Source organism: Stomoxys calcitrans, chromosome 3 (genome assembly GCF_963082655.1).
Source record: "Stomoxys calcitrans chromosome 3, idStoCalc2.1, whole genome shotgun sequence".
NCBI classification, from domain to species: domain Eukaryota; kingdom Metazoa; phylum Arthropoda; class Insecta; order Diptera; family Muscidae; genus Stomoxys; species Stomoxys calcitrans.
This window is the reverse complement of record NC_081554.1, coordinates 82,233,813-82,305,901: the sequence shown is the minus strand read 5'-3', so window position 1 is coordinate 82,305,901 and position 72,089 is coordinate 82,233,813. Positions and strand designations below refer to the sequence as shown.

General features: G+C 39.9%; 1 protein-coding gene across 1 annotated transcript; it reads left to right on the top strand.

Annotated features, from left to right (window-relative positions):
* Positions 1–38,884: 38,884 nt before the first annotated feature.
* On the top strand, positions 38,885–68,619 carry LOC131996425 (uncharacterized). The gene is made up of 2 exons (XM_059366113.1): positions 38,885–39,013; positions 68,282–68,619. Exons 1-2 carry the CDS (start codon positions 38,953–38,955, stop codon positions 68,572–68,574), a joined length of 354 nt encoding a protein of 117 aa, XP_059222096.1. The 5' UTR covers positions 38,885–38,952; the 3' UTR covers positions 68,575–68,619.
* The last annotated feature ends 3,470 nt before the right edge of the window (positions 68,620–72,089 follow it).

Sequence of the window (72,089 nt, the reverse complement as noted above, 5' to 3'; positions counted from 1 at the left end):
AGTAGCAAAAACACAAAAACAACCAAACAACAACAACAAACCCAAAGCGAACATTGTGGAAAATACTTCCAAAATGGATTTGAAATTTAATTGCATTGATGTTGATTCAATTTAAAGATACCATGTAACTAGAAATGCTGGAAGAAAAAGTTCCTTTGTATGATACTTTCTTGATTGTTTCAGAAATGATACAACCTTTGAATGACTCTGTTCTTACCAAGGACTGTTTGTGACGAATTCTCTTCAATGTGGAAAATTAATTCTTTTTGACATGGTGTGGAATGCACTACATGTCCTTTGTGGTACACAGTACCAACGCAGGTGTTCCTTCTGTTGCATCCAATGTAGTCATCAAACAGTTTCCATGGTAATGCTAGCAATGGCCATGATGATTGTCTATGGGGACGACAGCGACCAGGGCATTTCACTTTTAGTTGCCTCTTAAGCTAAGTCTGCAATGTTCAATTCTTCTTCTTCTACTCCTTTTAATTCAGTTGCAAAGTTTATTACGGAAATTCTTTAACGAGATATTTGATTTTAATTTTCTCTTTGAACACTTGAAAAGGTGGCATTAGGTTGTTCGTATCATTTAAATTTTACTGTGTCGAACTTAATTTTATTGCAAGTAGTTAGAATAGATATTTGAGGCGAATAGAATACAATTTTAATTAGTATTCGGAGCGATATGTTTAAATAACATTTAGTAAGATATAGAATATTAATATTACAAATGCCAATTTGCCCATGAAGGAACAGGCATTAAGGAACAAGGGCAAACTTCTCACATATCAATGAGTGCTGTCCAAATCAAATAACAAGGGATATCATTTCTATAGCCGAATCCAAGCGGCTTGCCGCAGTACGACAAATCTTCTGGTGAAAAGTTTTAACATGACTTCTAGGTATGGCATAGCACTACTCATATGTCGGCAGCGTTAGAAGGAACAAATAAAAAGGCGTTAAGTTCGGCCGGGCCGAACTTTGGATACCCACCACCTCGGTGAAAAATGCATACCTTATGCCCCATAGCAGCTATATCGAAATATTTTCCCATTTAGACCATATACTAACAAGCACAAGATATTGTTCAATTGTGTATAACAAAATATTGATCATTTTAGTAGCTATATCTAAAAATAAACCGATTTAAACCATAGGCCACACGGATGTCAAAAAGCCTAACACAGGTTAGGTTAGGTAAAAAAGAGGGTGCAGATATTAATCCGCCCCATGCCACTATGGACATACACCTAAGCAAGTAATCGGCTTGTTGTGGGCTCTAAAAACTATAAAGTAACCTCTAAAAAGAAGATTTTAAGCTGGGAATTCCGTGCTACTTACAAAATCCTTAATTGTTTTCAATGCCACTCCCCTAAGTTGGTTCATGTCTGGACACGAAAGCCGGACAATGACAAAGGAAATGCTCCAACGTCTCATCATCGTCCCCGCATGCCCTACACATGCTATCACTTGCCGCACCGATTTTACATAAGTGAGCTCGTAGTCCTATGTGTCCCTTCGTGATACCAATAGCTTTACTGACCTCTTTCTTGCTTTCTTTCAGTAATAGCTTCGTTTTCTGACGATCTGGATCCCACCATAGGATTTTCGCTGTCCTACCGACCGTTTCGCTGTTCCACAATGTTGCATGCGCATTCGTCGACCTTATCTCGGACTGCGTCGACCTGAAAGGCTTAGGGTTAACCAAGTTTATTGACGGCAATCCTCTGGCCTTCACCGCCAAATCGTCAACCCTTTCATTTCCCCTTACTCCGTTATGGCCCGGCGCCCAAACGGTGCGGTTTTTCCATCCTCAGAGAAGGCGTTAATCTCCTTACACTGCAAGACTTTTAGATACCTTGTCGTCCTGGTTGATATTGTTCTTATGGCAATTTTACTGTCGGTAAAGATTTTCAGACTCGACGTCCTCGCGTTAGCACCACACCACCTAAACCATTCCGTGATCGCCCGGATCTCCACCTGCAGGACCGTATTATGGTCAGGCAGTCTAAAACAGATTTTAGTCCCTAGCTTCTCAATGTAAACCTCCAGGCCCACTCTGTCCTCTAGCTTTGATCCATCCGTGTAACATGATCTTTCAGATGGTAATACTAGGGTTCCGTCAATCCAAGACTGTGCCGATAACAGCAATGCGTCGCACTTCACCTTAAGGTTAGCACCACACCACCTAAAGCATTCCGTGATCGCCCGGATCTCCGCCTGCAGGACCGTATTATGGTCAGGCTGTCTAAAACAGATCTCAGTCCCTGGGTTCTCAATGTAAACCCCCAGGGCCACTCTGTCCTCTAGCTTTGATCCATCCGTGTAACATGATCTTCGAGATGGTAATACTAGGGTTCCGTCAATCCAAGACTGTGCCGATGGCAGCAGTCCATCGCACTTCACCTTAAGGTTCATCTCATGTATCCGATGGGAAACCTCTCCCCTTCCTTCCAGGTTTCCTGTCGTCGCCTCAATTATACCGAGATGGTATGAGCTGCTCCCATCCGCAATCCATTCTCCCATCGTCTTTAGTCTCATAGCCGTAGTGGCTGCCTCACACTTAATCTGTATGTCAATGGGTCGGATATCTAGAATAGTCTCCAGTAGCCTAGTGGGCGTGGTCCTCATCGCTCCGCCTATGCCAAGACAACATGTTCCTGAACTTGTTGTATGGTCCTTATATTGCAGTTTTTCTCTACAGCAGTCCACCAAACTACTGAGGCGTAAGTATGTATTGGTCTAATCACGCTCCTGTAGAGCCGGTGGACTATCCTAGGATTCAAGCCCCATTTCGAGCCTACGGCACGTCTACATAGTGCCCAACACCTGTGAGCCTTCTTAGTACGATCCTGAATGTGACACTTCCAATTTAGTTTCCTATCCAAGATCACTACTAAGTATTTGACCTTGTCAGGTATCGAAATCGTTTCGTTGAGGAAACGTGGTGCGTTAAATTGGCCCACCTTCATCTTTCTCGTAAACAGGCATATTTCAGTCTTCTCTGCATTAATATAGGTACCCCTGAGTCTAGCTCAGTCATATGCCATATGCAGGACCCTTTCGGCCCTTCTGCATAGCTCGTTTGGATCCTTACCTCTTAGAAGTAAAACAAGCATAACATAGAAGTTATAACATCGTCAAATCCCTCCTCAGTCAGCATCCTTAATAGGTCATATATGGTGGTCACCCATAGTGGTGGCGATAAAATGCCCCCCTGTGCCGTTCCCTGTGCCACTTTCTCCCTTATATTTATGCCATTGGACACACAATTTATCCACCTGTCCCTTAGCATATGGTTTATCCAGTCTCTAAGGACCGGGTCCACCCGGTACTGGTCTAAGCATTGGATCAGTGTGTCGATCCGCACATTGTTAAAAGCCCCCTCGATGTCAATGCATACCGCCAGTGTGTACGTCTTGGTATCGAAGGTTTCTTCTATTTTATACACAACCTCATGCAGAGCAGTCTCCACCGACCTTCCCTTGACATAGGCATGCTGTTTGTATTTGAGCAGTTCGCTGTATGTCCAACTCTTTATCATGGTATCCAAAATACGTTCCATGGGTTTGAGTAGAAAGGATGTAAGGCCTATAGGGCTGTAGGACTTTGGTGTCGCATAACTTGCCTTGCCGGGCTTGGGTATAAATAGCACCCTTGCGTTCTGCCAGGCTTTCGGAGTACATGCAAGTCCCAGCCACGCTATGAATATATTGGTCAGGTGGGGCGCCAGATAGTCTGTTTCTTTCTTTAGTAACGCCGGAAATATTCCACCAAGTACGGGTGACTTAAATGGCTTAAAGCTCCTCAAGGATTCCTTCACCATAAATTCCGTAATTATAAACCTTCCATCAACATCATTATTCCAAGATTCCGGTGTCTTCGTGAGTCCCTTCGTATCCTGTGGAAAATGGGTTTTCATCAAAAGCCTCAACATGTCCTCCGTTGTCTTTGCTCTCACTCCCCTGACGTCTACTAAAGTTTCCGTTTGGACATGAGTTTTTGAGAGAAACATTTTTATCATGGCAGCGTTATTAACACTATCGATCTGTTGGCAGAAAAGCTTCCAGGAGGCGCGTTTTGCCACTCTGGTTATATTATTGTATTCCTTGAGCCGTGTGTAATACACATCCTAATAAACTTCCGCTTTTTACTGTGCTCTGTCATGAAGTATTGCGAATCTCCCTGGTCATCCACGGCTTTTCTTGGGTTGATTTCCTTTCCCGAAAAGAACCTATCTTCGAAGGACCCCACCAGTGCAGTCGTAATCCTGTTGAAATTTTTTTCAATGTCATCTATGCTTGGACGACCTAAAGGAAACAAAAACATCACCACCCGAAGCAAAGCACATGTAATGGCTGGATAGATGCTTTTTTTTGTCTTGCTTATGGATATGTTATTGTTGTTGTTATATGTTGACTTGCAACGAGTGGCTATCAATAATAAATTCATACTTTGGGTCGATGAGATTTAAAATAAATTGTTGCAGGAAAATTAACAATTTTCGTAGTTGTTTTTTCGGCCAAAGTTGTTGTTTTTCAAAATTATCTTTATCTATATTTAAAATCTTTCAAAATTTCCCCGTTTTCAGCAATTCCATTTTTATACCCACCATCATAGGATGGGGTACACTTTCTTAGTCATTCCTTTTATTACAACACGAAGTATTGATCTTCGACCCCATAAAGTCGATTTAGCCTTGTCCAACCGTCCGTCCGTCTGTAAAAATCATGATACCGGTCGAACACGTAAAGCCGCTCGAAATTTTGCGCAGATACTTTTTATTGATGAAGGTCGTTAGGGATTGCAAAGGATTCACATTTGGATATATCCTCAAGAAACCTCAATTTCCGTACGATTTGGCTGAAAGTACAATTGCCATTCAACACTCGCGCTAAATCCCAAATCCGATCTCCGGATTTGACACTTAGAATCCTCGGAAGCCTTAGTTTTTCCCATTTGGCTAAAATTTGGTACATGAAGTACATTTGTGTCCTCACATAGGTTTATAAACATACAAAGGCCCCTTAAAAACCGATACCACGATATGACTTCTTGAGACCATGGAGGCTTTAATCAATACCTGAATTGAATTTTTCAAAATAATTCAAATACAAACCGAGTCATCCAGGGCTACATTGTTAGCAGAATCCAACAATGTAGCCCAGATTCGGCCCGGCTGAACGTAGCACGTTTTTAGTTGTATTGTCTACTCAAATTGAAGAATATGCATTCCCACAGCAATTCTCAGTTTCTGTATCTTCATACGGCTTATTTGTGTAGATGCTTGTTGATGTTATAACAGTCTATATGCACAAAATGTCTGCTTCTTTAACTTACATACATATATGTGTCTGTTGGACGAGTGTATGTATATGGACAAATTCCTTTAGAGCACATGGATGATCTCCGTCAACATCAGATATAGTGAACCATCCATGGCATAATTTTAATACCTTTGGCATTCTTCACCACTGGCCGATTACCTCTTCTGATCCCTTTCCATTGCATTTAATAACTTGCTTTATATCCTTGTAGTCCATGTAAGCCATTTGGAGTGCATAACCCCATCTTCGTTTTGGACTAAAAGAATTACAAACATAAACTTTAATTTTATAGCCAGTCTTGTTGGTCCGCAATGCTTGGTAGAGCAAAGAGCACGCTAATAAATGGTTCCGTAGTGTGATGCATGAATATGTGATTGTCTGCCATCTCGACAACAATATGAGGAGAATGTGCAAAATCTGTCCTGGAGCCAAATAGGGAAACAAGAGCCAAGAGTAAAACTGGCTTTAAATTCAAGTTTAACTATTGTCCATTTATTTTGCAATGTAGGTAAAATGCAATTTCCACAATTTAATGGGCTATTAAGAGATTCAAAAGAAATTTAATATACATCAGACATGCAATGATGGTTAAAATGTCAGCTTTAAATAAGCTACAGATTGGGTGTATTCCAATAATGTTATAGGAGACACAGAACGAATAACAAGGGATTTTTGAAATATTTTGTAAATGAAACTTGAGCATAGCTCATATCCCAAATAAAAGCTCCATATGCTCGTAGTAGAGTAGAGTAGAGTAGAGTAGAGTAGAGTAGAGTAGAGTAGAGTAGAGTAGAGTAGAGTAGAGTAGAGTAGAGTAGAGTAGAGTAGAGTAGAGTAGAGTAGAGTAGAGTAGAGTAGAGTAGAGTAGAGTAGAGTAGAGTAGAGTAGAGTAGAGTAGAGTAGAGTAGAGTAGAGTAGAGTAGAGTAGAGTAGAGTAGAGTAGAGTAGAGTAGAGTAGAGTAGAGTAGAGTAGAGTAGAGTAGAGTAGAGTAGAGTAGAGTAGAGTAGAGTAGAGTAGAGTAGAGTAGAGTAGAGTAGAGTAGAGTAGAGTAGAGTAGAGTAGAGTAGAGTAGAGTAGAGTAGAGTAGAGTAGAGTAGAGTAGAGTAGAGTAGAGTAGAGTAGAGTAGAGTAGAGTAGAGTAGAGTAGAGTAGAGTAGAGTAGAGTAGAGTAGAGTAGAGTAGAGTAGAGTAGAGTAGAGTAGAGTAGAGTAGAGTAGAGTAGAGTAGAGTAGAGTAGAGTAGAGTAGAGTAGAGTAGAGTAGAGTAGAGTAGAGTAGAGTAGAGTAGAGTAGAGTAGAGTAGAGTAGAGTAGAGTAGAGTAGAGTAGAGTAGAGTAGAGTAGAGTAGAGTAGAGTAGAGTAGAGTAGAGTAGAGTAGAGTAGAGTAGAGTAGAGTAGAGTAGAGTAGAGTAGAGTAGAGTAGAGTAGAGTAGAGTAGAGTAGAGTAGAGTAGAGTAGAGTAGAGTAGAGTAGAGTAGAGTAGAGTAGAGTAGAGTAGAGTAGAGTAGAGTAGAGTAGAGTAGAGTAGAGTAGAGTAGAGTAGAGTAGAGTAGAGTAGAGTAGAATAGAGTAGAGTAGAGTAGAGTAGAGTAGAGTAGAGTAGAGTAGAGTAGAGTAGAGTAGAGTAGAGTAGAGTAGAGTAGAGTAGAGTAGAGTAGAGTAGAGTAGAGTAGAGTAGAGTAGAGTAGAGTAGAGTAGAGTAGAGTAGATTACGAGGCGTAGAGTAGAGTACAGAAGAAAGTTTGCCATTTGACAAGTTATACGAATAACTTTGAATAACTAAAAGTCTAAACTGTAGATCTGTTTATATGGGGCCTATATCAGGTGATTGTCCGATTTGGACATTGCCATAGTCATAAGAAAACACCACGTGAAAAATTTTAGTTGAACTAAAAAAAAAAATTGTGGAAAATTTCGAGCGGCTAGCTTTATTCGTTAGACAGTTAGCATGCTTTCTGCACTCAGTCGGATTGAGAGACGACTACGTTAAATGTCATATTGATCAAGAATAAGGTGGTTGTCTTTTATATTTCGAGATTCAAGAACAAAAACTAATATTAATCAACGAAAGTCGCTTTATTGCTTTTCAAAATATTCCCCATTAAGATATTTTTGCCACTATGATTGATGTATCTCCAAAACATGCATTCTGAACGCATCAAACGCTTCCTCAGGTGTCGAAAAATGTTGACCTCTCATAATAATTTTTACGAACAGGAATGAAAATAAGTCATTCGGTGGCAACTCAGGACTATATGGCGGATGACTCATCAATTCGATGTTTTGAGTGCTGTTGTTTGCGCCGATTTGTGAGAGCGCGCATTGTCGTTGTGAAGGGTGATCCGTCTTGAACGGTTGATTTTCCAGATTTCTTGGAAGACAACTGTCAAACAAATAATCATGTACCACTGTTTTACGTTATTCTAGTGGTAAAATTGCGACACGTCCAGTTTTTGTGAAAAAACAGGAGATCATTCGCTTGGAAGTGCTGCGTGTCCCAGCAACTTTTGTTGGATTTGGCTCATCTTGAAACACCCATACAGTTCGGTCCCATACGCGTAAATCCACGAATCATCACCTGTCACTATGCGGTGTTTCGAAGCACCGCGATCGTGTTCTTGGAGCATTTTTTTCGACCAATCGACACGAACCTTTTTTGACCGATTGACAAATTGTGTGGGGTGCAACGCGAACAATTTTTTTTGACGGTCAAATGTTCATGCAATATTGAATGTATGCTGGTCCCACTTATAACTAAGATTGTCTCAATCTCACGATAGGCCACATGACGAACTTGCAATATCAGTTGGCGCACAGCATAAATGGTTTTTGGAATAACAACTGATTTTGGACGACCTTCACGAAATTCGACTTGGAGTGAACTACGACATCAGTTGAATTCACCATACCATCGATAGACACTGGTCCTTGATGGAGCTTCAGGGCCAAAAATTTTATTAAGTTTATCGATGCACTGTTGTTGAGTTAATCCGCGTCAAAAGTTTTAACAAATAATCTCACGAAAATGTTCACGGTTTGATTCCATTTTTTGGGCATGACAGATCTTTTAAGTTACTGTAAACAACACAAATAGCGATCGCATGTCAAAACGATATGAATACGTATAACCTTAAAAACGTCAAGCTTTTGTATAGAGCCGTCAGTTGGCAGATTGCAACACAGGAGTTGTCCAATCCCGAAATATAAAAGGCAACCCTCGTATACATACTTGTTGGGGTCTTATACCAATATTTAGAGGTATTACAAACGGAAGGACGAAGTTAGTGTACCCCCCATTTTATGGTGGAGGCCAGTCCGAAATTTGGATACCCAAAACCTCGAGTATATACGTAAACCACCTTTCGTCAAAATCCGGCGAAAAATGCAGCTATATCGAAATATGTTCCGATTTGGACCAAATACTAATAAGTACAAGTAATTGCTCAATTGTGAAGAACAAAACATTTGTCTTTTTAATAGCTATATCTAAAAATGAACCGATCTGAACCACATACGACATGGATGTCGAAAAGCCTAACATAAGTCACTGTGTCAAATTTCAACGAAATCGGATTATAAATGCGCCTTTTGTGGGGCCTAGACTTTAAATCGATATATCGGTCTACATGGCAGCTTCCAAATCTGAACCGATTTGGGCCAAGTTGCAGAAAAATGTTGAAGAGCATAACATGATTCACTGTCCCAAATTTAGGCGAAATCCGACAATAAATGCGCCTTTTATGGGCCCAAATCCTTAAAACGAAAGATCGGTTTACATGGCATCTATATTCAAATCTGAACCGATCAGGGCCAAATTGAAGAAAGATGTCAATGGGCCTAAAACATCTCACTCTCCCAGATTTCAGCAAAATCGGATAATATATGTGGCTTTTATGGGCCTAAGACCCTAAATCTGAGGATCGGTCTATGTGGCAGCTATATCCAAATCTGGACCGATCTAGGCCAAATTGACGAAAGATGTCAAAGGGCCTAACACAACTCACTGTCTTAAATTTTAGCAAAATCGGATAATAAATGTGGCTTTTATGAGCCTAAGACCTTAAATCTGAGGATATATGGCAACTATATCCAAATCTGGACCGATCTGGGCAAAATTAACGAAGGACGTTCGGAGGGCCTCATACAACTCTCTGTCCCAAATTTCAGCAAAATCGGATAATAAATGTGACATTTATGGGTCTAAGACCCTAAATCGGCGGATCGGTATATATGGGGGCTATATCAAGATATAGTCCGATATAGCCCATCATCGAACTTAACCTGCTTATGGACAAAAAGAAAGAATCTGTGCAAAATTTCAGCTCAATATCTCTATTTTTAAAGACTGTAGCAGGTAGCTATATCCAAATCTGGACCGATCTGGGCGAAATTAACGAAGGACGTTCGGAGGGCCTAACACAACTCTCTGTCCGAAATTTCAGCAAAATCGGATAATAAATGTGACATTTATGGGCCTAAGACCCTAAATCGGCGGATCGGTCTATATGGGGGCTATATCAAGATATAGTCCGATATAGCCCATTTTCGAACTTAACCTGCTTTTGGACAAAGAAAGATTCTGGGCAGAGTTTCAGCTCGATATCTCTATTTTTAAAGACGGTTGCGTGATTTCAACCGATAGACGGACGGACATACGGACGGACAGACGGGCGGACATATCCAGATCGTCTTAGAATTTTATGCTGATCAAGAATATATACACTTTATAGGGTCGGAAATGGATATTTCGATGTGTTGCAAACGGAATGACACAATGAATATACCCCCTATACTACGGTGGTGGGTATAAAAATACGTTCAGCGGAAAATGCTTAAAATGGCTTTATGGCAATTTGCATTGAACAATAATTTTTACCAGGCAATTAAAAAAGCTTGGTTTTTTCTACTTAATTGCAATTGCAAATGCTCGCACACGTACATGCATCACAGTTCCATAAAGAGAAAAAAGTCTGCATAAGATAATAATGAAAACAAAAATCTACGAAGAAAACTTAATTAAAACCATAAAAATGAAAAGGCTGTATGTGTATGTCCTTTATTAAAATAAGTTTCATATTTACCAGAGGATAAAATAATGTGGGGGAATATATGTCCAGGCTATGCAGCAATGGGCGAAGATTTTATTGGCTCGTTGGCAGATGGTCTTTCCTTCTAATTATTGCAATAATTATAAGACTTTTTGTATTCATCATAATCACCACAGGATTTTTTTTACCACCAACTTGCTTGACCTTTTAATAGTCGTTGATGCGAACAACTCAAGCGTAGATATTCCATTACATTTTTTTTTTCAATCATTGATCCAAAACTCATATTAAATTGCCCTCGTTTAAGTGTGTGGCCATAATTGTATGCAAGCCCACAGTGGCTATTGGTGTTTAATAGCACAACCTGTCCATAAAAATGTACACGACGCCAGTTATCCTGCCTACCTTGTATGACAAGATGAAAAAAAACCAAATTGGCGACATTTGTTATAAAGATCAGTGGCTGTATAACCCAATGAACAATCGCCAAAAATAACAAAAAGAACAAACCTCTGGCACTGAAACTATAGGCGAAAAAACTCTGACATTAAAAGTAAATCAACGGAATTGGTAGCGACATTTTTCGTGTTCATTGCTGTACTGCCATGTCCTCCTTGCTGCACTGCCATGGTACATGATGTGTTTTTTGGTATTTTTCTCTTCCTGCAGATGCATTCAGCAACTCCCTTGGTGTATTTAATTGATGTTGCGTTAAATTTACGACCAATAAATATCGGCCACATCCTACCATGTCCTTGGCCAGCTGCAGGGGCATTCGTGCACAAATAAAAAGAATCTTGCAAGTTGAAACCACCAGGCCAGTGGCGTTGACATTTTTCACGAATGAAATAGTACTTTGCCATCAAATTGGAAATGACAATGAAATGAGAAAAACTCGTAAAAGTGAATCAAGTTTCTTAGAATTGAGACAGTACCTTCACAGACAATATCAATGAGATTCATAGCCAATAGCCTTAAGCATATAGGTATCGGGACATGCAAAATATTCTTGCTATGAAGCAAAGTGATAACTGATGGTAACCTACCTTATGCTGTGGTACAGGGCATTAAAGTTTAGTTCATTGGTTTTTAAAACGCAAAAAGAAGAGAGATAATCGACCTACTGATAAATGTAGGGACTCAGAATACCTTTCTGATTCTACTTTGCTATGTCCGTCTGGCTGTCTGTCCATGTTAATATGTGTACAAAGTACAGACATCAATCAAATTTGGCACAGAAATTTTTTAGCCTATGTGAAATTGGATGAAATCAGTTCAAATTTACACATATATCCCTTATATATGTTCCTCTAATGTGGACCAACCTTGAAATATTTTGGTCATTGTTAACCGATTCTCTTCATTATTCTGTAAACTTATTTTAATGGTCTACTGTAGAACATTTGTCCCATTAGCCGAACTAAGAATAGAGTTCCAAGTGCCTCATGGTTCATACGAGGCCGATACATGTACTCCATCAATGCAAACTGGTCGAGGAACTACCTAGTCTACCTAAGCAAGTACCCTTGCTTCGGAGCCATGTAACATCAATGGAGGTATCAGTGTCTTGCAAAGTACAATTTTCGTCTGTCGAGAAGTGGCCCTATTTCTAAACTGCTTGCTTAATCCAAAGTACTATCTGTTTGAGCTTAAAATTGAATCGGACTACACTCATTGATGTGTGAGAAGTTTGCCCCTGTTCCTTAGTGGAATGTTCATGGGCAAAATTTGCATTTGTATCTGTTTGCCAGTATTATTCTTCGCTTTATTTCAAAACTGGTGGCATTCGTACGACTGTGCCCAGGTAGATGTAGTTGCGGACTAGCTCAAAGTTGTGGCTAAAACTTTCTCCATTTTCTTTATTTTCCCGGGTATGCAAGACGTTATATGAGTTGATACCATCCACTTTGTCTTATCTCCATTTACTGCCAGACCTACTTTCACCGATTCTCTTTTGATCCTTTCAAAGACTGTAGCTACTACATCCGGTGATCGAACCATGATATCGATGTCGTCAGCATGAAAGAGTAGCATATGTTCTCTTGTGGGTAGTATTCCATATCTATTCACATCTGCAGTTCATATAGCCTTCTCCAGCAGGATATTAAAGAGACCAAACTGTTAGCTGTCTCTCTATCTGAAACCACGTTTGGAATTGAATGATTCCGAAAAGGAGCATATATCAGCAATCATTATCCTGCAGAATTTCAAAGAAATACCAAGCTCAGACATGACTCGAAATACCTTTGTACGTACGGCTGTGTAATCAACGAAGAGATGCAAGGTGTTAACCTCTCCTTTTCGGGTCTTTTCCAGGATTTGGCGCAGTGTAAATATCTGGCCAATTTGACCAAGTCTAAAGCCGCATTGATGGGTCTTAATTATCTCTCACATAGTATGCTCAAGGATGAAGATCAGCCAGAAGCATTGCAAGAGTCACCAATGCATCCAGAAAATGTCACAGTTTGGTGTAGTTTATGGGCTGGTGGTATCATTGAACTGTACTTCTTCGAAGATGATGCCATTGCTAACGTAACTGTGAATGGTAAGCGGTATTGTGAGATGACATCCAACCTTTTTGTGCTCAAAATACAAGAGCTTGACTTGCATAACATGTCGTTTGAATTGACGGATTGGAAGACAACATTGAAGCACAGTCACGGTCAGCATTTGCATAAAATAATCTCCAAGTATTGAATTATATGGACCGTACTATCGATTCGAATAAAGATTTCATGCATTTTTCTGAATTGAATGTGCTTTTTTTGAAAAACTTTCCCATAGCTCTTAAAAAATCACCCATTATTTTCCGATTTCGCTTAAATTTGGTACAGTGAGTTGTTTTAGGCTTCCCGACAACCTTGTTCAATGCGACCCGGATCGGTCCAGATTTAGATATAGCTGATTTATAGACCGATCTCTTGATTAAAAGTGTTTGGCCCATAATAGACGCATTTACTGTCCGAAATTTGGAATAGCGTGTTGTGTTAGGCTCCTCGACATTCTTGTTCAATATGGCCAGGATCGGCCTAGATTTGGATCTTAACTTCTTGAACCACTAGAGGGCGCAATTCTCATCCGATAGGCTGAAATTTTGCGTGAGGTGGTTGTTGTGATTTCCAACAACTGTGCTAAGTATGGTTCAAATCGGTTTATAACCTGATATAGCTGCCATATAAATCGATCTGGGGTCTTGACTTCTTGAGCTTCCAGAGGGCGCAATTCATATAAACCGATACTTAGTGAGCCCCCAAAGGGTGCAAAACTTATTCGAATTGGCTGAAATTTTATACAGGTCTCCAACATATAATTTAATGGTAGTCCGAATCGGACCATATCTTGTTATCGCTCTAATAGCAGAGCAAATCTTTTGTTTTATCATTTTTTGCCTAAGAAGAGATGCCGGGAAAAGAACTCGACAAATGCGATCCATGGTGGAGGGTATATAAGATTCGGCCCGACCGAACTTAGCACGCTTTTACTTGTTAATATTATTTTTATACCCTCCTCCATAGGATGGGGGTATACTAATTTCGTCATTCTGTTTATAACATCTCGAAATATGCGTCTAAAACCCCATAAATATATATATTCTTGATCGTCGTCATATTTTAAGTTGAACTAGCCATGTCCGTCCGTCCGTCCGTCCGTCCGTCCGTCCGTCTGTCTGTCGAAAGCACGCTACCTGTTGAAGGAGTAGAGCTAGCTGCTTGAAATTTTGCACAAATACTTCTTATTAGTGTAGGTCAGTTGGGATTGTAAATGGGCCAAATCGGTCCATGTTTTGATATAGCAGCCATACAATCCGATCTTAGGTCTTGATTTCTTGAGACTCTAGAGGGCGCAATTCTCGTCCGATTTTACTGAAATTTCGCACATAGTGTTTTGATAGCACTTTCAACAACTGTGCTAAGTATGGTTTACATCGGTCTATAACCTGATATAGCTGCCATATAAACCCATCTTGAGTCTTGACTTCTTGAGCCTCTCGTCCGATTTGACTGAAATTTTGCACAAAGTGTTTTGATATCACTTCCAACTACTGTGCGAAGTATGGTCCTAATCGGTCCATACCCTGATATAGCTGTCATATTAACCGATCTTGGGTCTTGACTTCTTAAGCCTTGGGTCTTGACTTCTTAAGCCTGTAGAGGGCGCAGTCAAATCTATAGCTTCTTCTCGTCCGATCTGTAGCTTCTTGAGCCCCGAGTCGGACTATAACTTGATATAGCTGTTCCTCCGTTCTTATTCATTATACTTTGTTTGCCTAAATACAGATACTGCGCAAAGAACTCGACAGATGCGACCATGGTGGAGGGTACCGGCCGAACTTAGCACGCTCTTACTTGTTTTTCTTGGTGCGGGTAACTGGTCCAGTGCACAAACCGCGTGTGTTTTGTATTGTATTGCAAATGTATCCCAAGATGTCGCGAACCGTTTGCTTCAAGATCCGACGTCAGCTTCCAGTCGACTTCAGCAGCAGATGTGAGGGCGTCGAGAATGAAAGGACTATAGAACTCGGATGTGTGTGTGTATGTCTTGCACTGGCAGTCAGAAGGAGTTCCTCATAAGGTTCTCATTTCTTAGAGAACTTTTCTGATAAAATGGATGGCAACCTTTGCAAGTTGTTAGGCTTTTTGAAGCGATCTGGATGGTTCAACGATAGGAACTAGAAAGCATCTTTCTTCTCCTGTTCCTGTGGTATCATAATAGACGAAAACGTCAAAGCGAGTCTGATGGCGAGAGACTGCCTCGAAAACTTTACTTAACCGAACCTCTGGCAATTATAGTAATCACCACTAAATGCATTTGCATGTATTTCTTTGATCATAATCGCATACACTCAACTCCTCTGATAGTTTTTGCCGTTTTGATTGTTAATTACAAACGTGTTCCACTATTACTACCAGCCGTAATAATGGCCTTTCGCTCTACTGTTTACTGTTTCTATGGTACTTTTTGCCCCATGGCCGTTGTTTCCATTCATTTTCTTATTTCGATGGTGTGCTGACAAAAATTGCTTGTTCTGCAGGCAAAAGGCATTATATTAGTATTCCATAAATGGAGGCAGCAACATTCCATCCCCCCGACCAGATGTTTTTAACAGCCACTACAAGGCGATGCGTTTGCTCCCCGTTGTATCATTTACATTAACAAACAAACAACAATGGCAGCAACAACAACAACGCAGGCAGGAACAACGACCCGTACCAGGACATCATCAGCAACAGTTCAAAAACTCTGAACCCAAACAGCAACCGTTCGTTCATTTGCTTAAAACATCAACAATGGGGCTGTAGCTTTCATGGGGAATGAGATTGTTGGGGGTAAGAGTAAGGGGGAAAACAAAACAAACAACAACTACAAGACAAACAACAAGTAATCATAAAGAAGAGGTCCTTTCCTCTCCCCCTATAGATAATTTAAATCAGAAGTTGAGTTAAGGAGAGGGCGCAAGGGAGCTCGCACACAAAGCTCTATGCTGCATGAATATTAAAGCAAATTACTGGGGAGGAAAGGCAACTGTAAACAACAAATTCCCCATCGTTTATCAAGTGGCATGGAGTATAATTTCTCTAGCTTCAAGTTATAAACAAAGTTCACCGCTTCGTTGATTTTCCATGAGCAAGAACTGGAAGCTTTGTCTTTGAGGCTGTTAATGGAAATAAATTCATAAATAATCATTATATTTTCAATTAGACATATCATCGCATCCTATGAAAGAGTTTTAATGGGGAAATTTATTTTGTTTTTTTCTTTTTTCAGACGGCCGCAATGTTGTGTCAAAAGAGGTAAGTCCTTGATATAAATTGCCAAATACGTTCGGCCTTATTTACAAAACTCAATGAAGGAACAGGCTTCTCACAGTCCGTGCAGTCCGATTCAAGTTTTTTAAGCTCAATGATAATGGGCCTCCATTTTATAGCCGAGTCCGAACGGCGTGCCGCAGTGCGACACCACTTTCAAGAGAGGTTTTACATAGCATAGTACCTCACAAATGTTGCCAGCATTAGGAGGGGAAAACCACTGCTGAAATTTTTTTCTGATTGTCTCGCCAGGATTCGAATCCAGGCGTTCAGCATCATAGGCGGACGTGCTAACCTCTGCGCTATGGTGGCTTTCTCATGCGATCTAAATATTATATCAAACTAGCTGGACAGGGCCCGCTTCGCTGCGCCTTCTTCAACTCTCTCATTTTATCTGAGCCCTATACTGGCACTGGCAGGAAAAAAGTCCTGTTTTGGGGTGCTGGTGCGGCCTTTCAAATATTTCGCACCATTGTGGGAAAAATTGCATGCTCTACTCCCAACTACCTTTCATTTGAGCCTTATATTGCTGTGGTCGATAAATATATCCATTATGAGGGTATTTTTGGGGGTGAAGTGGACGCCCAAATATCAGATTCGTGATAAAGTCTCAAATATCTTTCATTTGAGCCACATATTGCCATTATTGGTTTATAATTGCATTTGGCGGGTTTTGGAGGTAGCGCGGCCCCCTAGATATCCCACCCTAAATAAGGGTACTAAATTTCTGTTTATACCCTACACCACTACTGTGGTACAGGGTATTATAACTTAGTGAATTAGTTTGTAACACCCAAAAGGAAGAGAGATAGACCAATTGATAAGTATATCGATCGACTCAGAATCTGATTCGATTTAGCTATGTCCGTCTGTCTGGCTGTCCGTCCGTCTGTCTGTCCGTCTGTCCATGTTAATTTGTGTACAAACTACAGGTCGCAATTTTCATTTTTCATTCGATCGTCTTCAAATTTGGTATGGACATGTTTTTCAGCCTACTGAAATTGGAAAAAATCGGTTCAGATTTGGATATAGCTTCCATATATATGTTCGTCCGATTTGCAGTAATAATGAAATAAAATAGTCATATGTTAACCGATTCTCTCGAAATTTGGCAGGAAGGATTTTCTTATGACTCCCAATACAACTGGTGAATATTATAGAAATCGGTTCAGATTTGGATATAGCTCCCATATATATGTTCATCCGATTTGCAGTAATACCGCAATACAATTGTCATTTGTCAACCGATTCTCTCGAAATTTGACAGAAAAAATTTTTTTATGTCTCTCGATATTAAAAGTGAATATTATAGAAATCTGTTTAGACTTGGATATAGCTCCCATATATATATTCGTCCGATTTGCAGTAATCCAGATCGCTTGAAAAAGCCCAATAACTTGTGATTGTTCATGTCCGTTAAATCAGACAGGTTTTCAAAGAAATGAGAACCTAAAGTGGAACTCCTTCTAACTGCTAGAGCGGGATACATACATAGAAGGTGTTTTATAGTCGATGTTTTCTTCGATGTCCTCACAGTTTATGCAAAAGTCGTTGTTGGCAACCTTCAGTCTGTCAGCATGTTTTCCGATTAGACAGTGACCTGTCATGACGGACACAATGACTGTCCTCACAGTTTCTGCAAAAGTCGTTGTTGGCAACCTTCAGTCTGTCAGCATGTTTTCCAATTAGACAGTGACCTGTCATGACGGACACAACGGACTGAGACGTCTGTTCTAGCCAATGACAGCAAAGCAGTAGACCTCTTCAAGTCTAGATGAGGCCACATAGTTTTGGAATGCTCACAGCCCCTTCTTTATGACCATCTATCATTCGTTGTCCTTCGGGACTGGTCCTGAAAACTTAGCTTATATGTCGCCAGAGGTATACCCACAGCTTCCAGTGTCCCTGGAGTGTGTAGAGTAGTTCCTAGTCTCGCAAGCTCGGCCGCTTTACAATTCCCTGAGATATTTCTGTGGCCCGGCACCCAGAACTGGTAAATTTTGCACTGTTCAGCCATCTCGTTGAGAGATCTGCGACAGTCGAGGGCGGTTTTTGTGTTCAGAAATACGTTCTCCAGGGATTGAATGGCTGTCTGGCTGTCTGAGAAGATATTTATGCCAATCTTCGCAATGACGTTATATCTTAGCCATTCAAACACTTCCTTAATTGCAAGGATCTCCGCCTGATACACACTGCAGTGGTTGGGTAACCTTTTCGATATGACCAGTTCTAGATCTTTAGAGTATACCCCAAAGCTCACCTCATCGTTCAGTTTGGAACCATGCGCATAGAAGTCTATGTAACTTCTGCTTCCAGGGATATCATAGTTCCAATCGGTTCTGTCAGGAATAGTGATAAAGTACTTTTTATCAAAAAGCGGCTCAGGTAGGGTGTTATCCACACTGCCTGGAACATCGGATATTGTATCAAGGATAACACAGTGTCTGTAGACGCCACATGATCAATGAGAAAGCTCCCTTAACCACCCGGCAGTGGTTGCTGCAATTTGGGTAGCCACAATATCCAGAGCCATAAGATGTAGCATTAAATTCAATGCATCAGATGGTGTCGTCCTCAGTGCGGCTGGGATGCACAAACAAGCCATCCGGTTAAGTATTGAGCAGTGGGTGGACTTTTGAAGCGCCCTCCACCAGACCACAACACCATATAGCATTATAGGTCTGACAACAGCAGTATATATCCAATTCATGAAACGCGGTCTAACTTCCCAACTTTTGCCAATGACTCTTCTGCAGGTGTATACGGCAAGAGTGACCTTTCTTGGACTTTCCAAAATGTTGGATTTGAAGTTAAATTTTTTGTCCAGCACAACACCTAGGCATTTTACGCTTTCTGTAAATGCAACATTCCCTCCTCCCAAGGGGACAGGGGGGACTGATTCCAATGCAGGCAACTTGTATCTCCTCCTAAAAAAAACATCTCCTGTCTTGCACGGATTTCTAGAGGGGCCTAACTCAACTCACTGTTCCAAATTTCGGCGACATCGGACAAGAAATGTGCCTTTTATGGGTCCAAAAACCTTAAATCGAGAGATCGGTCTATATGCAGCTATATCCAAATATGAACCGACCTGGGCCAAATTGAAGAAGGATGTCGAGTAGTCTAGCACAAGTCACTGTCCAAAATTTCAGCACAATATCTTTTTTTTTAAAGGGTTATTTCAACAGCAGACGGACGGACATGGCTATATAGTCTTCGATTTTTATGACAATAAAGAAGGATGGATGAAGGATGGGTGTATATTCATTGTTTCATTCCGTTTGCAACACCTCGAAATATCCTTTTCCGACCCCATAAAGTATATATATATATATATATTCTTGATCGTAAAAATCTAAGATGATTTAGACATGTCCGTCCGTCCATCTGTCGATTGAAATAACGCTACAAAATATAAAAATAGAGATATTAAGCTGAAACTTTGCACGGATTATTTATTTTGTCCATAGGCATATTAAGTTCGAAGATGGGCTATTTCGGACTATATCTCGATATAGCCCCCATATAGGCTGATCTGCCGATTTAATGTCTGAATGACCATAAAAGCCACTTTTATTATCTGATTTTGTTGAAGAGACAGTGTATTGTGTTACGACACTCGATATCCTTCTTCAGTTTGTCCCAGATCGGTCTTGATTTGAAAATAAGTGTCATATAGACCGATCTCTCGATTTATGGTATTGAGCCCATAAAAGGAGCATTTTGGTCCCATTTCGCTGAAATTTAGGACAGTAAGTTGTGTAAGGCCCCTCGATATCATTCTTCAAGATGGGCCAGCTTGCATACATTTGGCATATAGATCGGTTTTGCAGCAACTTTGAGCATCCGATTTGGATGTGACTTATGTTAGGCTTTTCGATATCCGTGTTCTATATGGTTCTAATCGGTCTATATTTGGATATAGCTACTAACAAGCAAAAGCGTGATTAGTTCGGCCGGGCCGAATCTTATATACCCTCCACCATGGATCGCATTTGTCGAGTTCTGCTCCCGGTTCTCTTTTTAGGCAAACAAACGATAAGTGAAAAGAATTGCTATGCTATTAGAGCTATATCAAGTTTTGGTCCAATTCGGACCATAATTTAATTGAAAGTGGTAGACCTTGGTAGAAATTATTGTGTAAAATTGCAGTCAATTCCACTAAGAATTGCGCCCTTTAGGGTCTCCAGAAGTAAAAAAGGGAGAGCGGTTTATATGGGAGCTATATCAGGCCATTGTACAAAGTTTCAGCCAAATCGGATAGGAATTGCGCCCTCTAGAGGCTATCGATTTAGAGGATTCGATTTAGCCCTGTCCCTCTTTCTGTTCCATACTCAAACATATGTATGTACACTAAAGTTTGTAGACAAATATTTATGCCGCGCATGAAGAACATGTTCTTACCATACCCCAAATGTCTAAAATACCGACAACCTCTTTACGTAGGATTTCCTTTGCTATGGTCTTTAATAGACGTTTTGGCCATACAACTCTTTAGGTGTGCTGCTGAAAGCATTTCCTTTGCCATAAACTATTAAAATGTCTATGAAAAAATATTTGCCCTTTGCAAAGTGAAAGGCTCTTCGCTGGAGCAAACCAAATGTCAAAGTTGGTGGAAAACTTATGCCAAAGAGTTGATTTGCCATTGTTGCTGGGCCAAGCATCGTTGGAGATGCGGATGCTGGTGTGTGCCATGCGCCCTACTCACTGCTGAGGTAATTTTGCAACATCAACTATGGGATGATGGGTTATGGGACACCAAACAATTTTCAATATGCAAGAGACCTGCCAAGGACTAACCGCAAAGTATTTCAAAGTTTAGAACCACAATCGTATGTGAGAGTGTGTGTAAAATGTTGTTTGAGTATGTGAAGAGGATATTCTATAGTTAAAGTGTAACTGCAAGCACTTTAATGCCATACATGGAAAATTGTATAGTGCAGTAATAGTAAGAGTTCAACTAGTGCACAATTGTGTTGTTGTTATCTACACTCAACTAACTCAACGAATGAGTTGTCGCATGAATGCATGGCGTGAATTTATGCTAAAAATATTTTCGACAAACCACTTGAATGCTCGCCGTTATTAGAAACATTTCATAAAAGTTTATCATCACAACTTTTTTTAAAATTTGGGGAATAAAACTAACACCTCTATTGAATAAACCACAATGCCAAAGCTTAAATAAATTTTAACTTATCTTAAAAGATTTTTTTTTTTAAATTTGACCGCAATAAAGCTCTCACTAAAATTTTGTTTCATGGAAAACTAACTGAACAGGGCCCGCTTCGCTGCCCCTTCTTTAACACTATAATATCTATTTAGGATGGGGACACTTCACCCTGAATGTGGATATCGTGCTACTATAGCCTATGCCCGCCTATGACGCTGAACGCCTGCCTTCGAATCCTGGCGGAACTTCGGACAAAAATTAAAGCAGTGGTTATCCCCTCTTAATGCTGGCGACATTTGCAAGGTACCATACCATGCATGGTCATGTTAAAAATATTCCCCAAAGAGGTGTCGCACTGCGGCACACCGTACGGACTCGGCTATAAAAAAAGGCCCCTTATTGTGTTGATAAACTCAACTTGAATCGGAAAGCACTCATCGATGTATGAAAAGTTTGCCCCTGCTCGGTTCATGGCAAATTTTTACTCTACCATCAAATGCCTTTCTTTTGAGCCCTATATGACTGTATTGGTATATATTTCGGGTTTAGGGGATATTTCGGATGTGGTCACTTGGCCATCAAAGTAAATATAAGATTCGTGTTGTACTCTCAGAAACATTTCCTATGAGTCCCATAATGGCATGATCCGTACATAAGTTGTGTATGAAGGTAGGGTGGACCCCAGGGCCTTTGTCTCGAAAATGAAAATAACTTTTATATAATATGGAGTGATTTTAGTGTGGGGCGGCTTCCCAAACAAATGGCTTTATATTGTCCTGATTGGTCTATATATGCATTTGTCAGGTTTTGGGCCGTACCCGCGGCACCCATAGAAACCATATTTTTTTGGTGAATAATTTCGAACTAATCGCATTACCAATCTCCGTGATCTGGTATATTTGAAATTAGGGTAATGAGAACTGCTTTTTAGGGAAGACATTTCGACTCAAATATGGATATAAAATTCATGCCCACTCCCAAATCCCTTTACTTTGAACCCCATTTTGACGTGGTCGGTAAGTATGAACCTTTTGGAGGGGAGGCCGCCTGCACTTTGCCCTGAAAATAGATTTCAAATTCGTTCTTTACCCCCAAATACCATTGATTTGAGCTCCATATTGTTATAGTCGGAATTGTAGTTCAGTTCCATATTTTCATATTGGGTCAAGTAATCAATTCGACATGTTTTGAGGAGGAAAAGAGCCACCTTGACTTGAACCCAAATTTTAATGTCATATTTTTAATCTACTCCCAAATATCTTTCATTAGAATCCTATATAGCCATGGTCGGCTGATATGCCCATTTAGGGATATCTGGGGGTGAGTCGACTTCCCATTATTGGACCAAATTTTTTATACCATATTTGTAATCTACTGCCGAATACTTATCATTTGAATCCCATATTGATACGAAAGTCGAATATTTCTCTTTAGAGGTGTTTTTGGTTTGCGGCAGCCCGCTGGGTACTTGGACCCAAAATTTAATATGATATTCATTTTCTAGTCTCCAATACTTTTCATTTGATACCCATATTGTGCCCATCAGCCCTCTTTTGGATTTGGGTGGCGTTTTTGGTCTAAGGGGGAGGGTCAGCCACCAACCAATATCTAAAAATTATATAACCTACTATGTTTCCTTATAAAGGGTGATTTTTTTGAGGTTAGGATTTTCATGCATTAGTATTTGACAGATCACGTGGGATTTCAGACATGGTGTCAAAGAGAAAGATGCTCAGTATGCTTTGACATTTCATCATGAATAGACTTACTAACGAGCAACGCTTGCAAATCATTGAATTTTATTACCAAAATCAGTGTTCGGTTCGAAATGTGTTCATTCACCGTTCAGCGATGAGGCTCATTTCTGGTTGAATGGCTACGTAAATAAGCAAAATTGCCGCATTTGGAGTGAAGAGCAACCAGAAGCCGTTCAAGAACTGCCCATGCATCCCGAAAAATGCACTGTTTGGTGTGGTTTGTACGCTGGTGGAATCATTGGACCGTATTTTTTCAAAGATGCTGTTGGACGCAACGTTACGGTGAATGAACACATTTCGAACCGAACACTGATTTTGGTAATAAAATTCAATGATTTGCAAGCGTTGCTCGTTAGTAAGTCTATTCATGATGAAATGTCAAAGCATACTGAGCATCTTTCTCTTTGACACCATGTCTGAAATCCCACGTGATTTGTCAAATACTAATGCATGAAAATCCTAACCTCAAAAAAATCACCCTTTATATACCCACCACCGAAGGATGGGGGTAAATTAATTTTTTGTCATTCCGTTTACAACACATGGAAATATCCATTTCCGACCCTTAAAGTATATAGATTCTTGATCAGCGTAAAAATCTAAGACGATCTTGACATGTCCGTCCGTCTGTCCGTCTGTCTGTTGAAATCACGCTACAGTCTTTAAAAATAGAGATATTGAGCTGAAACTTTGTACAGATTCTTTTTTTGTCCATAAGCAGGTTAAGTTCGAAGATGGGCTATATCGGACTATATCTCGATATAGCCCCCATATAGACCGATCCGCCGATTTAGGGTCTAAGGCCTATAAAAGCCACATTTATTATCCGATTTTGTTGAAATTAGGGACAGTGAGTTGTGTTAGGCCCTTCAACATCCTTCATCAAGTTGGCTCAGATCGGTCCAGATTTCGATATAGCTGCCATATAGACCGATCCTCCGATTTAGGGTCTTAGGCCCATAAAAGCCACATTTGTTATCCGATTTACTGAAATTTGGGACAGTGAGTTGTGTTAGGCCCTTCGACATCTTTCTTCAATTTAGCCCAGACCGGTTCAGATTTGGATATAGCTGCCATATAGACCGATCCTTCGATTAATGGTAATAGGCCTATAAAACCCACATTTATTATCAGATTTTGCTGAAATTTGGGACAGTGAGTTGTGTTAGGCCCTTCGACATCCTTCGTCAATTTGGCCTAGATCGGTCTGGACTTGGATATAGCTGCCATATAGACCGATCGGCCGATTTAGGGTCTTAGGCCCATAAAAGCCACATTTATTATCCGATTTTGCTGAAGTTAAGGACAGTGAATTGTGTTAAGCCCTTCAACGTCCTCCGTCAATTTGGCCTAGATCGATCCGGACTTGGATATAGCTGCCATATAGACCGATCCGCCGATTTAGGGTCTTAGGCCCATAAAAGCCACATTTATTATCCGATTTTGCTGAAATTTGGGAAAGTGAGTTAAGTTAAGCCCCTTGAAATACTTCTGCAATATCGCACAGATCGGTCCAGATCTAGATATAGCTACCATATAGACCGATATTAAGATTTTAGGTTCTGGGGCCATAAAAGACGCATTTATTGTCCGATGTCGCTGAAATTTGAGACAGTGAATTTGGTTAGGCTCTTCGACGTCTTTTTGCAATTTTGCCCAGATCGGTTCAGATTTGAGTATAGCTGCCATATAGACCGATCTCTCGATTTAAGATTTTGGGCCCATAAAAGAGGTATTTATTGTCCGATTTCGCCGAAATTTGGGACAGTGCTTTGTGTTAGGCTCTTCGACATTTTTGTGCAACTTGGCCCAAATCGGTCCAGATTTGGATATAGGTGCCATTAGACCGATATCTCGATTTAAAGTCTTGGTCCCATAAAAGGCGCATTTATAATCCGATTTTACTGAAATTTGATATATTGACTTATGTTAGGCTTTTCGACATCCGTGTCGAATATGGTTCAGATCGGTTTATCTTTACATATAGCTAGCGTACTTATTAGTATTTGTTCCAAATCGGATCATATTTCAATATAACTGCTATGGGACATACGGTATACAATTTTCACCGGATATTGATGAAAGGTGGTTTACATATATACCCGAGGTGGTGTGTATCCCAAGTTCGGCCCGGCCGAACTTAACGCCTTTTTACTTGTTTATTCTATGGGGTGGGTGACCCGCTACACTTCAATCTGATTTGGTGTGCCAGATTCGTAATCTACTCCCGAATACCTTTCTTTTAAGCCCATATTGATATGGACGACCAATTTGTCTGTTTTTAAATATTTTCTTGTTAGGGCGACTTCCTGGGTACTTGGACCCATATTTTAATACCATATTCGTATTCTACTCTTTACTACTTTTCATTTGATATCCATATTGTCTATAACGGTCCACTTGTGATTTTGCGTGGTATTTTTGGGGTAACGGGGAGGATCCACCCCTTCCGATATCAGCAAATTATAAAGCATATTTCTTCTTCCTGACCATATTCGTAATCTACTCCCGAATACGTTTCATTTGAGTCCCATATTGTCATGATCGCCAAATAAACCTATTTTAAGGGGGTTTTGGGGCTGGGGCGGCCCCCCAGGTACTTTGACCCAATTTTTATTATAAAATTCGTACACTTCCCTTGAATACCTTTCATTTGAATCCCATATTGTCCAGATCGCTCCACTTTTATTTTTGGGTAGTACTTTTGGTGTAAGGGGGAGCGTCCGCCCCACTCCCGATATCAACAAATTATATAGCCTATACTTCCTTCCAGACCAACCTACACAATCTGTGAACATTTGCGATCGGTTCAGCCGTTTTTGAGTCTATACGGAACAGAGAAAGAAACACAAATTGAATTTTATATATTAAGATTTGTTCTTAGAGAAAATGTTATTAAAATTCATTCTATTAACCCAATTTAAAACAAGTAAAAAGGCGTTAAGTTCGGCCGGGCCGAACTTTGGATACCCACCACCTCGGGTATATATGTAAACCACCTTTCATCAAAATATGTTCCGATTTGGACCAAATACTAATAAGTACACTAGCTATATCTAAAAATAAACCGATCGGAACTATAAACGACACGGATTTCGAAAAGCCTAATATAAGTCACTGTGTCAAATTTCAGTGAAATCGGATTAAAAATGCGCTTTTTATGGGGCCAAGACTTTAAATCGAGATATCGGTCTACATGGCACCTATATCCAAATCTGGACCGATTTGGGCCAAGTTGCATAAAAAATGTCGAAGAGCCTAACACAAAGCACTGTCCTAAATTTTGGCGAAATCGGACAATAAATGACTGTTTTATGGCCCCAAAATCTAAAACCTAGATATCGGTCTATATGGCAGCTATATCCATATCTGCACCGATCTGTGCGATATTGCAGAAGTATGTCAAGGGGCTTAACTTAATACACTGTCCCAAATTTCGGCGACATCGGGTTATAAATGAGAATTGTATGGGCCCAAAACCATAAATCAAGAAATCGGTCCATATGGCAGCTATATCCAAATCTGAACGGATATGGACCGAATTGAAGAAATATGTCGAAGGGCCCAACACAACTCACTGTCCCAAATTTCAGCAAAATCGGACAATAAATGTGGCTTTTATGGGCCTAACACCATAAATCGGAGGATCGATCTATATGGCAGCTATATCCAAATCTGAACCGATCTGAGCCAAATTAACGAAGAATGTCGATGGGCCTTTCACAATTCACTGTCCAGAATTTCATCAAAATCGGATAATAAATGTGGCTTTTGTGGGCCTTAGACCCTAAACCGGAGGATCGGTCTATATGGCAGCTATATCCAAATCTGAACCGATCTGGGCCAAATTGACGAAAGATGTCGAAGGGCCTAACACAACTCACTGTCCCAAATTTCAACAAAATCGGATAATAAATGTGGCTTTTATGGGCCTTAGACCCTAAATCGGCGGATGGGTCTATATGGCAGCTATATCCAAATCTGGACCGATCTGAGCCAAATTGACGAAAGATGTCGAAGGGCCTAACACAACTCACTGTCCCAAATTTCAACAAAATCGGATAATAAATGTGGCTTTTATGGGCCTAAGACCTTAAATCGGAGGATCGGTCTATATGTGGGCTATATCAAGATATAGTCCGATATAGCCCATCTTCGAACTTAACCTGCTTATGGACAAAAAAAGAATCTGTGCAAAATTTCAGCTCAATATCTCTATTTTTAAAGACTGTAGCGTGATTTCAACAGACAGACGGACAGACGGTCGGACATGTCTAGATCGTCTTAGATTTTTACGCTGATCAAGAATATATATACTTTATAGGGTCGGAAATGGATATTTCGATGTGTTGCAAACGGAATGACAAAATGAATATACCCCCATCCTTCGGTGGTGGGTATAAAAAGATTTCCCAAGAGATTATTTTAATGAAATTCTGTGTTCAACAAAAAATTCTCACTAAGGTTTTCCTCTTAAAGAGAAAATATATTTCAAATTTTGTTAAAGAAAACATTTTATTTATTTTCTTTGTAAAAAAATTCATTGAAATTTTGTCTTGAGTAAAAAGATAATCTCAAAAGAGATGTGAACGACTTTTCTGTTGTAGCCTCTTTTATTTGAGAATTTTGGATAACTTGCCATGCAATTGTCACGATGCCCTAATTTCATCATTTAGTAAAAACTACAAAACCACACATTCGTTCTTCGGCAGCTTCATTAAGTTTTCTCCGCCAAATGTTTACCCAATAAATTGCCAACTACAAAATTCGGGTCACGGCAGAACGTGACAGTAAAAAATTTGGAATGACAGCACGAACATTTGTAAAAAGCAATGACAGCGAGAAAGTCGAAAATTCACATCAGAATTCAAATTAAAAGTTTATTTGCAACAGTATTTCCTTTAATTAAAAATGGGTGGCCGAGTGAGATGAATTAGAAATTTTGTATACCATTGCTTTTGCAAAAGGGAATAGAAAAATTGAAAAACTAAAATGGTCTATGGATGTATATCCAAAAAAATTGTGTGACATTTATTCGGCTGGGCCTAAACTTGAGAACAGACTACTATGGATTGTACTACAAATTTACACAAACGAACTTAGGTGAAGGGCACATATATACTTAGTGTAGAAAATTTAAGCGCATTTAGCCAAAACTTGAAGCTTCTTGGGGCTGTAGAAGACTAATCGAGAGAGGGGTTTATGTAGAAGCTACATCAGGCTATACACCGATTTGGATTGTACTAATCTCAAATATTGGAAGTCATAACAGAACACTACCTGTTATATCAGATTATAGACTGATTTGAATCGTACTTGGCATGGTTGTAGAAATTCGAAACAGAACATAACGTGGAAAATTTCAGCCCAATCGAATAACAAATGCGGCTTACAGGGGCTAAATATCTCAAATCGATTTATAAGGGAGCTTTATCAAAATCTTACCCAGTATGGCCCACTTAGAAATTACGACAGATGGGAGTACGGACGGACAAGGCTAGTTCGATTTAGACTATCAAGACCATCGTTTGGGAGTTCTTTGCTATGCTCTTCCTTGAATAGAGAGCATTGAATGAAATGGTGTATAGCCGGACAATGTCCTGCAATGGAATCTAAACAAGTAGAAGCGTACTAAGTTCGGCCGGGACGAATCTTGGGAACTCACCACCATGGATTCTGCTAAAAATTTATACAAAATAAATTTAGTTGAAGGGCATAATTTTATTCTACATACCAAACTTCTGTCAAGCCTGGAAAAATTAAAGCTCCTAGAAACCGAACAAGGATGTTCGAGATACCGGTTTACATGGGAGCTATATCAGGTTATCTTATGGTGGTGGATAAAAAAAAGAATATATAAATATTTTATGGGGACGCAGATTAATATATCGAGGTGCTACATATGAACCATCCAGTTCGCTTCAAACGGACAAATATCTTGCAAATGCTCAAACAATTTGTAGTCCACAATGCATGAAATATCGGGGATTGTATCAAGGATAACACAGTGTGCGCATGACTAAAGGCAAAGCTCCCTTAACCTCGCAGCAGTGATTTCAGTGACCACAATGCCCAGAGGCATTGGGTGTATTATCAAATTCAGGGCATCATATGGTGTCGTCCTCAGTGCTGCTTTGATGCACAAACTACCTATCCTTTGGATCCGGCTGAGTATTGAACAGAAGGTGGACTTTTGAAGCGCCGTCCACCAAACCACAACACCATATAGCAATATAGGTCTGACAACTGCAGAATATACATACTGCATGACTCTCATTTTTAACACCAAACTTTTTCCAATGGCTCTCTTGCAGGTGTATACAGCAAGAGTTGCATTTCTTGCCCTTTCCAAAATGTTATTCAATTTCCAGTCCAGTAGAACACCCAGGTATTTTGCGCTTTCAGTAAATAGAACATTCCCTTCTCCCAAGGAGACTGGTACACGGTAGGGCACGGATGTCGAATATGCTAACAGAGGTCACGATAACAAATTTCAGCGCAATCGGATAAAATATGCGTATTTTATCAGCTCATGGTCCTAGGAGCTGATATCTGGAGTTCGGTTTATATGGCAGCTATATCGAAATATAGGCGAAGGGTCTAACTCAGTACATTGTGCCAAATTTCAGCGAAATCGGATAACAAATGCACTTTTGATGGGCTCAAGGCTTTCACTCGGGAGATTAGTCTAATGCCAGCTATAAGAACATATAGTCCCATCTGAACTATCATACAAGGCACGGATGTCGAAAAGCCTAACACAGGCAACTGTGCCAAATTCCAGCGAAATTGGATAAAACAAGTAAAAGCGTGTTAAGTTCGGCCGGGCCGAATCTTATATACCCTCCACCATGGATCGCATTTGTCGAGTTCTTTTCCCGGCATCTCTTCTTAGGCAAAACAGGATATAAGAAAAAATTTTCTCTGCTATTAGAGCGATATCAAGATATGGTCCTGTTTGGACCACAATTAAATTATATGTTGGAGACCTCTGTAAAATGTCAACCAATTCGAATAAGAATTGCGCCCTTTGGGGGCTCAATAAGTACAAAAGAGAGATTGATTTATATGGGAGCTGTATCGGGCTATAGACCTATTCAGACCATAATAAATACGTATGTTGATGGTCATGAGAGAATACGTCGTACGAAATTTCAGGCAAATCGGATAATAATTGCGACCTCTACAGGCTCAAGAAGTCAAGATCCCAGATCGGTTTATATGACAGCTATATCAGGTTATGAACCGATTTCAACCATACTTGGCACAGTTGTTGGATATTATAACAAAACACGTCGTGCCAAAATTCATTCAAATCGGATAAGAATTGCGCCCTCTAGAGGCCCAAGAAGTCAAGACCCAAGATCGGTTTATATGACAGCTATATCAGGTTATGAACCGATTTGAACCATACTTGGCACAGTTGTTGGATATAATAAGAAACACATCGTGCAAAATTTCATTCCAATCGGATAAGAATTGCGCACTCTAGAGGCTCAAGAAGTCAAGACCCTAGATCGGTTTATATGGCAGCTATATCAAAACATGGACCGATATGGCCCATTTACAATACCAACCGACCTACACTAATAAGAAGTATTTGTGCAAAATTTCAAGCGGCAAGCTTTACTCCTTCGGAAGTTAGAGTGCTTTCGACAGACGGAGGGACGGACGGACATGGCTAGATCGACATAAAATGTCGCGACGATCAAGAATATATATGCTTTATGGGGTCTTAGACGAATATATCGAGTAGTTACAAACAGAATGACGAAATTAGTATACCCCCATCGTATGGTGGAGGGTATAAAAACGCGCGTTTTAGGGGCCTAAGACCTTAAATATATCGCGATCCTGACTATACCCAGAACGAATGTAAATGAACCTACGCAACAATAATAGCCTGGAGCATGATTTCGACAAACAGACGGACGGACGGACATGGATAGACAGTCTCTTCGTCCATTTAAAAATAGAGATATTGAGCTGAAACTTTGCACAGGTGCTTTTTTGTCCATAAGCAGGTTAAGTTAGAAGATGGGCCATATCGGACTATATCTTTATATAGCCCCCATATAGACCGATCCGCCGATTTAGGGTCTTAGGCCCATAAAAGCCACATTTGTTATCCGATCTTGCCGAAATTTTAGACAGTGAGTTGTGTTACAATTTTGTTGTTCAGATTTGGATATAGCTGCCATATGGACCCATCCGCTGGGACAGTGAGTTGTGTTGTGGTCCATCAACATATTTCTTCAATTTGGCCCAGATCGGTCCAGATTTGGATATAGCTGTCATATAGACCCATCACTCGATTTAAGGTCTTGCTCCCATAAAAGGCGCATTTAATACCCAATTTTGCCAAAATTCTTGACAGTAAGTTGCGTAAGGTCCTTCGACATCTTTCTTCAATTTGGCCCACATCGGTTCAGATTTGGACATAGCTGCCATATAGACCGATCTCTCGATTTAAGGTTATGGGCCTAAAAAAGGCGCATTTATTGTCAGATGTCGCCGAAATTTGAGACAGTGAGTTATGTTAAGCCTTTCGACATACTTTTGCAATGTGGCACAGATCGGTCCAGATTTGGATATAGCTGTCATATAGACCGGTCTCCCGATTTAAGGTTTTGGGCCCATAAAAGGCGCATTTATTGTCCGATGTCGCCGAAATTGGGGACAAGAAGTTAAGTTAAGCTTCTCGACATATTTGTACAATTTTGTACCCAAGTCATTCCACCACTTTCTTTTTTGCAAGGATCTCCGCTTGTATTGTGCGGAATTAGATCCCTCGATATCTGGATATCGATATCTTTCAATTCCAACCCCATGTACTTTATACTTTTTTACATGTTTTATATCAAACAATTTTTCTTTTTGACATAAAAACAAGCGCTTACATGTTGTCTTAAAACTTGTTAACAATTTGATTTGTACTACTCCTGTACTACTTGCTCAACAAAGTCTATTTCATTATTAGTTTATCTAATACCATAAAGTTTTACATAATGTTGCGGTTTAAATAAATCCATTTAATTTTGTTTACAATGTTACAAGAAAATCTTTTGTGCAACATGAAATTCATTTCAAAAATTTTAGAATGAGCAACAAGCATAGTCTACGGATGACCAATAAAGTTTGCTTGACTAAAGTGACACAATTCATGCATTTTGGGGCATGTTCAACAACTAATAATGTGTTATTATCTATTGGTCATTGATTGTTGCGCAGTTTTGAATTTTATTTGTCTAACTTTCATGCATAGTGTTTAGCGACAACATTGATTCTTATATAAGGCGTGTAGTAAAAGCCACTGTGGTGCTTAGGTTAGCATGCCCGAGCGGTTGGACACAACCGCTCGTCAAATCCCGTTGACGAAAACTTCAAATTGAAAATGTTGGTCCATGAACGTGCCGCAGAACAACACACCAAGTCCAAACGGAGTGGAGCAGAGCGACACTTCTTTGAGCAGAAGTTTTTACATAGCAAAGTACCTCACAAATGTCGTCAGCATTAAGAAGGGATTACCATCGCTGAAAAATTTATTCTGATTTTCTTGCCAAGATACGAACCCAGACGTTCAGCGTCGTAGGCGGAAATGCTAACCTCTGCGCCACGATGGCCTTCCGACGAAAATATCTTAAAACATTTTTCAGCGGTGGTTATCTCCCCACCAAATGCTGGTATCATTTGTGGGTATTTCGGCCATGTACAACTTCTCAACCAAGAGGTGTCATTTTTAGTGACACGACGTTCAGACTCGGTATAAAACAGGAGGTCCCTTTACCATTGAACTTAAATTTGAATCGGCAACACTTAATTGATATTGTGAGAAAATAGTTGTCAAATGTCACATTGTGGTGCGATTTATGAGCTGGTGGCATCATTGGACCGTACTTCTTCAAAGATGATGCGAATCGTAACGTAACTGTGAATGGTGAGCGCTATCGAAAGATGATATCCAACTTTTTTTACCCGAGAAGAAAGAGCTTGACTTGCATGACATATGGTTTCAATAGGACGGTGCCCCATGCCACACAGCACGCGCAACAATAGACTTATTGAGAGGCGAGTTCGGTGAACATTTTATTTCACGTTCAGGACTGGTCATTTCATTTCATTTCATTTCATTTCATTTCATTTCATTTATTTAACACCAAGCACAACAAGATTATATCTTATATTTTACTGTGCTGGTTCACAACAGTGCAGTTTCATCAATTATTTCCATTATAAACTATAACTTATAAAAAAATAAATAAATAATTTAATTATAACTTATACTACTAGACTACATACAATTTCTACTTATAATAATCATGTAGCTCCTTTTTGAATTCAATAGCATTGCTTATGAGTTATATATATGATGGGAGGGTGTTCCAGAGACGAATACTGTTTACAATAAATTGCCTTTCAGTGATTTGAGATTCAAATCTAGGTTGAATCAGTTTGCGCCCTCGATTTGATCTAGCAAATTGTAGGTGTTTGTAAAGATATTCAGGTTCTTTGTTATAAATAACCTTATGTAGTAATTGCAAGCATTTAACATTTAGTAAATTTTCAACTGAAAGATCAAAAATCTGATAAGCAAATTGTGATATGTGGTCATACCGTGGTCTGTTGTATACATATCGTGCAATATCATTGTAGGCAACTTTGATTTTCCTATTGTCATCAGCACTGCAACTTGCAAATAATTCACAATTATATAGAAGAGTTGGGATTAAGTAAGATTTAGCAAGTAGCATACGAATTTCGAAAGGAGTTGACAGACGAGCTGCCCACATATTCCGCAGCATACCACGAACTTTTCCCACAGCTGCATTTATATGCAGCTTAGTTCGTGCGATTCAACGCCTTTCGACCATTTTTGGTGGGGCTATGTTAAACCTCATGTCTACACAGACAATCCCGCTTCAATTTACTCATTGGAAGATAATATTGAAGCATTTATTCGTGAGATAGATAGGACCATTTGAAGGGCATTCACGAATTTCAACCATTTTTCCGAATTTATGTATTTTTATACCTTACACCATAGGATGAGGGTATACTTAATTCGTCATTCCGTTTGAAACTCTTCAAAATATTCGTCCTCATATATATTCTTGATCTTCATGACATTTTAGGTCGATTTAGCCGTGTCCGTCCGTCCGTCTGGCAGTAGAAAGCAAACTAACTTTCGAAGAAGTAAAGCTAGCCGCTTGAAATTCTGCACAAATATTTCTTTTAAGTGTAGGTCAGTTGGGATTGTAAATGGGCCATATCGGTCCATGTTTTGATAAAGCTGCCATAAAAACCGATTTTGAATCTTTACTTCTTGAGCAACTGGGGGAGCAATTATTATCCAAAACGGCTGCATGCGTGAGGTGTTTTGTTGTGATTTCACACATATGCGCAAACTATGGTTCAAATCGGTCTATAACCTGATATAGCTGTCATATAAACCTATCTTGAGTCTTGATTTCCTTAGCCTCTAGAGGTCGCAATTGTTATCCGATTTGGATGAAATTTAGCATGAAGTGTTTCGTCATGAAATAACTGTGCTAAGTATGGTTTAAATCGGTACATATCCTGATATAGCTGCCATATTGAATATTCTTCAGAATTTAGTTGAGGAGTTTAGGTCACAGAATGAAATTCAAAAAATACAAAATACGAATTTATATTATAGGTTAGGTTAGGTTAGGTTTAAGTGGAAGTCTGCCATCAGACTCAGTTAGACCTTTTCGTCAATTGTGATAACAAAGGAAAAGAGGAAAGAAAATGCCTTCTAGTTCCTACCGTTGAACCATCCAGATCGCGTTAAAAAGCCCAATAACTTGCGAATGCTCATATCCGCTAAATCAGAGGGGTTTTAAAAGAAACGAGAACTTAAAGTGGAACTCCTTCTAACTGCTAGTGCGGGACACATACACACATATACTCTCCCTACAGCTTCTACAAAAGTCGTTGCTGGCAACCTTCAGTCTGTCAGAATGTTTTCCGATTAGACAGTGACCTGTCATGACGAACACTATGACTGACACGTCTGTTCTAGCCAATGACAGCAAAGCAGCAGGCCTCTTCAAGTCTAGATGAGACCACATAGTTTTGAAATGCTCGCAACCCCCTCTTTATGACCATCTATCATTCGTTGGCCTTCGGGCCTGGTCCTGAAAACTTAGCTTGCATGTGACTAGAGGTATACCCACAGATTCCAGTGTCTCTGGAGTATGTAAGGTAGCTCCAAGTCTCGCAAGGTCGCCTGCTTAAGAATTCCCTGGGATATCCGGCACCCAGAACAAGTGATTTTTGAACTGTTCAGCCATCTCGTTGAGAGATCTGCGCCATTCGAGGGCGGTTTTTGTGTTCAGAAATACGTTCTCCAGGGATTTAATGGCTGCCTGGCTGTCTGAGAAGATATTTATCCCAATCGTCGTAATGACATTATATCTAAGCTATTCCATCACTTCCTTAATTGCAGGGATCTCTGCTTGATACACACAGAAGTGGTCGAGTAACCTTTTCGATGTGACCAGTTCTGGATCTCTAGAGTACACGCCAAAGCCCACCTGGTCGTTTAGCTTGGAACCATCCATATAGAAGTCTGTGTAACTCCTGTTACCAGGGATATCATAATTCCAATCGCATCTGTTAGGAATAGTGGTACAGTAATTTTTATCAAAAAGCGGCTCAGGTAGGGTGTAATCCACACTGCCTGGAACATCGGATATTGTATCAAAGATAACACAGAGTCCGTAGCTGTCACATAACCAATGAGAAAGTTCTCTTAACCTCATGGCAGTAGCAGCTGCAGTTTGGATAGCCACACTGTCCAGAGGCATAAGATGTAGCATTAAATTCAGTGAATCAGATGGTGTCGTCTTCAGTGCGGCTGTGATGCACAAACAAGCCATCCTTTGGATCCGGTTAAGTATTGAGCAGTAGGTGAATTTTTTTAAGCGCCGTCCACCAGACCACAACACCATATAGCATAATAGGTCTGACAACTGCAGTATATACCCAATGCATGACACGCAGTCTAAATACCAAACTTTTGCCAATGGCTCTCTTGCAGGTGTATAGTGCAAGAGTGGCCTTTCTTGCCCTTTTCAAAATGTTGGATTTGAAGTTCAATTTCCTGTCCAGCAAAACACCCAGGTATTTTGTGAACATTCTCTCCAACCAAGAAGACTGGTTCCACTATAGGCAACTTGTATCTCCTGCTCAAAAGAACTACTTCTGTCTTGCACAGATTTATACCCAGACCACTGTAGGTAACCCACTTCGCTGTAGCACGTAGAGCTTCCTGCAGTATATATCTTAGAGTGCTGGGAAACTTTCCCCTAACCGCAATTGCCACGTCATCAGCATACGCGACCACTCTCTTCCAAAGACAATAATATATTGTTAATGGCTATATTCCAAAGTAGAGGAGACAGTACACCTCCTTGAGGAGTTCCTCTGCTGACCCAACTTTTTAGATACACTGATCCCAAGCTTGCCGTAATGCATCTTTTAGTTAATTTTTATATGATAGGTTAGTTTACTAATAAACTTTCTTACGGTATAGTTGATGCCTAGAAACTCCAACTCCTTCATGATTGACGTCGTTTTTGGATTATATTCCTTGGCAGCGAGAGAGCCCTCTATGTAGCCGACTAGGTCTTGAAGGGCTGTTTCAGTGGATTTGCCTTTACTATATGCATGCTGCTGCCGCGACAGGCGACCTCCAGGGATCTTTACCCTAAGATATGTTTCTATCAACCTCTCAAGAGTCTTTAGCATAAAGGATGACAGACTAAAAGACAGCATAAAGGATGACAGACTAATGGGACTGCTTTCGGAATGAAAATGACCTTCGTGTCCCTCCATCCCACAGGTATAAATGACATTTTGATACAAGCTGAGTATATCTCCCTAAGCCAGGAAACCAGTCTATCAGACACAGCTTTTAATTCAACCGTAGATATATCACCAGGGCCTGGCGACTTAAAGGAGTCGAAATTTCTTATCGCCCAAAAAATTTTCGGCTCAGACACAAATTCCCTAATGGCCTCCGACGAATGCATATCGGTGACAACCTCTTCTGGCGCCATGTTGTCCTTTGGAGAATTTCCCGGGAAATGTGTATCAACGACTTCTGGATATTTCCCCCCCCCCCTTCCCCATACCCAACCTTCCTTAGACCAACCAGCTCTGGGGAAATGTGTATCAACAAATAGTTCTAGTGTTTCCTCACTAGACATTGTCCATACATTCTCTGACTTCTGGATATACCCCACTGTAATAAGTCTCGAGGACAGAATGTTCCTTAGCCTAGAGGCCTCAGATGTATCCGCACACGGAGCTGCAGAATTCTACCCAGGATTTGTTCTGAGCCTTTCTAAGCTCTCGCTTATATTTCCTTAGCTCAGCCTTATGGATGTTTCAATCGCGTGTTGCTCTTGTGGCTTTGGCTCTGTTGAAGAGCTTTCTGCAGTCATTCCTTAGACCAACCAGTTCTGGGGTCCACCATGTCAGTCAGGGCATGTTGACACAAACGAGTCATTCAGGGCCTTCGTGATCCTCTTGACCACTATGTCTATATCCTCCATAGCTTCCATTTCCTTTTCTAGTCTAGAAGGGATAGTGGTGCAGAATTTTGCCGAAATTTATCCCAATCCGCCTTTCCTCTGTTTAGCCGAGCGACCAATGCTTCAGTATTTTCTGCAAGGCTAAAACTGATATAACGATCATCAGAGAAGCTGTGGTCATCCAACACTTCCCAGTCGCGTATTCTTCCACTTACATCTCCCGATGCAAAGGTAATAGCTAGTACTTCCTGCCTTTCTGCTCTGCTCTATATTAGTCATAGTGAAAAGAGAATTTGATTGTTTATCATTTGCTATTTTTCGTGCCCGTGTCTCCGGGACACTAAGTTTCAATCGAGTTCATGTTCATATTGGTAAAATGGTGGCATATTTTCAATTTTGTTTCCTTGTTGCAAAACACTGTTCATTTTGTTATTTGCTGCTGTCACATGTTTTTCCTCGGAATTGCATCAGCTTTACCTGTCACAAATGCCACAATGTTCAACATTTATATTCCAAGTGACATATTAATCTCTATTTGTGATTGAATAAATTTGTTGTTGCCAACCACAACAGAATCAGAGCAATAAATATGAGATTGCAAAATTGCAACTATTATACACACCTATGCACATGAGTTTACCCAAAATGATATACATGTGTATGCATTTATTTCGGAGTATGTTAAAGTTAACCGACTAAACAAATATACATTGAAAAACATTGTCCGAACATTTTGTGCTTAATTCAGTTTGACAAAGAATGTTGGTATGCAAATATACTGTAAAACAATTTAGTTTGCGACACATACAAAATTTTATTATTGGAATATAAAGGGTTTTTCAATAGGAACTTGGCAAATTTGAATTCAATTTGTGAACGCAATTTTACACTAATCATCGAACTGTTACAGTCAATTTATGCAGTAAACTCAATATGTTCATCCTGTTAAGGTATATGAACAAACAACGTCTGCACATCATAAAAATGTACGGCCGAAATTCGGAGTCGGTGATCGCTACTTTAAGAGCACACTCAACTACTCGTCACTGTAGCTAATTTTTGCCTTAATTGATTCGTCAATAAGCAAAATATGCATCATTGGTTAGGTTAAAATCAATTTGTGTTTCTTCATTCACAGGTTTTCATGCCGGCGGCTTCATTAGGCCATGCTTCTTCGTCGACGATGCCAATCGTCACGTTATGGTGTGTGGACAACGCTACTGCACCATGCTCTCAGATTATTTTTGGCCGGAAAAGAAGATATGGACTTGGACGACAAATGATTTTAAAGGACGGTGCCTCAAGCCACACAGCACACGTTACAATCGATTTATTACACAGTAAGTTTGATGAACGTGTTATCTCAGGAAATTTCCAGTCGGTTAGCCGCCTTGTTCGTGCGATTTAATGCCTCTAGAATATTTTTTTTGGAACTACGTTAAGTCATTGGTATACGCCAACGAACTCACGAAGTTGGAAGAGCTCAAAGGGCATTTCAAATATGTAAACACCTCCAAAAAAAATTGATCACACACCATATTAAGTATTGGGTTGCCCAAAAAGTAATTGCGGATTTTTTAAAAGAAAGTGCATTTTTAATATAGCTTAGAATGAACTTTAATCAAATATACTTTTTTACACTTTTTTTCTAAAGCAAGCTAAAAGTAACAGCTGATAACTGACAGAAGAAAGAATGCAATTACCGAGTCACAAGCTGTGAAAAAATTTGTCAACGCCGACTATATGAAAAATCCGCAATTACTTTTTGGGCAACCCAATACAACCCAATACGAGATCGTTACGACATTCTTAATCAATTTCACAATGTCTATCCGTTACTTGTAACACACTTTAATTTAGGAGACAGACTTCATTTTATTCGAGTATGAACATCCTCACGGACAGTAAACAGGCCATAAGGGCAATAACAACCAGGACTATAAGATCACAAACAGTGTTGGAATGTAAGAAGGAGTTTAACGTCTTCTCTGAGGATGGCACGATCCGCATTGTTTGGGTTCCGGGCCATAGCGGAATAACTACGAATGAGAAAGCAGACGATTCGGCAGTGAAGGCCAGAGAACTGCCACCAATAAACTTGGTTAACCCGAAGCCTTTTGGGTCGACTGAGCCCGAGTTAAGGAAGTGGGCGATGAATGCGCATGCAACCCTGTGGAACAGCAAATCGGTCGGTAGGACGGCGAAAATTATATGGGGGGAACCAGATCGTGAGAAGGCGAGGCTATTACTGAAAGGAAGCAAGAAGGAGGTCAGTATAGCAATTGGTATTATAACGGGAAACATAGGACTACGAGCTCACTTATGTAAAATCGGTGCGGCAAGTGATAGCATGTGTAGGTCATGCGGGGAAGATGACAAGACTGAGATTTCCTATGTCATTGCCCGGATTTCACGTCTTACAGATACCGGCACTTAGGTGAGGACACAATACCAGGCATGAACCAACTTAGGGGCGTGGCGTGGAAAAAAATTAAGGATTTTGTAAGTAGCATGGAATTCCAAACTTAGACTTTCTTTTTCGAGGTTACTTTTTTTGAGTATTGAAAGCACACAACAAACCGATGGCTGGCTTAGGTGTATGTCCACAGTGGCATGGGGCGGATTAATATCCGCACCCTGTTTTCAACCTAACCTAACTTAATTTTAATTAATACTAGCTGGACCGGCTCCGCTCCGCTGCACTTTCTTTTACTTTATGTGGAAAAAAATTTTCCTTGAAATTTTTATTTTCTACAATTAAAGAGTTTTTAGTGAAATACAATGCTACGAAAGTAGAATATCGCTTGACAAACAGTTTATCAATTTAAGTACCTTTATCCGAATCCCATCTTTATTGGTTTACGATTTTAAGTTTGGATGTAGACTCCATTCTCAAAAGACTTAATTTCACCCCGATATTCTCATGATGTCTGATTTAGGGTTGTTTTCGGGGTGAGGTGGTCCCCCAGATACTTGGCCCTGGAAAAATATCAGCATCGTGCTCTTCTCTCAAATACCATTTATTTAAACCCCATGTTGGCATTGATTTTAAGGGAAGTTTACAGGATGAGGCGTCTCCCAAACACATGGCCCCAAAATAGGTTATCAAATTCGTTTTCTAATCTCAAGGGGTGATGCTCTAAATGCATGGTTCTACATTTGGATATCAAATTCGTATTCTACTCCCAAATACCTTTATTTAAGCCCCATACGGCGATGGTCAGTAAAAAATTTCTGTCTGTGGGGTATTTTGAGAAAGGGCTACACCCCCAGAACACTGATCCCAAAAGTGGGTATCAATTCTTGTCTACCCCCCAATTCCTTTCATTTAAGCCCCACATTGACATGGTCGGTAAATATAACCGATTAAGTGGTGTTTTTGGGAGTGTGGTGGTCCCCCAAACACTAAACCCTGAAAATATATCAGCAACGTGCTCACCTCTCATATATTTGAACCCCATATTGCCATTATCCTCAAAATTGGATATCAAATTCGTTTTCTAATCTCAAATATCATTCACTTAAACCACTTATTGAAAAAGCCAGCAAATATGTCTGGTTTAGGGTATGGGCCCTAAAAACTATGAATATCGAGCTCCACTGTCTTGAAGACCCCATATTGTCTTGGTGAGCAAATACATCCTACTTGGGGGTTGTTATGGTGGTGGGACGTCCCCTAGACAGTTGGTCCCAAATGTTGATGTCAGATTCATGGTCTACTCCCAAATACCCTTCATTTCAGCTCCAGTTTTCCACAGTCGGCAAACATGACCGGTTTGGTGGGTGTTTTGGGGGATAGGGTGGCCACTGAGTGACTTGCCCCTGAAAATATATATAAGATCCGTGTTCAACTCTAAAATACCTCTTATTTGAGCCTCATATTGCAATGGTCAGCAAATACTTCCTATTTGGGTGGCCCCATAGACACTTTTCCCGAACATTGATATCAGATTCGTGCTTTACTTCCAAAGACCTTTCATTTGAGCCCCATATTGCTGTGGTCGTAAATTTGTCCCCTTTGGGGGATGTTTTTAGTGAGAGGCGGCCCCCTAAACACTTGGTCCCATATTTGGATATCAGATTCGTATTCGACATTCAAATACCTTTTATTTAAGCCCCATATTTCCATGGTCAGTAATTAAGTCCTGTTTGGGGAGTGTTTTGGGAAGGGGTTGGACCCCCAGAAACTTTGTCCCAAAATCGGATATCAGATTAGTATTATATTTGCATATACCTTTCATTTAAGTCCTGTATTGCCATGGTAGGTTAATATGTCCGATTTAGGGGTGTTTTGGGGGTTGGGGTGGTCCCCCAAACACTTGGTCCGACAATAGGATATCACATACGTTTTCTTATCCTAAATACCTTTCATTTGAGTGCCATATTGTCGTGATTGGTGTATATTTATTTTTGGTAGGTTTTGGGGTGGGGCGTCCCCCCTAGGTACCTCATCCGAGATTTGAAAACCAAATTTTTTTTTGTAGGTTACCATAACAGAGCACATAAAAATTTGCTTTAATCACACCGCACATCTATGAAATCTGGCGTTTCTGAAAATTAGGATAAGGGGGAGGGTCCGCTCCCCCTTCAGATATCAAAAAATGTAATACGCTATTTTCATCACGGTGAAAATCAGTGAAAACTTCAGGAAAATCGGTTCAGCTGTTTCTGATTGTATAAGGAACACATAAACAAACAAACACAAATTGTTTTTTATACCCCCAACCATAGGATGGGGGTATACTAATTTCGTCACTCTGTAACAACTCGAAATATGCGTTTGAGACCCTATAAAGTATATATATTCTTTATCGTCACGTCATTTTAAGTCGATCTAGCCATGTCCGTCCGTCCGTCTGTCCGTCGAAAGCACGCTAACTTTCAAGCTAGCGGCTTGAAATTTTGCACAAATACTTTTTATAAGTGTTGGTTGGTTGGGTTGTAAATGGGCCAAATCGGTCCATGTTTTGATATAGCTGCTATATAAACCGATCTTGGGTCTTGAATTCTTAAGCTTCTAGAGGGCGCAATTCTCGACCAATTTCAAATGAAATTTTGAAATTTTGCACGTAGTGTTTTGGCATCACTTCCAACAACTGTGCTAAATATGATTCAAATCGGTTCATAATCCGGTATAGCCAATAGAACGCGCAATTCTCATCCGATTTGGCTGAAATTTTGCACAAGGTGTTTTATTAAGACTTCCAATAACTGTCCAAAGTATGGCGCAAATCGGTATACAACCTGATATAGCTGCCATATAAACCGATCTGGGATCTTGACTTCTTGGGCCATTAGAGTGTCCAATTTTTACACGATTTCGCTGAAATTTTTCATTAAGTGTGTTATAATGACTTGCAACAACTGTGCTAAGTATTGTTGAAATCGGTCAATATCCTGATATAGCTGCCATTTAAACCGATCTGGCATCTTGACTTCTTGAGCCTCCAGAGGGCGTAATTTTTATCCGATTTGGCCGAAATTTGAACAACGGCTTCTCACATGACCTCCAACATACTTGTCAAATATGGTCCAAATCGGTCCATAGCCTAGTATAGCTCCCATATAAACCGATCTCTCTATATTATTCTAGAGACCCTAAAGGACACAATTTCAACTCGAAATGGCTGAAATTGTACACTATGACTTCTACTATGGTCTCCAACATTAAGTTCAGACTGGACCATAACATATAGCTCCAATATTATAGCAATTCTTTTCTTTTGCCCTTTGTTTTCTTAAAAAGAGATATCGGGAAATGAACTCAACAAATGCGATCTATGGTGGAGGGTATAAAAGATTTGGCCCGGTCGAACTTAGCACGCTTTTACTTGTTAGAGGATAGTTTATAGTTTTTAGAGGGCACAACCAGCCAATTACTGGCTTAGGTGTATGTCCATATGTCCTCTTTTCAAAATAACCTAACCTAGTGAAATACCATGATGCAACAGCTATATATTTGTTGCCCAAAAAGTAATTGCGGATTTTTTAAAAGAAAGTAAATGCATTTTTAATAAAACTTAGAATGTAAAGTTAATTTTTTATACTTTTTTATACTTTTTTTCTAAAGCAAGCTAAAAGTAACAGCTGATAACTGACATAAGAAAGAATACAATTACAGAGTCACAAGCTGTGAAAAAATTTGTCAACGCTGACTATATGAGAAATCCGCAATTACTTTTTGGGCAACCCAATACATATATGCATGTGGCTTGACTAACAGGATTAATTTTCGAAATGGCATTAATTGAAGCCCATATGATCTTTATTGGTCTATTAGATGGCTCGGAGAGTTTGTATTTAAGCCCGAAATATCCATGAGGAAGTTGGGAGAGGCTCGGCACCTAGGTCCTTGGTCACGAATGTTGATGTCAGATTCGAGCCCTGCTCCCAAATATCTTTCATTTGAGGACCATACTACTATATGCCGCAAATATGTCTGGTTTGGGGGTGTTTAGGGGTTTAAGCGGCCAACCATAGACTTGACTCTGAAATAAATGTCAGATTAGTGCTCAACTCTAAAAGACCTTTTATTTGAGACCCATATTGCCATAGTCGGTAAATACGCACTATTTAATGGGTGTTGTGGGGTTGGGGCGGTCCTCAGGCGCACCTGGTCCCTACAATTAATATAAGAATAGTATCGTGCTGTACTTCCACAAGCCTTTCACTTCAACCCCATATTGCCATGGTCGAGAAATATGTACAGTTCTGTGAAAATTTCAAGAAAATCGTTTCAGTCGTTTTTGAGTCTATACGGAACTCACAAACAAAGAAGCAAAGAAAATAACAAACCAACAAACACAGTTTGATTTTGATATAAAGGGTGATTTTTTTGAGGTTAGGATTTTCATGCATTAGTATTTGACAGATCACGTGGGATTTCAGACATGGTGTCAAAGAGAAAGATGCTCAGTATGCTTTGACATTTCATCATGAATAGACTTACTAACGAGCAACGCTTGCAAATCATTGAATTTTATTACCAAAATCAGTGTTCGGTTCGAAATGTGTTCATTCACCGTAACGTTGCGTCCAACAGCATCTTTGAAAAAATACGGTCCAATGATTCCACCAGCGTACAAACCACACCAAACAGTGCATTTTTCGGGATGCATGGGCAGTTCTTGAACGGCTTCTGGTTGCTCTTCACTCCAAATGCGGCAATTTTGCTTATTTACGTAGCCATTCAACCAGAAATGAGCCTCATCGCTGAACAAAATTTGTCAAAATTTGAACACATTTCGAACCGAACACTGATTTTGGTAATAAAATTCAATGATTTGCAAGCGTTGCTCGTTAGTAAGTCTATTCATGATGAAATGTCAAAGCATACTGAGCATCTTTCTCTTTGACACCATGTCTGAAATCCCACGTGATCTGTCAAATACTAATGCATGAAAATCCTAACCTCAAAAAAATCACCCTTTATAAGAAGTTAGTTGTCGGTATATGTAGTGTTGTAAGATATTATATGGATAAATTCAACAGACTTATTTGTTTGCTTTACTTTTTTTCTCACAATTCTCCATGTACGACAGCTAAATAAATTTAAGCAATTTTATTTTGCAAATAATTCTTGAATTTTTAAAAAGTTCCTTAAATTCTAATTATTCCATACAATGTTTCAGTATTGCATAGGAAGAATTCCTTCCTAAATATTGTGTAACAATCTTAGTATGATGTAGAGGAATGGCTATGATTTCTCTAAATATTATATAAGAATTTGTATACGAATGTAGAGGAATGCCGTATAAAATATACAGACCCATTGTTATAAATAAACAAAAGAAGAAGAGATGAATTTATCACTAGTGCATGATGAATCCAGCTTGCCAGTCTTTGAGTCAAAAATGTCACACAAACTTCACAAATATGTCTGTCCTCTTGGTCATTGATGTTTTTTGTTTGTGATTGTTATGCATGAGTCGAGGTTTTCAACATACATATGAGCATTTGTGGTACACACACATATGTGTCTGAAAATCTTTTGGTCAACTTACAATGCAACAGACAACTGAAGTGTAACATTGACAAAAACACTTCGGCCATATGTTTATGCTGAATACCACTCAGTCTGTTTGTCATGGCACAACAGAAGCAACTCGAAGAACAACAACTCGAAGGATGTTCTAGTTTTTCCAAGTCTAGTAGTTAGTCCTGCATGTGTCATGTCCTTGTTGCAACATTTGTTGTCTTTGGAAATTTGCATGGCAAGTTTTCTTTAAACAACTTTATGTCAAAAGTTTACTTTTAAAGTTTGTTGTGCAACCTTGCACGACAGGACGCCACTAGTCACAAGAGGTATGGTCAAAAGTATTTGTTTACGCTTTTTGCGTCAAAACAAATAAACACTAGCAGATGTATAACCATAGTTGCCTCTAACAGAATTTGTAATTATTCTTTACATTTTGTGGTGGACAATGGTGAAAATAAAACAAAAGGAAAATTCGACAAACTTGTGATGAAATAACCGAACAAAATTTTTGGAAAACTACGTGAATATGAACATATATACTTACACCGGTATTCACAAAACATAATCTTCTTATATATAACAAGTAAAAGCGTGCTAAGTTCGGATGGCCGAATCTTATATACCCTCAACCATGGAGCGCATTTGTCGAGTTCTTTTCCCGACATCTCTTCTTAGGCAAAAATTATATAAGAAAAGAATTGCTCTGCTATTAGAGCGATATCAAGATATGATCCGGATTAGACCACAATTAAATTATATGTTGGAGACCTGTGTAAAATGTCAGCCAATTCAAATAAGAATTGCGCCCTTTGGGGGCTCAAGAAGTAAAATAGAGAGATCGATTTATATGGGAGCTGTATCGGGCTATCGACAGATTCAGAACATAATAAACACGTATGTTGATGGTCATGAGAGGATCCGATGTACAAAATTTCAGGCAAATCGGATAATAATTGCGACCTCCAGAGGCTCAAGAGGTCAAAATCCCAGATCGGTTTATATGGCAGCTATATCAGGTTATGAACCGAATTGAATCATACTTAGCACAGTTGTTGGATATCATAACAAAACACGTCGTGCAAAATTTCATCCCAATCGGATATGAATTGCGCACTCTAGAGGCTCAAGAAGTCAAGACCCAAGATCGGTTTATATGGCAGCTATATCAGGTTATGAACCGATTTGAACCATACTTGGCACAGTTGTTGAATATCATAACAAAACATGTCGTGCCAAAATTCATTCCAATCGGATAAAAATTGCGCACTCTAGAGGCTCAAGAAGTCAAGACCCAAGTTCGGTTTATATGACAGCTATATCAGGTTATGGAACGATTTGAACCATAATAAGCACAGTTGTTGGATATCATAACAAAACACGTCGTGCAAAATTTCATCCCAATCGGATATGAATTGCGCACTCTAGAGGCTCAAGAAGTCAAGACCCAAGATCGGTTTATATGGCAGCTATATCAAAACATAGACCGATATGGCCCATTTACAATACCAACCAAACAAATTTCAAGCGGCTAGCTTTCGACAGACAGACGGACGGACGGACAGACCAACGGACAGACGGACGGACATGGCTAGATCGACATAAAATGTCGCGACGATCAAGAATATATATACTTTATGGGGACTTAGACGAATATTTCGAGTAGTTACAAACAGAATGACGAAATTAGTATACCCCCCATCTTATGGTGGAGGGTATAAAAATCAATTTGTGTTTGTTTGTGTGTTCCTTATAGACTCAGAAACGGCTGAACCGATTTTCTTGAAATTTTCACAGATGGTGCATAATGATGCCGTGGCGAAAATAGGATACTACATTTTTTGATATCTGAAGGGGGAGCGGACCCTCCCCCTTACCCTAATTTTCAGAAACGCCAGATTTCGGAGATGGGTGGTGCGATTTAAGCGAAATTTTGTATGCCCTCTTAGGTTAGGTTAGGTTGAAAAGAGGGTGCAAATATATTATCCGCCCCATGCAACTATGGACATACACCTAAGCCAGTAATCGGCTTGTTGTGCTCTCTAAAAACTATAAAGTAACCTCTTAAAAGAAAATTTTAAGTTAGGAATTCCGTGCTACTTACAAAATCCTTAATTGTTTTCAATGCCACTCCCCTAAGTTGGTTCATGTCTGATATTGTGTCTTCACCTAAGTACCGGTATCTGTTGGACGCAAAAGCCGGGCAATGACAAAGGAAATGCTCCAGTTCCGTCTCATCATCTTCCCCGCATGCCCTACACATGCTATCACTTGCCGCACCGAATTTACATAAGTGAGCTCGTAGTCCTATATGTCGCGTTATGATAACAACAGCTATACTGACCTCCTTCTTACTTACCTTTAAGTAATAGCCTCGTCTCCTCACGATCTGGATCCCCCCATAGGATGTTCGCCGTTTTGCCGACCGTTTCGCTGTTCCACAATGTTGCATGGGCATTCGTCGCCCACTCCCTCAACTCAAACAGCGTCGACCCGAAAGGCTTTGGGTTAACCAAGTTCATTGACATCAGTCCTCTGGCATACTTCACCGCCAAATCGTCTGCCCTTTCATTTCCCTTTACTCCGTTATGGCCTGGCACCCAAACGATGGGGATTTTGCCATCCTCAGAGAAGGCATTAATCTCCTTCTTACACTGCAAGACTGTTCGTGACTTTACCGTCCTGGTTGTTATTGCCCTTATGGCAATTTTGCGGTCGGTAAAAATGTTCACACTCGACATTCTCGCGTTAGCACCACACCACTTCACGCATTCCGTAATCGCCCGGATCTCCGCATGAAGGGCCGTATTATGGCCAGGCAGTCTAAAACAGATGTCAGTCCCAAGGTTTTCAATGTAAACCCCCAGGCCCACTCTGTCCTCTAGCTTTGATCCATCCGTGCAACATGATCTTCCAGATGGCAATACTAGGGTTCCGTCAGTCCAAGACGCTGCCGCTGGCAGCGGTGCTTCCCACTCGACGCCTCAGTGTATCCGGTTGGAAACTTATTCCCTTCCTTCCTGGTTTCTTATCGTCGCCTCGATTATACCGCAATGGTATGAGCTGCTCCCATCCTCAATCCATTGTCCCATCGCCTTAAGTTTCATAGCCGCAGTGGATGACTCACACTAAATCTGTATGTCAATGGGTTGGATATCTAGAATAGTCTCCAGTGACCTAGTGGGCGTGGTCCTCATCGCTCCGCCTATGATAAGACATCATTTTCTCTGAACCTGTTGTATGGTCCTCATGTTGCACTTTTTCTCTATAGCAGTCCACCAAACTACTGAGGTGTAAGTAAGTATTGGTCTAATCATGCTCCTGTAGAGCCAGTAGACTATCCTCGGATTCAGGCCAGTCTACATAGTGACCAACATCTGTGAGCCTTCTCAGAACGCTCCTGAATGTGACACTTCCAATTCAGCTTCCTGTCGAAGATATGGAAATCGTTTTATTGAGGAAACGTGCTGCGTCAAATTGGCCCACCTTCGCCTTCCTCATGAACAGGCATATTTCAGTTTTCTCTGGGTTAACATTGACACTCCTAGGTCTAGCCCAGTCATATGCACTATGCAAGACCCTTTCGGCCCTTCTGCATTGCTCGTTAGGAAGTATTATAACGTTGTCTACTAGCAGACAGGTCCTTCCTCAGTCAGCATCCGCAATAGGTTATATATGGTTGTTGCCCAAAAGAGTGGCGATAAAATGCCCCCCTGTGGCGTACCCTGTGAAACTTCCTCTCTTATATTTATGTCATGGGACCCGCAATGTATCCACCTGTTCCTTAGTATATGGTTTATCCAGTCTCTAAGGACCGGGTCCACACGGTACTGGTGTAAGGATTGAATCAGTTTGTCGACCCACACATTGTTAAAAGCCCCCTCGATGTCAATGCATACCGCCGGGGTGTACATTTTGGCATCGAAGGATTCTTCTTTTTTATACACAACATCTTGCAGCGCAGTCTCTACCGACCTTCCCTTAAAAGGCATGTTGTTTGTATTTGAGCAGTTCGCTGGATGTCCTACTCTTTATCATGGGGTCCACAATACGTTCCACTGTTTTGAATGGAAAGGACGTAAGGCTTATAGGTCTGTAGGCCTTTGATGTCGCATAACTTGCCTCGCCATGCTTAGGTATTAATACCACCCTTGCCTCCTGCCAGGCTTTCGAAGGATATGCAAGTCCTAGGCACGCTGTGAATATAGTGGCCAGATGAGACGTCAAATAATCTGACTTTTCTTGTAACACTGGAAATATTCCATCAGGTCCGGGCGACTTTAATGGTTTGAAGCTCCTCAAGGCTTCGTTGACCATAAATTCCGCTATGATAAGCCTTCGATCAACCTCTTTATTTCAAGATTCCGATGTATCTGTGAGTCCTGTCATATCCTGGGAAAATGTTTCAGTCGGACATAGAGAAACTTTTTCATCATGACGGTTTCTTAACGCTTTCGACCTGGTCGCATAAAATCTTACTGGAGGCGCGTTTTACCGCTCTTTAAATCTAATTTTGTTCCCTGAGCCATGTGTAATACGCATCCCAATATTCGCTTCCTCTTTTTTACTACTTTCTCTGTTATAAAGTCTGAGGACCTCTTTCTCATGTTGGGTTTCTCCTGGTCATTCAGGGTTTTTCTTGGGGTGATTTCCTCGAAGAGGACAACTATTTTCGAAAGTCTCCAGCAGTGCAGTTGGATTCTGTTGACATTGTCATCAGTGTCTTCTATGCTTGGACAGCCTAAATTATCTTGCCCAAGTCTTCTTCTGAGTAGTCTTCCGAATTTTGACCAGTAGATTTTCAACTTATCGGATTCGGCGCTGCCCTTTCTATTCTAAACCTATTGAAGCGATGGTCTGAGAAGGCTCCATGGAGATCCGAACCTTATCGATTTGAACATATTGTCATATCTGAAACCTCCTCCCTAATCCTATTTTTATACCCACCACCGAAAGATGGGGGTATATTCATTTTGTCATTCCGTTTGCAACACATCGGAATATCCATTTCCTTCCCTATAAAGCATAGATATTCTTGATCAGCTTAAAAATCTAAGACGATCTAGCCATGTCCGTCCGTCTGTCAGTTGAAATCACGCTACAGTCTTTAAAAATAGAGATATTGAGCTGAAATTTTGCACAGATTCTTTTTTTGTCCATAAGTAGGTTAAGTTCGAAGATGGGCTATATCGGACTATATCTTGATATAGCCCCCATATAGACCGATCCGCCGATTTAGGGTCTTAGGCCCATAAAAGCCACATCTATTATCCGATTTTGCTGAAATTTGGGACAGTGAGTTGTGTTAGGCCCTTCGACAGATCGGTCCAGATTTGGATATAGCTGCCATATAGACCGATCCTCCGATTTAGGGTTTTAGACCCACAAAAGCCACATTTATTATCCGATTTCGCTGAAATATAGGACAGTGAGTTGTGTTAGGCCTTTCGACTTCCCTTGTTAATTTAGCGTAGATCGGTTCCGATTTGGATATAGCTGCCATATAGACCGATCCTCCGATTTAGGGACTTAGGCCCATAAGAGCCACATTTTTTATCCGATTTCGCTAAAATTTGGGGCAGTGAGTTGTGTTAAGCCCTTCAACTTCCTTCGTTAATTTGACCCAGATTGGTTTCGATTTGAGTATAGCTGCCATATAGACCGATCCTCCGATTTAGGGTCTTAGGCCCACAAAAGCCACATTTATTATCCGATTTCGCTGAAATTTAGGACAGTGAGTTGTGTTAGGCCCTTAAACTTTTTTCGTTAATTTGGCCAAGATTGGTTCCGATTTGGATATAGCTGCCATATAGACCGATCCTCCGATTTAGGGTCTTAGGCCCACAAAAGCCACATTTATTATCCAAATTCGATGAAATTCGGGACAGTGAATTGTGTTAGTCCCTTCGACATCTTTCTTTAATTTGGCCCAGATCGGTTCAGAGTTGGATATAGCTGCCATGTAGACCGATATCTCGATTTAAAGTCTTGGCCCCATAAAAGGGGCATTTATAATCCGATTTCACTGAAATTTGGCATATGTTAGGCTTTTCGACATCCGTGTCGTATATGGTTCAGATCGGTTTATTTTTATCTTTTCAACCTAACTTAACCTAATCCTGTTAACAAAGGTAGCATTGATCCCAGTATTAGCTGGCTAAAACAGACGTCTCAGTTATTGTGTCTGTCATGACAGGTCACTGTCTGATAGGAAGACATGCTAAAAGTCTGAAGATTGCAAATAACGATTTTTACAGAAGGTGTGAGGACGTTGAGGAAGAGAGACTGCGGAACTTCCGCTGTGTGTGTTTATCCCGAACTGGCAGGCAAAAAGAATTCCACATTAGGTTCTCATTTCTTTAAGAACTGTTGGATTTAGCGGATGCGAACATTTGCAAGCTGTTGGGACTTTAAGCTTGGCATCCCATATACATACCAAATTTGGTTACAAACTGCTCAATTCTCATACAACCTAAGAGCTACTTTTGTACCCTACTTTCCTACCCGTCCTATTGTGATGAAGAGTATAAAAACTTTAAGTATTTACTATCCCTTTTTTACCTTTAGCAACAAAATGTAGTATCAAAAGAGCAAATATTTTATGGTAAACAGCAAAAGGCACTTCCATTGAAGCTGCCAGTTGGCTTTAAAAAGTCTACTAACTTGTATATGTTCGCATCCGCTAATGCAGACCAGTCCTCAAAATAAAGGTACTACCATGATTAACAGAATTTGCCCTCACTTCAATTTTAATTTTCAAATAACCTTTACAACTTTACTCCTCTCTGTAACAGCTCTCCAAAAATATTTGATTTATCACATTTAAAATTTAGAAGGAAAAGAATACACTCGTTAAGTGGGTACACAACATCCTTGTCAAAAAACCTTTTACAACATCTTATGAATATTTCAAAGTTGAATGACTTAACAAACATACAAAATGCCGTAAAGGCAAACTAAATGTTATTTATTCAGCTTTTTGTTATTTTAAGTTTGGCAATATTTGGTCATTCTTTAAGAAAAAGCCAGTCATTTTAAAATACGCAAAACTGTAACAAGTAAAAACGTGTGCTCAACTTTGGATACCGACCACCATGGATAAAATAACCATCCACTTTTAAAATAACTCCAATACCATACCCATAGTAATATGCAAATGTCGGATGGTCAGGATCATATTTGATTCAGCTCCCTAGAACTCTTACACAAGACACACTTTCAGCGAAATCGGCCAAAAAATCCGCTTTTTATAGGATTAAGACCTTAAATTGCGAGATCGGTTTATATGGCATCTAAATCTATATATAGTCTGATCTGGATGACCGGAGGCTTAATACAAATCACTGTATCAAATTCCAACGAAATCAGGCATTTATTATCCGATTTCGGGCATTTATTACCCGATTTCGTTGTGTGTCTTCTTTATGGGCTTAAAACCCTTAATCGACAGATTATGGTCCAGATCGGAAATTATTTAGATATAGCTGCCATATAATCGATCTTGGGTCTTGACTTCTTGAGCCTCTACAGGGAGCAATTCCTGTGCGATTTGGCTGAAACATTGCATGACGTGTTTTGTTATGACTTCTCACAACTATATTAAGAATGGTTCAAATCCGTCTATAACCTCATATAGCTGTCGCCATATAAACCGATCTGGGGTCTTGACTTCTTGAGCCTCTAGAGGACGTGGGTTGTCCAAAAAGTAATTGCGGATTTTTCATAGTTTCACAGCTTGTGACTCTGTAATTGCATTCTTTCTTCTGTCAGTTATCAGCTGTTACTTTTAGCTTGCTTTAGAAAAAAAGTGTAAAAAAGTATATTTGGTTAAAGTTCATTCTAAGTTTTATTAAAAATGCATTTAATTTCTTTTAAAAAATCCGCAATTACTTTTTGGGCAACCAAATATTATCCGATATGACAGAAATTTTGTACAACGGTTTCTCTCATAACCTTTAACATACGTGTCGAAAATTGCATGCATCGGTTTATAGCCCAATGCAGCTTCCCTATAAACCGATCTTCCTATTTTACTTCTTCAGCCCCTAAAGTGCGCAATTCTTACTAGATTTGGCTGAAATTTTACACAATGACTTCTGCTTTGCAATATTCAGTTCAATTATGGTCCAAAATGAACCATAACTTGATATTGTTCCAATAACATGGCAATTCTTTTCTTTTATCCTTTGTTTGCCTAAAAAGAGATACCGTGGCAAGAGCTAGACAAATGCGATCCACGATGGAGGGTATATAAGATTCGGCTCAGCCGAACTTAGCACGCTTTTACTTGTTGCGGCTTTTATGGGCTTAAGACCCCAAACCAGCTGATCGGTCTATATGACAGCTATAGCTAAATGTAGGTCCGATGTGAACAACCCAGTCGAGTACATAGACGGTTCTGCCGCTGCCAAGGAATATACAATGGTAACATTTCTTGACATTAAAGCATTTCATTTATCTAAAACCGGCGTCAATTACGAAGGTGTTGGAGTTTCTAGGCACCAACTCTCAAAAAGGGCAACCCCTATACACCTGCAAGGGAGCCATTGGCAAAAGTTGGGGGGTTTAGACCGCGCGTCATGCATTGGGTATATGCTGCAGTTGTCAGACCTATAATGCTATATGGTGTTGTAATCTGGTGGACGGCGCTTCAATGGTCCACCTACTATCCAATACTCAACCCGATCCAAAGAATGGCTAGTTTGTGCATCACAGCCGCCCTGAGGACGACACCATCTGATACACTGAATTTAATGTTGCATATAATGCCTCTGGACATTGTGGCTAGACAAATTGCTGCGACCTCTGCCGTGAGTATGAGGGAGCTTTCTCTTTGATCATGTGGCGTACTATGCTTTCCTTGATGCAATGTCCGATGTTCCAGGCAGCGTGGATTACACACTACAGGAGCCGCTTTTTGATATAAAGTACTATACCACTTTTCCTGATAGAACCGATTGGAACTATGAAATCCCTGGTAAGAGAAGTTATATATACTAATATACAGATTATTCCAAAATTAACGACCAGGTGGGCTTTCGAGTGTACTCTAAAGATCTAGAACTGGTGTCATCGAAGAGGTTACCAGACCACTGCAGTGTGTATCAAGCGGAGATCTTTGCAATTAAGGAAGTGGTGGTATAACTAAGATATAAAGTCATTACGACGATTGGTATAAATGTCTTCTCAGACAGCCAGGCAGCCATTAAATCCCTGGAGAACGTATTTCTGAACACAAAAACCGCCCTCGACTGTCGCAGATCTCTCAACGAGATGGCTGAACTGAAATACAGCTGCTCCGGGTGCCGGGCCACAGAGATATCCCAGAGAATTGTAAAGCGGATCAGCTTGCGAGACTTATAACAACCACACACATTCCAGGGATACTGGATTCTGTGGGTACGGCTCTAGCGACATGTAAGCTAAATTTTCCGAACCAGGCCCAAAGGACGACAAAGAGGGAGCTGTGAGCATTCCAAAACTATGTGGCCTAATCTAGACTTGCAGATGTCTACCGCTATGTTGTCACTGGCTAGAACAGACGTCTCAGTCATTTTGTACGTCATAACGGCTCAATGTCTAATCGGAAAACATGCTGGCAGACTAAAGGTTGACATTGACGACTTTTGATGGAACTGTGGGGACATCGAAGAAATAGAGACTATAGAACACCTTCTGTGTGTATGTCCCGCGCTGGCAGTCAGCAGACGTACCTTTTAAGGTTCTCATTTCTTTGAGATGGTTCAACGGTAGAATCTAGATGGCATCTTCCTTCTTCTGTTCCTGTGGTATCACATTGAACGAAAACGTCTTAGTGAGTCTGATGGCAGACTTCAACTTAAATCTATCGTAACCTAACCCACCAGGGTTAGATTAGGATAGGTTTATCCTAACTTCAATTTGGTTGAAATTTTGCATAATGGGATCTACTTTTGTGTTAAACGTACAAACCAAGAATGGGCCGAATCGGTTTACATCCCTACATAGCTCCATTAGCATAGCATTATCCTTTTTATACCCACTACCGAAGGATGGGGGTATATTCATTTTGTCATTCCGTTTGCAACACATCGAAATATCCATTTCCGACCCTATAAAGCATAAATATTCTTGATCAGCGCAAACATCTAAGACGATCTAGCCATGACCACCCGTTTGTCTGTAGAAATCACGCTACAGTCTTCAAAAACAGAGATATTGAGCTGAAATTGTGCACACATTCTTTTTTTTTTGTCCATAAGCAGGTTAAATTCGAAGATGGGCTATATCGGACTATATCTTGATATAGCCCCCATATAGACCGATCCGCCGATTAAGGGTCTTAAGTCCATAAAAGCCACATTTATTATCCGAACGTGCTGAAATTTGGAACAGTGTGTTTCTTTAGGCCTTTCGACATCCTTCTTAAATTTGGCCCAGATTGGTCCAGATTTGGATATAGCTGCCATATAGACCGATCCGCCGATTTAGGGTCTTAGGCCCATAAAAGCCACATTTATTATCCGATTTTGCTGAAATTTAGGACAGAGAGTTGTGTTAGGCCCTTTGATATCCTTCTTCAATTTGGCCTAGATCGGCTGAAATGTGGATATAGCTGCCATATAGCCTGATCCGCCGATTTAGGGTCTTAGGCCCATAAAAGCCACATTTATTATCCGATTTTGCTGAAATTTGAGACAGTGAGTTGTCTTAGGCCCTTCGACATCCTTCGTTAATTTGGGTCAGATCGGTTCAGATTTGGATATAGCTGCCATATAAACCGATGTCTCGATTTAAGGTTTTGGGGCCATAAAAAGCGCATTTATTGTCCGATTTCGCAGAAATTTGGGACAGTGAGTTAAGTTAAGCCCCTCGACATACATATGCAATATGGCGCAGATCGGTCTAGATTTGGATATAGCTGCCATATAAACCGATCTCTCGATTTAAGGTTTTGGGGCCATAAAGGGCGCATTTATTGTCCGATTTCGCAGAAATTTGGAACAGTGAGTTGCGTTAGGTTCATCGAAAACATTCTGCAATTTGGCCCAGATCATTCTACATTTGGGTATAGCTGTCATAAGACCGATCTCTCGATTTAATGTTTTGGGCCCATAAAATTCGCATTTATTGGCCGATGTCGCCGAAATTCGGGACAGTGAGTTATGTTTAGCCCCTCGACATCCTTCGTCAATTTGGCACAGATCGATCCAGATTTTGATATAGCTGCCATATAGAATGATATCTTGATTTACAGTCTTGGCCCCATAAAGGGCGCATTTATAATCCATTTTCACTGACATTTGACACAGTGACCTATGTTAGGCTTTTCTGTGTCGTATATGGTTCAGATCGGTTTATTTGGTCCAAATCGTAACATATTTCGATATAACTGCTATGTGGCATAAGGTATACATTTTTCTCTGGATTTTAATGAAAGGTGGTTTACATATATACCCGAGGTGGTGGGTATCCAAAGTTCAGCTCGGCCGAATTAAAGCCTTCTTACTTGTTTCTTTTAATAAAATTGCATTGAAATTTGTTTGCCATAAATTGTACAAGAGTGTTTGAAAATGTTATTGAAATTTCGTTTAAGATTTATGTCAACAATGGTATTCGCCACTTTTAATAAATCCTAAGACATGCTTAAAAGTGTCAACATTCTTGGTTAGAAAAGGCTTGGTGTCGCCATACCAACGCTTTGCTCTTTAGGCCTATGCCATTCTGAGTATAGAATTTTTAAAATGTCTTCAAATTTGCATAATTGAATTTTATAAATCCTTTCTATCAATTGTGAATGTCTACCACAAATGTTAATGTATGAATGTGCGATAGCAATTCTCGAAAATAACAAAATATCACTCCAAGTGAAAACATACATTTACATTTGAATATTTTATAGCAAAATATAACATACATATATTTTTTTTTTTAATTTTCTTGATTGTGAGTAAATAGAGAATAAGTACAGAGTTGGGTATATGAAAATTCTTGCATAGTCAGACTGGCGGTTTATAAGACAAGATTTAAAGAATTCAAAGTATAACGACCCATATATACCAAAAGTGTAAGAAAAGAAAGCTCATGTACTGTTTCATTTTTCTGCGTATTTCTAGTGTTTTCATGTCGCTTCGTAGTAATATTTTTGGGGTGTGACTTTTGAAGAAAGAAAAATTCTTGCAAAGTCAGTGTCACAGACAGCAGCCATAAATCTTTTAAAGTAAGAAATCTCTACATTTCTTTTTGTGTGGTGAACATTTTCCTTTAACATTTTTTGTTTTTTTTTTTTTTTTTCTTCTGTTATTTACCAAGATAAATATGTGCGAGAATGTTGTTTCCTGAGGCCAAGAGAACACATTTCGACCTTTTTACGCAGGATATAAACGGGGTGTTGTCCAACTACCACAACCATTTCCAGCCATACACATTTGTCAAACACCCATTTTATGTCCTGTGCTGGTTGTGTCTGCAGACATGGAGTACAGGAAACAAGAGGGTCTTTTTTATCGTAGCATCCGGTCATGGACATTCGTGGTCGAAATAAACTTCAAGGATTCTTCATTGAGAATGATGCGAATAAAATGGTGATTACACTGTGGAGGTATAGTTGAAAAATGCCAAAAGAAGAAACACAGAAGGCGTTAAATGCAGACGAACCTACTTTTATGTTTCCAGCACCATATACAATTTCCTATTGTGTAAAAAAAAAAAAAAATTACTCAGTAAATATGAGCATTGTAGTTGAAGGTCAAATAAAGAATTATTGGACAATCCACTCAAAGAAAGGGAATAATCATTTTGACTGCCTACCAGGCTTTATAGCTTAAAACCAGTAAGGAAAGGCAAATGTTGGGCGGAGCCGACTATGTAATACCATACATCACCGAGTATACTTTTAATAGATATCACTTATACCCAAATTTAGTCAGACTTCGCATACCTATTGAAATATCAAATGAGAACCTTATACAATTTTCTCACGATGGTATGAAAATTGTGGCTTCAAGGCTGTTGAAATGTATAAAAGTTATATGTGGGAGTTGTATCTGAATCGATTTTGATGAAATTTTGGGATGTTAAATAAACCATTGGGATTGGGATGTCAATTAAACTATCTCATGAAAAATTTTGTAGAGATCGGACCAAAATTGCGGTTTCTACAGCCATATCGGATGAAAAATATATATGGGAGGTATATCAAAATCTGGACCGATTTTTATTAAAATTTTGCACACATATGAGGACGTTGAATAAAACGGGCCATGCCAAATTTTGTTAAGATTGAACCAAAATTGTGGCTTCTACAGCCTTCAAAGGCCATATCGGATGAAAAATATATATGGGAGCTATATCTAAATCTGGACAGATTTTTATGGAATTTTGCCCACATATGGAAACGTTGAACAAAACGCTCCATGCCAAATTGTGTACGGATGGGACCAAAATTGTAGCAACCACAACTTTAAAAGGGCATATCGGATGAAAAATATACATGGGAGCTATATATAAATCTGATCCGATTATGATGAAATTTTGCACACATAGTGGGACGTAACAAAAAAGCACTTCGTGCCAAATTTTGTAAAGATCGGACCAAAATTGTGCCTTCTACAGCCTCTATAAGTCAAATCGGACGAAAGTTATATATGGGAGCTATATCGAAATCTGAACCGATTTAAATGAAATTTTGCACACATATAAGAATGTTGAATAAAACGCTGCATGCCAAATTTTGTAAGGATGGGACCAAAATTGTGGCTACTACAGCTTTAAAAGGGCATATCGGATGAAAGATATACAAGGGAGCTATGTCTAAATCTGAACCGATTTAAAAGAAATTTTGCACACATATTGGGACGTCACAAAAAGCAGTTCGTGCCAAATTTTATAAAGATCGGTTCAAAATTGTGCCTTCTACAGCCTTTATAGGTCAAATCGGACGAAAGTTACATATGGGAGCTATATCTAAATCTGAACCGATTTATATTAAATTTTGCACACATATTGAGGCGTCATACGAAACATTTAATACCAATTTTGGTAGAGATCGCACCAAAATTGCGGCTCCTACAGCTTTAAAAGGGCATATCGGATGAAAGATATATATGGGAGCTATATCTAAATCTTTACCGATTTCAATAAATTTTTGCAAGCATTTTTGGGCGTTAGAAAAAGCACATTCTGCAAAATTTTGTAAAGATCGGACCAAAATTGTAGCTTCTACAGCTTTAAAAGTGCACATCGCATGAAAGATACATATGAGAGCTATATCTAAATCTGGACCGATTTTTTTCAAAATCAATTGCGTTCGTCCTTGGAAATCGTCCTTGTGAAAATCGGACAACAAATGCGACCTGTACCTTGATTACAAAAATACATGGACAGACAGACAGACGGACATAGCTATATCGAATCAGGAAGTGATTCTAAACCGATCCGTTTACTTATCGATGGGTCTAGCTCTTCTCCTTCTTAGCGTTGCAAACAAATGCACAAATCTATAATACCATGTACCACAGTGGTGGATAAAAGAAAAGAACTGCTATATTATTGGAACTATATGAAGTTATGGTTAATTTCAGACTATAATTGGATTGAATATTGGAGATCATAGTAGAAGTCATTGGGTAAAATTTCAGCCAAATCTAGTAAGAATTTCGCCCTTTAGGGGCTGAAGAAGAGATCGGTTTACATGGGAGCTGTATTAGGCTATAAACCGTTTCACACAATATTCGACACGTTTGTCAAAGGTCATGGGAGAAGCCGTTGCACAAAATTTCAGCCAAATTGGATAATAATTGCGCCCTTTAGAGGTTCATGAATTCAAGATCCCAGATCGGTTTATATGGCAGCTTTATCAGGTTATGGATCGATTTGAACCATGCTTACCACATTTGTTGAAAGTCATAACAAAACACCCCATGCAAAATTTCAGCTAAATCGGATAATAATTGCGCCCTCTAGTGGCTCAAGAAGTCAAAACCCCAGATCGGTTTATATGGCAGCTATATCAGGTTATGAACCGATTTCCACCATACTTAGCACAGATGTTGGAAGTCATAACAAAACACGTCTTGAAAAGTTTCAGCCAAATCGGATAAGAATTGCGTCTGACGGACGGACGGACGAACCGACAGACGGACGGATGGACGGGCAGACGGACGGACAGATGGACGGACGGATGGACGGACGGAAGGATGGACAGACGGACGGACAGACGGACGGACAGAGGGACGGGCAGATGGACGGACAGAGGGACGACCAGACGGACGGATGGATGGAGATACGGACGAACGGACAGAGGGACGGACAGACGGACGGGCAGACGGACAGACGGATGGACTGACGGGCAGTCGGTCAGACGGATGGACGAACGGGCAGACAGACAGACGGATGGATGGACAGACGGACGGATAAACAGACGGACCGACAGACGTACAGACAGACGGACGAACGGACAGACGGACGGACAGACGGGTGGACGGACGGACGGAGGGACGGACTGACAGACGGACGGATGAAAAGCCGGACGGATAGACAGACGGACGGACAGACGGAAGGACGGACGGATGGACAGACGGACGGACAGACGGACAGACGGACGGACGGACAGACGGACGAACAAACGGACAGACGGACGGACGGATGGACATGGCTAGATCGACTTAAAAAGTCATGACGATCAAGAATATTTATAACTATGGAGTCTTAGACGAATATTTCGAGGAGCTACAAACAGAATGACGAAATTAGTATACCCCCATCCTATGGTGGAGGGCATAATAAATTTTCCTGAAAGACAGATGTGTACTGAACATAGAAGATTTTTGCGAATCAACCAAAAAATTTAAGCTCTTTGAATCGCACGATTAGCTGTAAACGACTAATCGTGAGATTTATATAGGAGCTGTATCGGTTCTATAGCGATATGGACCATACTTACCACAGATGTTGAAAATCTAAACAGACTACTAAGCGCAAAATTTCCGTTGCCACTAAAAAATTTCCTTCTGATTTTCTCGCCAGGATTCGAACACAGGCGTTCAGTGTCATTGGCTAAACCTTGCACTACGGTCTCTTCCTGATATAGCGCACATATAAACCGTTCTCCAGATTATAATTCTTAGCACCTTAAATGGCAAAATTCCTACCCGTTCCGACCTACATTCATACCCCATGATTCCGTCGCCACTAAAAAATTTCCTTGTGATTTTCTCGCCAGGATTCGAATACAGGCGTTCAGTGTCACTGGCTAAACCCTGCATTACGGTGTCTTCCTGATAAAGCTCTTATAGAAACCGTTCTCCAGATTATAATTATTGAGCACCTAAATGGCAAAATTCTTACCTGATCCAACCTACATTCACATCCCATGTCAGCCCCTGGACCTATGAGGGTCTCCCAATATTGCATAATTATTGAAAACCATCTCCATATTCACTATGTCAATATTCACCTTTTCCAGTATTATGACCTCCAGAAATTTAAAACAAATGTGAATAAACACTACTCCCCCTTTTCCCCCCTCCAGATTTTCCATTCTCCATCGTAATGCCTTACATATACAGGGGCCATACTCTGAGTGAAGGCTAAATAAAAAAAACTGGCACTCTTTTACGAGCTGCTTTGAGGTCTGTGGACCTCTTTACTACCATTGCGAATTTTCGCGGTCACCCAGGGATTCTCCTCGGTTGATTACTTTGCTCGAAGCGGAAAACTATTGACATTGTCGTCAAAAAGTGAAACCTCGGACTTTGTGTATTTTGTACACATGTAAACATGGCCAGTTATACTAACGGACAGACACACAGATGGACGGACAGATGGACATGGCTAAATCGAATCAGAAAGTTATTCTGCGTAGATTGGTATACTTTTTCCTTTTGGGTTTTACAAGCAAATGCACTATATTATAATACCGTGTACCGCAGTAGTGGTATAGGGTATACAAATTACACACATGCACACACACGTCATGTATTGACCGACATAAAACTAGACTTAGCCTAAGTTGATTCATATTAAAAACATCTCTTTATTCTCGTTTCAAAAAAATTGAACTATAAGCTCGATATATTGCCACAATTAAAATACCAACCTCGTTGTCCCAAGACTTTCATCGCCCTTCACACTCTATTGGCTGGAATGATACATTGCTTTCATAAAGAGCTTCATTATATTTTAAATCACCCGTCGATTTGACATTGTCGTCGTGTTTCTCGATGTTGTTACTTTTGTCCTGCATCCTGTGCACCATCAACATTAAATGACATCTTATTTTTTTTTATTCTTCATCTCTTTTCTGCTGATAAACTGGCCTCGGAAAGTTTTTCTTTGTGATTTACTGCTTACGTTTACTTCCCATTGCTTTCTTAAAGCCAGACGTACATTTGTGTGTATGTATGTATGTGCAAGTCGTTTGTGTGTTTGTAATTTATGTTAGTTTTGAAATTTCATACAAATCGGTCATTTGCACAAATGTTGTGAACAAATTGTGGTCATTTAATGGTAACGTGGCTAACAAATGAGTACCGTTGATTTTTGATGTGTGGTTATTAGCGTGCTTTATTACCTTGGCTTGCAAGCAATTAAGAGTTTTGTATGACATTTTTGCAGTAAAAAAAAACATACATTGTAATTAACAATTTTATTTAATGATTCAATCGTTAATGGGGATAACAACATATACATGAGCATAAATGCATAAATCACTCAGAGGGTGTGCTCTGTGTCGTATAAGTAATGAGAACTGGCAATTCACATACGCACTATGGTACACTGACAAATCATGTCAGATAATCTGATACGAGTGGGTATGTCAAATTATCAAAAAGATTGGAGAAAAGCGGCAAACACAGTATACACTGACAAGTAAGAGCGTGCTAAGTTCGGCCGGGCCGAATCTTATATACCCTCCACCATAGATCGCATTCGTCGAGTTCTATGTGCGGTATCTCTTTTTATGCAAACAAAGAATATTGAATAACAACTGTTATGCTATTGAAGCTATATCAAGTTATAGTCCGGTTCGGACCATAAATGAATGCTGAACATTGTAGAAGTCATTGTGTAATATTTCAGTTCATTCGGATAGGAATTGCGCCTTGTAGCGGCTAAAGAAGCAAAATCGGCAGATAGGTTTATATGGAAGCTGTATCAAGCTATTGATCGATTTTGACCACATTAGACTCGTATGTTGAAAGTCATGAGAGAAGCTGTGGTACAAAATTTCTGCCAAATCGGATGAGAATTATGCCTTCTAGAGGCTCAAAAAGTCAAGATCCCAGATCGGTTTATATGGCAGCTATATCAGGTTATGTATCGATTTACGCCATACTTAACACAGTAATTGGAAGTCATAACGAAACACCTCATGCAAAATTTTAGCCCAATCCGATGAGAATTGCGCGCTTTATTGACTCAAGAAGTCAAGATCCAAAATTGGCTTATATGACAGCTATATTAGACTATGAACCGATTTGAATCACACTTAACACAGTTGTTGGAAGTCGTAGCAGAATACTATATGCAAAATTTCAGCCAAATCGGGAAAAAAATTCGGCTTTCAGGGGCTTAACATATCATATCAGGAGATCGGTTCATATGGCAGCTTTATCGGGTTTGAACCGTACTTGACACAGTCGTTGAAAGTCGTAACGGAACGCCACATGCAAAATTTTAACTAAATCGAACAATAACTGCGGCTTCCTCGGGGCTCAAGAAGTCAAATCGGGAGATCGGTTTATATAGGAGCTATATCAGGTTGTAAAACGAAATATCATAGTAGAATGAGGTAAATGGGCTCGATAGGTCGAGTTCTTCAACGTTACTCAATATGTGACTTCTTTCGCATTTAGCGCTGATTTTCTGTTGCACAGTTATGCAGGTATTTTAGTGGATATTCAAAGCTCGCTCCGGTCGCATTTGCGAGTTTCTAGGTGTTTTTATTGAAAATATGCATATTCAATAATATATTTACCAAATTTGTCAATACTATGAATAGTATAGATCTGGCAATATATCAATATTTTTATACCCACCACCGAAGGATGGGGGTATATTAATTTTGTCATTCCGTTTGAAACACATCGCAATATCCATTTCCAACCCTTTAATATATATTACCTTGATCAGTGTAAAATCTAAGACGATCTAGCCATGTCCATCCGTCTGTCCGTCTGTATGTTGAAATCACGCTACAGTATTTGAAAATAGAGATATTGAGCTGAAACTTTGCACAGATTTTTTTTTATGTCCATAAGCAGGCTAAATTCGAAGATGGACCATATCGGACTACATCTTGATATAGCCCCCATATAGACCGATCCGACGATTTATATCCGATTTTGCTAAAATTTGGGAGAGTGAGTTGTGTTAGGCTCTTCGACATCCTTATTCAATTTGGCTCAGATCGGTCCAGATTTGGATATAGCCAAATTGACCGATCCGCCGATTTAGGGTCTTAGGCCCATAAAAGCCACATTTATTATCCAATTTTGGTGAAATTTGAGACAGTGAGTTGTGTTAGGCCCTTCATCAACCTTCGTCAATTTGGCCCGGATCGGTTCAGATTTGGATATAACTGCCATATAAACCGATCTTTCGATATAAGGTTTTGGGTCCATAAAAAGAGCATTTATTGTCCGATGTTGCCGAAATTTTGGGACAATGAGTTGTATTAATCCCCTCGACATACTTCGGCAATATGGCTCAGATCGGTGCAGATTTGAATATAGCTGCCATATAGACCGATCTCTCGATTCAAGGTTTTGGGTCTATAAAAGCGCATTTATTGTCCGATGTCGTCGAAATTTGGGACAGTGCGTTATATTAGTCCCCTCGATATACTTCTGCAATATGGCCCTGATCGGTCCTGGTTTCAATGTAGCTGACATTTTGACCGATCTCTCGATTCAAGATTTTGGGTCTATAAAAAGCGCATTTATTGTCCATTTATTTGGCCTGCCATGTATATATATATATCTGACGTATAGACCGATATCTCTATTTAAAGTCTTGGCCGCATAAATGGTGCATTTATAATCCGATTTCACTGAAATTTGATACAGTGACTTATATAAGGCTTTTCGAAATCCGTGTCGTATATGGTTCAGATCGGTTTATTTTCATACCCTGCACCATAGGATGGGGGTATACTAATTTTGTCATTCTGTTTGTAACTCCTCGAAATATTCGTCTAAGACCCCATAAAGAATTTATATTCTTCATCGTCATGACATTTTAAGTCGAACTAGCTATGTCCGTCCGTCTGTCCGTCCTTCCGTCCGTCTATCTGTCGAAAGCACTCTAACTTTCGAGGGAGTAAAGCTACCCTCTTGAAATTTTGCACAAATACTTCTTATTAGCGCAGGTCGGTTGGGATTGTAAATGGGCTATATCGGTCCACGTTTTGATATAGCTGCCATACAAACCGATCTAGGATCTTGCCTTCTTGAGCCGCTAGAAGGCACAATTCTTATCCGATTTGGCTGACATTTTGCACGAGGTGTTTTATAATGACTTCCAACAATTGTGGCAAGTATGATTCAAATCAGTTCATAAACTGATATAGCTGTCATATAAACCCATCTTGGGTCTTGACTTCTTGAGCCTCTAGAGAGCGCAATTCTTATCCGATTGGAATGAAATTTTGCACGAGGTGTTTTGCTATGATATCCAACCGCTGTGCCAAGTATGATTTAAATCGGTTTATAACCTGATATAGCTGTCATATAAACCGATCTAGGATCTTGAATTGTTGAGCCTCTAGAGGTGGCAATTATTATCCGATTTAGCTGAAATTTAGTACAATGGCATGAATCAGTTTTAGCCTAATGCAGCTTCCCTATAAACCGATCTCCCCATTTTACTTCTTCAGCCCCTGAAGTGCGCAATTCTTTTTAGATTTAGCTGAAATTTTACCCAATGACTTCTACTATGGTCTTCAATATTCAGTTCAATTATGGTCCGAAATGAACATTAACTTGATATTGTTCCAATAACATAGCAATTCTTTTCTTTTATCCTTTGTTTGCCTAAAAAGAGATACCGTGACAAGAGCTCGACAAATGCGATCCATTTTACTTGTTTTTCTTTACCCTTTTGCAGATAGTCAATCAATAAAATACCGTTGAGACTCGACTGTTAACAAATGGGGCACCTATCTTGCAGAAAGTTTGTTCATATTTAGTTCTTCATGCAAAATTAAATGGACTCGATCATTTGTGATGCCCTGATATTAGCTTTTTCACGCACTTTTGTTCGTCGATCATTTGATACCATATCATGCACTTTGGCTACAATTTATGTTGTTATTGCTGTTTTTGTGTTGATATTGTGTTTTGTTAGGAAATCCAATAACTGTGCCAAGTATGGTTCAAATCGGTAAATAACCTGATATAGCTGCTATATAAACCGATCTTGAATCTTGACTTCTTGAGCCTCTAGAGGGCGCAATTCTCATCCGATTTTAATAAAATTTTGCTCGACGTGTTTTGCTATGACTTCTAACAACTGTGCTAAATAAGGTTCAAATCGATCAATATCCTGATTTAGCTGCTACCTAAACCGATCTTGAATCTTGATTTCTTGAGCTTCTAGAGGGCGCAATTCAAGTCCGATTTGCCTGAAATTTTGCATGAAGTATTTTATTATGACTTTCAACAGCTGTGCCAAATAAGGTTCAAATCGGTTCATAACCTGATATAGCTGCCATATAAACCAATCTGGGATCTTGACTTCCTAGGCCTCTAGACGGCCTCTTTTTCGAATTGGTTGAAATTTTTGTACGACGGATCCTCTCATGACCATCAATATACGTGTTTATTATGCTCTGAATCGGTCTATAGCCTGATATAGCCCCCATATAAATTGTTCTCTCTATTTTACTTCTTGAGCCCCCCAAGAGCGCAATTCTTATTCAAATTGGCTGACATTTTACACAGGTCTCCAACATATAATTTAATTGTGGTCGCGAACCTGACCATATTTTAATATCGCTCTAATAGCAGAGCAAATCTTTTCTTTTATCCTTTTTTTGCCTAAGAAGAGATGTCGAGAAAAGAACTCGACAAATGCGATCCATGGTGGAGGGTATATAAGATCCGGCCCGGCCGCACGTTTTTACTTGTTCCGTTATACCCTGTATTATAGTAGTGGTGTAGGGTATAATGACTTTTGAATGCCGGGCTCAAGATTTTATGTTATAATATTTTTGGATTTTGTTAGAAGAAAGTGCTATAGGAACCTAATTATATTGGGTTTGATGTAATTTATTCATTTAGGTTTTATGGCATTGGGTCGTATGACTTTATTTTTTGTTGGTTCGGGAAATATGTCATATCTCTTTTCATTTAAGGTCTAAAACCATTTTCAATAAATGTCATTGTGCCCAAAACACTAGCAAATCACACCATCATTGGCATCGTTTGGGCGATATGACGTTTGTCATTTTGGGCGAAATTACTCTACGCTATAAAACTGCATCTGATCTGCATACGTCTTTTAAGTTTCAATTGATTACCTACGGCACGAATAAACGAATATTTTTTTCGTGCTAACTTCAATAGTGCAACTTATTACATCTTAATCTTTAAATTCACTTTATATTACAAAATCTTTAATAAAATTGTGATTGTGCATTGTTTCTTTTTAGATTTTGCTCCAGTTGTAGCTCTGCCAAAAATATATACTAAAATGTTGTCTTACAATGTAAATAAATTAATGTCGAGCAGCAAGCAGCCGGGAGGGGTTGCAGACAAAACAAGAGATAAGGACAATGTTGCTAAAGTTTCAACCTCACTTAGATATGCAACAGGGACATCAGTCATTCATTCTAATGTCATTTATAAAATGCTACATGACAACAAAGACAATAGCACAACAGATAAAAGGGATACAGCAAGCAAGTGGAATTGCACTACTTTCATGCTTCCTTTTTTGAAATGAACTACAAAGTGTCCATAAAGTAAAGATACCATGATGGTTCAGAGAATTCCTTTTGTACAACACATGGCAGAAGTTTTCGTGAAGCTCAGGAGATGAAAAGAGGTAAGTTTATTAAATTGTATTCTAACATACCAAATAAATGTAAGAAAGAGGAGCTGAAAATATACCAAACCGAATATTTTTAAACCAGTAAAAAAAGTGGGGCGGTGTCGACTGAATAATACCCAATGTCTACTCTACAAGTACAATGTGTTAGCTATATCTAATTTTGAACCAATTTTGATGGACCTCGGCTGATGTTTTCATATGGGTTATAAAACAATCCGTATCAAATTTCGAGCAAATATGTTCAAACTGTAATAACTATGGTTGACAAACGACAACATTATTGCAAATTACACTAAACCGAACGAACATATATATATGGGAGCTATATCTGAAACTGAACCGATTTCGAGCAAACTTTTCAGATAATGTGGTAGTCGTCAAGGAAAGCGTTGTAAAAAAATCTGGACAAGATTGGTCAATAAATGAGCTTGAAGTGGCCTTGGAAGGGAAAATCGAACGAAATACATATATGGCAGCTATATCTAAATCTGAACCGATTTCTATGAAAGTTGCCTGTCATACTAATAGTTATAAGAAAATCCTTCCTGATAAATTTCGAGAAAATCGGTAACAAATAAGCATTTTATTGCAATATTTCTCAAAATCTGAAGAACACATATATGGGATCTAAAGGGTAATTTTTTAGCTATTATCTTTTTGGCAACACTAGTTTAAACAGCTCACGTACATTTCGTGTTTTGTTTCACTGTCAAACATCTTCAGTTTGGTCTATAATTTTACCATGAATCGTCTTACAAACAAACAATGCTTGCAAAATATTAAATTTTATTAACAAAATGCGTGCTCTGAAGAATGTTCATCTAATTCAAATTGTGTCCAGCGACGAAGCTGATTTTTGGCTCAATGGATACGTAAATAAGAAAAATTGCCCATTTTGGAGTGAGGATCATCCAGAAGCATTGCAAAAGCTACCAATGCATCATAGCTTGGTGCTGTTTATGGGCTGGCGGCATCATTGGACCGTACTTCTTCAACGATGATGCGAATCTTGACGTAACTGCGAATAGTGAGTGCTATCGTGAGATGATATCCTACTTTTTTTTTTGGCAAAAATTGCAAGAGTTTGACTTGCATGACGTATGGTTTCAACAAGACGGTGCCACATGTCCCACAGCAAACGTAACAATGCACTTATTTAGGGACGAGTTCGGTGAACATTTTATTTCACGACCGGTCAACCTTGATCGTTGATTTAACGCCTTTCGAATATTTTTTGTGGGGTTATGTTAAAGCTTAATATTCACAAAGACACATGGCCTGTCACCCGATCAAAACACAAGAAACCAAATTGATCACTTTGTGATAAATGGAAGGCATTCATCCAGCGTGTTAGGTGTACGATCGATCCGTGAAGCGAATATAGATTCGGATCTTTACCTTGTTACAGCAAAGGTTTGCACCCGTTTGAACATGGCGAGGAAAGTACGATCTGACACTACACGGAAGCTGAACATTGAAAAACTGCAAACACAACAAATGGCAGAGGCATACACCACTCGACTGACCCAACTGCTTGATGAAAGCACTCCTTGTTCCGATGATATAATGGCGCAGTTGCAAACTATTGCCCACTTTATGGAAAATGCCGCGAAATCCGTACTTGGATACCGGAAGCCGCCTCCAAGAAACTCATGGTACGACCAAGAGTGTCGAGATGCTACTGAAGCCAAGAATGCGGCATAGAGAACAACCCTGTAATAAGTAGCAAAGTGCCAGATGAAGGAGATATATCTTATTCCGTAAAAATAAAAAGGAAATGGAATGACCTGAGTGTGAGCGAATTGAGATGTAAATCAGTCAGAATGAAGTCCGGAAATTCTACCAAAGAATTAAACACACATAGCACATCCTCCTGCAGAGACAAACAGGGAAATCTGGTAACTGACACAGATAGCATGCTGAGGATATGGAAAGAACATATTACCCAACTGCTAGTGTCCGACGTTGGCGGTGAAGAGCATACAGCAGAACCAATCAATGATGATGGTATAGCATGTTTACCTCCTACTCAGAATGAGGTCCAAGTAGCAGTGACCCGACTAAAGAACAACAAGGCAGCAGGAGCAGACGGATTACCCACTGAACTATTTAAGACCGGAGGCGATACGCTGATAAGGCGTTTGCAACAGCTTATCTGCGCAAAATGGCTAGAAGAAAGCATATCCGATGATTGGAACCTCAGCATACTATGTCCCGTATACAAGAAAGGAGACAAGACGGAATGTGCCAACTACCGAGGAATAAGTCTCCTCCCCATCGCATACAAGATACTCTCGAGCGTACTGTGTGAAAGACTTAAACCTAAATTCAATGAGATAATTGGGCCCTATCAATGGGGCTTTAGACCTGGTAAATCCACCCCAGACCAGATATTCACACTGCGCCAAATCCTAGAAAAGACCCGAGAAGGACAAATAAACACCTACCATCTCTTTGTTGACTACAAAGCCGCTTTCGATACCACGTGCAAAGGTATTTCAAGCCATGTTTGAGTTTGGTATCCCTGCAAAAATTAATAACACTCTGCAGGATGGTACTTGCTGATACGCGTTCCTCAGTAAGAATAGGAATGAATTTCTCCGAACCATTCAGTACCAAACGAGATTTCAGACAAAAAGACAGCCTATCGTGTGATCTCTTTAATAACCTGTCGGAGATAATTATGCGAGATGCAGATGTGAATAGATATGGCACACTACTCACAAGAGAATACATGCTACTCGCCTACGCCGATGACATCGTCATCATAGTTCGGTCACCGGAAGTAGTAGGTGCTGCCGTTTAAAGAACTGAAAGAGAGTCAGCGAAAATTGGTCTGGCAGTAAATGGAGATAGATGGAGGCCACCGTAGCGCAGAGGTTAGCATGTCCGCCCATGAACCTGCACGCCTGGGTTCTAATCCTGGCGAGACCATCAGAAAAAATTTTCAGCGGTGGTTTACCCCTCCTAATGCCGGCAACATTTGTGAGGTACTATGCCATGTAAAACTTCTCTCCAAAGAGGTGTCGCACTGCGGCACGCCGTTTGGACTCGGCTATAAAAAGGAGGCCCCTTATCATTGAGCATAAAACTTGAATCGGACTGCACTCATTGATATGTGAGAAGTTTACTTCGGTTCCTTAGTGGAATGTTCATGGGCAAAATGTGCAGTAAATGGAGATAAGGCGAAAGGGATGGTTTCAACTCCCAAAACGCATTGTACAACCGAGGAGATAAAGGAAATGGAGAAATTTGGGAACCACAACAACATGATCAGCAGCATTATCTACCTCGGCACCGCTGTTACCCAAACGAATGACACCAGTTTGAGATAAGTCTTTTGAAGGCAAACACGGTGGTACACGCAAATCGGGAAGACCAAAAGCCCGATGGAAAGATCAATTGGT

What these genes read in the sequence shown, in the direction of transcription:
- LOC131996425 (XM_059366113.1), top strand. Translation starts at nt 38,953, where the DNA reads ATGATTTTAAAGGACGGTGCCTCAAGCCACACAGCACACGTTACAATC. An exon ending in TACAATCGATTTATTACACA is followed by an intron (nt 39,014 to 68,281) that starts GTAAGTTTGATG and finishes GTTTCTTTTTAG; the next exon opens with ATTTTGCTCCAGTTGTAGCT.